We start from the raw sequence: 72,089 nt of genomic DNA on the forward strand, positions 1-72,089 counted from the left end.
CCACCAAGGGCTAAACTGCTTTCTGTGCTTCAAGCTCTGAATTATGTGGAAACTTCATGTCTACATCACCAGCTGAAAGAAAATAAAGATGACTGGTTTGCCTCAAAGTAACTGTACCTGCTTTTTGGATGTTAGATGTAGAAAACGTTTTTTAAATGGCACAGTTTGTGCCTTTTGTATTCTTTATATTTTCTTTTTGTTTTTTTGCACCTAGCCACAATAATTAGAAATGAAATACTTTGCTTAGTTCACTTTCATGTATCATTGCACATTTAATACTTGCCTATAATCCTTGTTTACATTAATGCATTTTTTATTTACCTTTATTATCAGTTGAGTAGATGTTGTGAATACCCTGTTTTTATTCAGTTTGCTATAAAAGATGCATTGTTAAATATTCACAAAGTGAATAACTAATTCCATTTTGTTTGTTTTCTAGAAATGTGGTGTGAGCAGTTGGAGGGTGGCTGCCCTTGTAAGAGTGAGTGAAAGTAGGAAGATTGAAAGCACTCAAGAACAGCCTCTTGAGCTCCTTAGTTCTATATTTAGGATAAAGTGATTTTTGATTTGAAAAAGTTGAATTTGTGAAGTTGAGTGAAGGAACAGGGAAAGTAAACTGATCAAATCTTGACACTAGTGCTAAGGGTGAAGCATCCAACTATTTAGAGGACATTGTTCAGCTGAATTAAAGAAACAAGGGTTTGAAGAATTCACAAGCATTATGGGCATATATATGGTTGAGTAGAGAATAATGAAAAAGTGTAGAACCTAGCAAGAAAATAACAAGCTTCCTCAAGGAAAGACCTGCATTATTTGAGCAACCATCGGGGGGCAAATGAACAAAGAGAAGTAATGTTTGTAAAGCAGAGGTTGGGACAAGTTAAAAAGCCTTCCTAAGGAAGAGACTGTTTATAACAAGGCAAAGTGTTAGAAGTGAGTATGAAACACTTACTGGTAAGATTCCCATTTGACTGAATTGTTCATTAATCTTTTCAATCTCTGTTACTGTTTGTAGTAAAAGCATGCCTGTAACAGAAGACTAATTGTTTGTGTTAATGAATGCAAATTCGAATTATTTTTTCAATCAAGACAATCGAGACAACCATTCCTTTCTCAGATAAGAGAACGAGATAGCAGCAGGGTAACAGAGTACATAGGGCTAGATGTATCAAGGTTCGCATTAGCGAATACTAAATAGCGATTTTTAGTGAATCGCTAACTGGGAGTCACAAAATGCGATGTAAAAACACCATCGCAAAAGTTTTTGCAATTTCCAAAAATTCGCAATTGCAAATGCAAGTAGCAAATAGTGATTCTCTAAAATAGCGAATAGGCATTTTGAAATTACTAATTGCGATTTTTGTATTCTGGAGCAGCTTGATGACATCACAACCGGGAAGTGAGTCAATGCATGCTGCTTGCAGAAGCCTGAGCCACAGGAGCAGGCAGAGAGACCCAGCACAGCACCAGGGAGGCACTCAGGAGAGTAAGCCAGGACCGGAAAATACTATGGCCACTGATGGAAATGGCAAGGACAAAGGAGAGAGGAAGCACTAACTGAACTTCAGTGAGCAGGAATTGGAGGTGTTCACAGAAGAGGAGGTCAAGAACCATGACCAGTTATTTGGAAAACACTGACTACAGGTCCCAGAAAGTGAGAGGAGAAAAATGTGGACTGACATCCAGACCAAAATATGCGCAGTGGGTATTGCGCAGCGTTCTATTGAGGAGATACGCAAGCGCTAGTACGACTTGCGTTCATGTGCCAAAGAGAGAGTAGCAAGCAGGTTGATGGAAGCAAGGCACACTAGAGGAGGACCACCCACCCAGACACCGTCCACCCCCTTAGAAGACATGGTGGAGTCAATAATGCTGCCTGAAGCTGTTAGTGGTGTCACTGACATTGACACCTCAGGCACACCCAGCACCAGCAGAGGTAAGGGCAGTAATGATTTGAATCACCATATGTGAATGTACAAATGCCCCTTAGAAAATAGCAATGGCACTATGCACAGTGATAAGTAGTCCATGACACATATTACATTCAACACAGCAATGCCTTGTATGAGTGGTAGTCCATACCCCTAAAGTGCACCTACTGCATGAACAGAAAGATATTGTAAAACCAGACAGATAAATAACACAACAGACAATGAGAGATACTATGTCAGGGTAAATGTTTATCATTTAAGTAACTGTGAGAGTACAAATCCAAGAATAATATGCTGTGCATTGTTGTTGCAGATGTTCTGGGCCTTAACGTAGCAGAAAGTGGAAGTGGGGGGAATGCCGAAAGTCAACCACAGTCCGATTCAAACACCAGTTTGTCCATCATACAAGCACCAACTAGACACAGGGCAAGAGTGCTACCCCTCCCTGAGTTTACCCTGGACTCCCATGAATTGCCAGGAAGAAGTACTCACACCATCTCCAGAGGTTAGAAGCACCGACAGACAGCAGTCACTGTCCTGTATCAGTCCACTCCCCTCAGGAGGCGTTGCGAAGAAAGCAGACAGTGCACAGAGGAAGCTGATGGCCCATCACTGTATGGTAGCCTTGAGGCACCCATGCTGAAAGTGCAGCACCTGCAATGTAAACACATGTGACCAATACACAGGCAGTTGGTGTCAATCAATCACAATGTGGGATCCACGCGTAGACTGTTGGGATCTATCTATGACAACATGGGATCAATGCACAAGCAGTTGGAGTCTCTCAATATCAACATGTGCAAGCTGCATGAGGGACAGCAAGCTGCAGCTGAAAAGAAATGACAAATGCCATTAGGAAACTCTGCACTGTAATGCAGCAGGAGTATGTCACCCACTGTAGGCGCCATCACTAATTGATGGGCAGGTTGGATGGGTTTAGCAGATCTGTCAATTGGCTAACTACCACAACTACTTTGGTGTCATGACGTGCTCTGGGCATGCAGGTGGGGATGGCACATTGCAGCTGGGACATTGCACTAGGATTGGTGAAAATCACCAATGTACTGGAGACAATGTAGACAGCCCTAAATGCTACAAACAGCGAACTGGGTGGTGGGGATAGTGAGGAATTCTCTAGCCTCAGCAGTGTCACAGCCCCTGTTATGGGTCCTAGGTGTCACAGTTTTAGACACAGTACTGCCTCTGAACCCACAACAAGAGGAGCAACTGAGACCACTGAGCGTTCAAGTGAAGTGTGTGGATGTAAAAGGTAATGTGGAGAAGTACAGGGTGCTTGCATATCATGTAGCAATGCAGTGATACTATGATGTCTATAGTGTCACACTGTAACTGGGACCTGATTGTGTATATTGTATACCTATGTTCTATTCACACATATATCACTATTTAGCAGAGGAAGAAAGAATACCTACGGGAATGTGAGATGCAGGTTACAATCTTTCATTTTCTGTGGAGCTGCCCAGTGATCACAAGATACTGGACAAGTATTCAAAATGAAATTGAGATGATGCTGGGAAGGCAAATACATCTGGAACACCTGTAATAATATTGGGTATATGGGGGTGGGGCACAAGACTAGTGGTGGCCAAAGAAAAGGCTAGACCAGAAACACCAATGATCAGAGAATTGAGAAGTAATATAGCTTTGTACTTAGTGACATGGCAATATACAAAGGAATGGTTTGCCCCAAATAATCTGAAAAGGTGTGGGGGACAAATATGGTGTACTATTGGTAAGGATAAAAATTACATGAGGGGACAAAGACTGATTAAAGAGCAATATAATCTCTATAATATGATCAGGTTTGCAATGGTAAATAAATAAGGCCTGAGATAAATGTACTGTAACTAATATGTCATGTAGAAATAAGGGTCCACGTCAAGGTGACTGTGCTCTTGTAATGTAAAATTGTATGTGTGTCAACTGCACTGTGACTATACCTGTAATGTTAATGCTTTCATCTTGTTGAAATAAATAAATCAATAACCTTTAGTTAAAAAGCACATTTTTGCATAGGTTGTGTTCATTCTTTACTCAGTTTGTACTTTATTTCTTAGAAGCAGATAATTTCAACATCTATGACATATTTAGGCTGCATTGTATCAATCACAGCATGTTCTACCTCCTCGTTTCCACTTCTTTTTCTTTTCTATTTGTTATGAAAGTTTTCACTGTGGAGATTCTTTTTAACTTTTCTGACATTAAGAATTGTTTTGCTCTACATAACTCTCCCAAGGTATAATGTGTTGGTATTTGGATACCACTTTTTCTATTGCATGTTTGGCAACTGATGTTTATTATGTTGTGAAACATAATCCCATACTATGTGCTTCAGCTTTATTGTTTTTCATATATCACTGTGTGTACCTGTTGTACATTGTAAGACTATTGCATGTCACAGAGGAGTTTCAAGACCATAGATAGAAACATGGCCAGAGGTCGAGTTCCTTTGTAAGGTTGTGGAACTCTGCAGTGACTTGCAATATTCTTAGCATGTGCAGCAGGGAGTACTTTATTCCTTATAATACATAGTCACAAGCGCCTGGGCTAAGATGGCGGCTGCATAGGATGCATTGGTCGGCTCCTCTGGCTGCCCAGCATGATTGACAGCTGCAACAGCTGGTTTTGGGATCCTGAGATGCAGTAGAGAGCAGCAGGAGCCCCCAGGTAGGCAGCTGGCGGAGTGTGAAAACAACAAGCTACCTCCGGGATTCCACATGGAAGCTCAAAAAACATCTGCGGCCTGTAAGCGACAATCCGAGACCACATGGCAGTAGATGGTGGATGTTGCACAGTACGCTGGAATCTGACAGAAACCCTGAGGGAGAGCCCACTGAGATAGTTCCTCACTGCTCCGTATATGAGAGGGGAGCAGAGCCTGAGCAGGGGCCGGGGACTGCGCAGCACTAGATGACAGTTGCTACCTGGTCAGACAGAGACTGCCTGACACACAGTGTGGCGCCTTTCCAGCCAGTGACCAGTAAAAACTGGTGCTACAGAGGAAAGAAGAGAATGGAGGCCTGTGGCAAGTGAAGCCCACCATGAGGAGATAACGGCAAAAGCAGGAACCAGCAGCCTCACACCTACCACTACTCTGTGCAAAAATGGTGGAAGAGAGAGGTGCGAACTCGCGACCTCCACCTACCTACAGCAGCAGCAGAGATAAGAGGGAATGCAAGGCCTGTGCTGGTGCTCTTCCTGGGAGGAGTGCTCTTAAGCTGAGGCCTGAACAAAGGAGAAGTTTGCAGTGCAGTGCTGGAATTGACTTCTGCTCGCACTGCGGAGGCTGATCAGGCATGCTGATACTGGGCCCTGTGCTGGGGAGGAGAAGGCAATCCCACTGGCATTAGATGAGTGAGATCCATACAAGCACACAGCAGTGAGCAGTATGCCCTGGACAGAGGAACTGCTACACATTTGAAGACAGAGTGTGCTGTGACTATAGCAGTACCCCAACTTTCCATATAATGAGTGGACATGTGCTGGCCCCTTAGGGTGAATGCCTCGTATGGTATTGGCATGTGGAAAGTAAGATTGCACCTTAAAAAGCATGCTCACACGTTCCATGTGCACCACTGAGGATGACCTAAACCTCAATTATCCACACCTGCAATGGAAGGAGGGGAGGAAAAGGCCCAGCTAGCGAGGTCTTTAATGGAGGCAATCTTCACCTCCTTGTGAGAGAACATTCAATCAGTTTAGCAAGAGCTCTCACAGGACCTCAAGGAAGTTAAGCATGACCTTGCGGAAGTAGGCAAAAGGATCTCTACCCTCAAGGATAATTAATGGGTGAGAGTGAGGAGCTTGAACACCTGCACCAAAAAGTCCTCTGATTAAAAGTAAGGCAAGTAAACCCAGCAAGTAAACCTACAGTCCCACACGGGGAACCTTAAGAACCAATCCTGCAAGTACAAAATCTGTATCCAGGGGCACCAAAGGTAGCTGTGTGAATGGATATATCGGACTATGTCTTGGCCCTCTTCTGCCAGATTCTAGACTAAATGGCAGAAAACAAAATACAGCTGGATAGGGTCAATAGACTGAACCACACTAGCACTGGAGGGGTACGCTAACCAGACAGCCTTGCATGTGTCCATTACTTGCAACTCAAAGAAAATATTTTGTGCAGGGCAAGGGATGCTGATCTTGTACAATATCTGGGCCACAAGATAGTGCTGCACCAGGACCGTTCTACCTTGACCCTCCAGGAGTGCAGAACCTTTGACCCGATCACATAGTTTCTCAGAAACAAAGGATTCTCAGACAGATGGGGCCATCCATTCTGCCTAATTCTACACAGGGAGAGCACATTTCACCAACTAAAAATGGGAGCAGAAGTGCTGTACCTGTTGAACATCCCAGATGAGTTGGGGCAAAATTCACCACATAGGTTTCCCATGACCAGCAAGGGTCAGCAACACCAGTGGCATGAGAGTAGGAAGTCACCCAAAGGCCTTTGCACAGACCCTGAAACTGTTGTTCTACAGAGACAAGCGGTCATAGACAGACCTGGAGAGACAGGACACAAACTGACACCGGTTCCATATTTAACATTACTGTGGGAGAAATGGAGATATCACAGAGGTCCACTTCCTGTACCAGATATAGGTGGTGGCTTAAGAGCTGGTGGATGCACAATATACTGTTGAATGTAAACTACCCCTCCCTCAGTCCTGGAATCAACCGCAGGAGCGCCTTGGCTGCTGCAAGTGCATGCTAGTCTATTTTGTTGTTTTAATGTTTATGTTTTTGTTGAGGAGTCATTGGGGACTAGTCCTCATCCTTGTGTTGGTTAATTTCATGTTTACTTTGTGGTTGGGGATTCACAAGGGGACAATACTCAAGCCACCATAGATAGATTCGGCTGGGTGTGGATCCTCTATGCGCTTGTGACCACAATCTCCTCTGACTCTGGTCACACTACTCAACCCCAGTCCAGAGGGCAGGGAATAATGCATACAAACACACACCCATCCGTTCTGACCTAAAGAGCCTTAGCCTCAATATTCTGGGCATCAATAAGCCAGTTAAGTGAAGATGGTATTGTCCTTCCTGAAACACAGCAGAGGGGACATCCGCTGCCTCAAAGAGACTCTTTTGCTATCCCGAACTGCATAGGCTAAAAACCTGCCATGATCTGCACCAACATTCTCTTTTACCTGCCCAAGATAAGAAGGCAGCTATTCTCTTTGCATGCTTCTTCAAGGGGTCAATCTGGAGTAAAGTAGCTGAGATATGAAGGAAACTGGTAGCGCACCCAGTCTAGATAGAGAATTTCATTCATTATTGCTTCAAAATACACCCCTAATGAGAATCAGGAGGAATCCCTGAAGTGTGCTGTGTGGGAAATCATGGACTCTCCAGATCAAGCCATACTGAAAACAACCTCGATAGATTGGGACAGCAATATGGCCAGGCTGGGACTCTCTCTGGGGGCGGAGTGGAGAGGCTAAGAGAGGGAGGATTTGGAGACATGTGGAGGATAGCTCACCCTCACACCGAGATTACACCTACTATTCCCTTGCCTCAAAACATATTCCTGCATTGATTACTTTCTAGGCACACAGACTCTGCAAACTAAGATTAAGGACCCTATTCAATTTGGCTTCCTTGAGCTTTACTATGGAAGTTGACCTGCTATGTTGAGCACATCGCTCATGAAGATTATTAGAGTGTATTGTATCAAGCAGACACTGTTGATAAGGTTACATGAACTATCTCTGATTTCCTGATGACCAATGACATGGAAGGGGTTCCATTTCTACCCTTTGAGAGTCACTAAAAGTTGTAGTATGCCCTCAGATCCCCCAGTTTTAACTGCAAAGTTAGTTTTACATTTGAACGATGATATAGTGTTATAGTGTTTCCGGTTACTTATACATTGTCTTATTAGTTGCCATTCTCATTTTCAAGCAACCTTACCTGAGAGCCAGGCTGAAGCCTACCACTCCCTCCAACCCTATGACAGTATGTACAAATACATGCATCAAAGGAAGACCTCACTTGAGCCTCACTGGTGTAGACTTTTTCAGATCCTGCTCATCGTTCAACACAGCTGTTAAATTCCAGTGTCTGGCAATGTCGGTCCACTCATCTCACTGCAAATGAGCTGTTCCTCTTAGAGATAACAATGCCCCCATTTCTGCTTCTTCTGTACCCAGCCCCAGATCTCCTGCTGAAACTGTTGCTTATGTTGTCCCTTTTTCTGCCTGTGGGCTATGTTCTTCATGTGTTCATCTTTTTTGCCTGTTCCACCCCTATCAGATGCTAACTCTGCAACCTCTCATCATAACCACCTCTGTCTGAGGAAAGCAGCTTCTTCCCAGATACAGGGTCCCTCCTTGAGTCTGAATTGCTATCTTTGCTGCCTCTCTGGTGTCTGGTTGGTGGTGGTATACATCTTTGCTCCAGAATGGGGAGTGATTTGGAGGCAGAACTGTACGTTCAAGGGTAACTCCTAGGTGTTAGTGTTAAAAAAGTACAAAAAGACAATATATTGGTTTTGCATGCACATGTCTGTTGATGTGACGATAGCATTCTTTTGATGGAAGTGTTCCTTAGATATTTACCTTCATCTTTTTTCTTATGAGCACCAATGTATAGAGTGTGCCGGTATCTCCCTCACCTCTCACCCAGGCCATGAAAGGTTTAATAGTCTGATAAACAGGAGCATGCCGGGGGCATGGCTTAACCGTCCTGCAAGAAGGCCGCCACCTTGTGAGGTTCTGAAGGGCAAAACTCGGACTCCCAAGGTGCCTCGTGTGCTGGCAAACAAGCTCCAGATACCTGCTGAGAGGCAGGCCGGCTTGGTACCAGAGGACGGGTGCGAGGTAGATCGCGCGGCTGCTGGTGGGGACTTGCGGCCTGCTGAGGCCATAGGAGGTGGAGCGTGGCCCGGCGCAGGCCAGCGGCGGTGCAGAGTGATGCCAGAGCTGTGGTCTGCCCCCCGCCCTCTGGACTTCGGCAGGGGTCGGCAGGCTCCGATAGAAAGAACATCAGGTCCCCCTGAGCGACTGCTTGGGGGGCACCTGTGGCCCGCAGTGGAGGGAGCGGATCGAACTGGCGGCTCCACCTGTTGGTGGTGTGGCAGCTGAAGAGTCTGACGATTGTCAGTGAGCGGGCTGGATGCTAATGGGGCTTGGCATCTGGCGGCTGGGCCTGCTGGTCGAGTGCAGTGGAGTGCTGGGCCTCAGCCTGTGGGGCTTCCCTGGGGGGCGTGGGCCACCGTTGACTTTGCCTTGGGTGGAGGAGAGGAGAAGACTCTGATGGACAGAAGTCGCAGCTAGCGATTGAGTGGGGTGAAGGCGGGTGAGGGTGGTGCTGAGGATCTGGGGCCCTGGAGAGTGACTTAGCGATCTTGGCAGCAGATGGGCATCTGGTTGTGTGTTCTGCCGGGCTTGCTGCTCGTGGCCCTTGGGCCGGGCTAGGCCTGGCTGGGAGTTTGGTTTCCGGCTGAGGGGGCTGGCAGCTTAACTGTGTTTCGGCGCCCCGCGTCTGCCCAGATGCGGGGCACCCCCTGAGAGGCTAGGCCCGGTCATAATGCGGAAGCCAGAACCAAAACAGGCAAAACTGGCCTTTGAGGGCAGAAAAAAGGTGCAGTCAGGTGTGTCGAGCTGTGGAGGAGCCGCCTCCGAAGTTGTCTTCTGCAAGACCATGTTCAAGAACAGCCTGGCGGCTATAGATATCAAGCTGGACCATTTAACTGACAGCCTTTATCGCGTGAAAGATGGGGTAGATGACTACGATACACCCCTGGAACAGGAGGAAGCTAGAGTTTCCGATCTGGAAGATGGACGCAGCCGGTAGAGCGGCCGAATGCTTCAAATGGAAAGGGTGCTGGAAGTCATACGGAACAAAAACGAGGACTACGAAGCCAGATCCAGACGGAACAACATCTGCATCTTATGCCTTCCAGAATCAACAGCAATGGGGTGCATGGAGGACTATACAGAGGCGATGCTTACGTCGCTCTTCCCTGGCGAGCTCTTCCCGGTGATGGAACGAGCACATAGGTCACTGGCCAGAGGCTGCCGCCTGGGGCCCCAGCCAGGCCCATTATCGCCTACTCAATTATAGAGATAGAGATATGGTCTGCCCCTGCCTCGCGACTGCCGCCCCCTCATGTATAACAATAACAAACTCAGCCTTTTTCCAGACTACACCCCTGGGGTGGAGGCGGGTTGCCGGGCATTCATCCCGATCAAATGCACTCTGAGCCACACGGAGGGAAAATTTTCCCACATCTACCCAGCTAATTTGCATGTAGAGCACAAAGGCAAACTAAATTTTTTCTCAGATCCGAAACTTGCTGCAAAATTCGCAATAAGTATTCCTAAAAAGACGGCACCTGCGTCTACGCCGGCACAGGAAGAGGAAGGGACTCACTTAAGTGATAATGACTGAAATTAGACCTATGTAAGGGGCAGCTATGTGCTCGGATGGCGCCCCAAGACCTCATGGGCCTGTAGGTGAAAGGCACCCCGGTGATGACTGACCCACTATGATTTACACTACTTGGTGGCTCCTGCCCACCTACCCACATCAGGTGCGAAGACTGTCGGTCATGACAGCGCTCCGTTGGATGAGTCCTAATCATTTAACTGTGGTTTTGAGATTGGATATGTTTATGGGTGGGGGATGGTGGGGGAGGGTGGGGGAGGATGGGGTGGCTGGGCCCAATTGGGGGGCCTGAGTGGGTGGGGGTGGTAAATGTACTGTTAGTCATTCATTTCAATGTTTTTGCCCTGTTTTCTCCTCCTCTACATCATCCCTTTCCCGCAGCTGATGCCTTTATGTGTGGTGGGATGGGGTGCGAAGCAATTTTGTGGATCAATGTGATGGCTCATAAAAATGCGACTCTTGTGCAGTGCCTGACATAGAATGTTCGGGGGTTGAATGATGGGTGCAAGATGAGACTGCTGTCAGCTTATATGCAGCGTAATGCAATCAATGTGTGTATGCTGCAGAAGACTCATCTGACTAAGGCCACGAGGTCAAGGGTGAGGGCTGGCTGGATTGGAGAGTGCTATGCTCGGGGTGGCTATCCTGCTCAGAAAAGGATTACAATGGCGCACCGAAAAAGTGCTCACGGACCTGCATGGTCGTTATGTTATGATGCAGGGTACATTACAGGATAGGCCATTCCGTCTGGTGTGGGTCTATGGCCCCAATGTTGATGACCGTGAGTTCTTTGGGGAAGTATGGGGACTGATTAACTCCTTGGGCTCTGGGGCTCAGTTATGGGAAGGAAACTTCAATGTGGTATTGAACTTTGCAGCAGATCGAGGGAGCCGGGCCAGGCTGCAACAGGTGGCAGCTGCAAAGGCCTTGTCCCTTATTATGGCTGAGGGCGCCCTTGTGGACCTGCGGAGGGCAAAGCATGGTGTGGATAGGGAAGGTACATGCATCAACTCTGTACATAATAGCTGGTCCTGCATCAGTTGATGGCTCGGAAGCAGAGATGTAGAGCTATGGACGGAATCGATTGAACATATGCCCCCACTCTGTCGGGCCATTCGCCAGTTATGCTGGAACTGCTGATCCTGGTGGCCCCTTCCGCAAATTCTTGTGCAGATTGCCCTATGGAGCGTCAAGAGATCAGGCCTTCAGTGAGGCGATACGAGCCTCTGTAGTGGAATATTTTGTGGCAACTAGGGATCGGTATCCTCGGTGGGCACCCTGTGGGAGGCCTTCAAGATGGTAATTCGGGAGATCTGTCCCGCTAAACAACATGGTGTGCTGAAGGTGTTAAGATGTGACTTGGCAAACCCAGAGGCACAGCTCGCTGGCCTGGAGAAATGACTGGTTACGGATGGGTCCAGTGGCCTTCTGGCTGAAAGAAGAGAAAAGATGTCGCAATAGAGGAGGCGGCCCTTCCGGAGGTTTGCTTTTTGGGAAAAGAAGCTAAGGCGAGTAGATATGGAGTGGACGAGAGGGCTGGTAAAAGGCAGGCTGCAAGTCTCCATGGGCACTGGGCTGGGAACTGGACAGTCTGATGCCGGCTTTCTATAAGGAATATGCAGATTTATTAGCGCCACACCTCCTTGAGGTATATGCAGAGGCGATTGAAAGCGGAACTCTCCCGGCCTCATTGCGGGAGGCCCTCATCGTGACAATCTTGAAGCCGGGGAAGGACCCGTGCAGCTGTGGTTCATACAGGCCATTATCGTTAATAAATTTAGACAAAAAGATCCTGGCGAAACTCATTGTGTCCCGGTTGCAGCCCCTACTCCCTTCTTTGACACTACTGGATCAGTCTGGCTTTGTGTCTGGACGCTTGACTTTGTATAATTTCTGCACCTTCTTCGCGGTGCCTCGCATGGTCGGGCCTGAGGAACGCATTGCAGCTGTGTTCCTGGATGCCACTAAGGCATTTGACTCCCTCGCATGGTCGTACATGTTTGGTTTATTGGCTAGGATGAGGCTGGGTCCTAGGTCCATCCAACTGATTCACCTGTTGTACACAGCGCCAACTGCCAGATTGAGAATCAGTCGGATGATGTCAGATCCCTTTCTGATAGCTATGGGTTCTCAACAAGGGTGCCCCCTTTCACCGCTATTTGCTGTGGCGAGGGAGCCGCTTGCAGCGCGCTTGAGACAACACCTTCATCATAGGGGACTGATGTTCAGACAGCGTCCAATACTGGTTTCTATGTATGCGGATGATGTTGCACTGTATGTTCGCTACCCGCAGTTACACCTTGATACGCTGATAGATGAGATAGTTCAGTCTGGCTGGATTTCTGGGATTACAATTAATTGGTCGAAGTTGGCTGCAATGACGCAGCGCCACTCCAGATATCCCTTCAGTTGGACCGGTGCAGTATTTGGGAATTTGGCTAAGTAGGGAGGTGGATGAGCTGTGGTCAACCAATTATGGCAAGGCCATTATGTGGCTGGAAAACAAGGTGGTGATTTGGCGCTCGCTGCTGCTTTCGCTTCCTGGACGCTTATCAATAGCGAAGATCGTGATTCTGCCCAAATTCCTATATCTATTCATTAACATACCTCTTGTCCTCACAACTAGCTTCTTGAAAAGACTCAGGTCTTCACTCGTGGCTCTTGCCTGGGAAGGTAGGCAGCCCACAATTTCATGGGAAAATCTGACACTACCTTTTGAACAGGTTGGTCTGACGGCCCTGGATCTGGAACTTTACTATAATTGCGCACAGGCCCTTTTTGCGCGTTTCTGGTTACACCCTCTACGATATTTACCACACCTGGCTCCTGAATATGATTCAGTCTGGCCTGATAGGTTGTCTGGGGTGATTGGTAGACCACCCAGACCTAGGCCATGAGGGGTAGATACAGTGTTGTGCATGGCACAAGCTTGGATGATGCTGCTGAAGCATACAGGGGGCGAGGGAGCCCTTTCCGCCTTTCAATGCCGGTGCGGGACGTCGCGAACCTGACAACATCAGAGCATGGTCAATTTTGTGAATGCCTATGCTAGTTAAACATGACTACCATGGGGTCTTAGTTTCTGGAGGGGATGTTCATCTCCTCGGAGGCTGCACTTGGCGATATGCATGACACTGCGCTATACTGGTTATTCTTCCTTAGAATCAGGGCTATGCTGCGGGCATGGTACCCCTGCTTCGCTGCGATGCCCCCAGTGTGTCAAGCCCTGGAGCTTATGTACAGAATGCTGTCCCCGCCCAGACTCAGTACGGGCCTATATGTTTGTATGCAGACTACAGAGGCCCCTGTCAGGTCTAAAGCTAGGATTCATTAGGAGGCAGACATAAGCGAGACCCTTCCAGATGAGGATTGGTGGTTTTCCTGCGCACAGATGTGGGGGCTCTCCCCCAATTATAGATTGCACCTTAGCCATTCTAACATTCTGCATCTCTTATATTACACGCCGAGCAGACTAAGGAGAATGGGCATTAGAGCAGACGCTAGTTGTGATCGATATATTGCTCCTGAGGCGGACTTCCTGCACCTGGCGTGGGGCTGTTGGGCACTTCAGGGCTACTGGACAGAGGTGATGTGGGTGATTGAAGAGATGGTTGAGCTTGCAGTGCCGCACACCCCCAAGATTGCCCTCCTGGGATATGTAAAGGAGATTCCCTCTGATTACAGGAAATTAGTGGGGCTGCTACTGGCTAAGCATAGGGTGGCGCTGTGCTGGGGGAGGAAACAGATACCCTGATGCAATGAATGGCTGAAGGATGTTGCGTACTTCCAGGAACAACTAATAATATATTGGGAACTGATGCCCGAAAATTCCTGACCACAAGATAGATGGGCCCCCCTATGATCCTTCCTTGAGTCCCGAACATGAGGTGGCAAAGAGCCGCTTATTGCATAGCATTAGATATGTAGTAGTAGACGCCCCCCTTCTGAGATGACGAGTAATTGCTCCCCTCCAAATGGGAGAAATGGTGGCTGCGTGGACCCACTGTTTGCCCCTCCCCTCTTTCTCCCACTTGTTTTGTTCTGTTCTTAACACATAGGCCCTCATTATGACATTGGCGGTAAATCCCACTTACCGCCACGCTGACTGCCGCCAACACACCGCGGCAGCGGCAGATATCCGTTCACCATATTAAGACACACACACACACACCAATCCATTACTATTCAGCAACAGACACAAATCCGTCACACCAAGGTCAGTGATAAAGTGGCGGTATCCAACCCACACCGTTACGCCAACAGAACTACACCCACCATATTATGACCCATGAATCACCTCGGAGGACATTCAACGGCAGTAAATCATTGGTGGTACATACTGCTGCACTCAGAATGGACACAAACAAACAAAACACATTGGACAATTCAAACAACACACACCTGATACCCATACACACACCACATCACTATAAAACACCCACTCACATTACCCACAATCCTTTACCATTTCAAACCATTGGCACGAGACAGACACCACGACCACAGACCAAACCAGAGCCACACACTACCTACACCTATACACCACCAATGCACCCCACATCACACACCCCAACACATCACCTTACACACCCTTACCTACACAACTCACACAACATCCATGGCACCACAAAGACACCCCAGATTCTCAGAGGAGGAGCTAAGGGGCATGGTGGAGGAAATCATCAGGGTAGAGCCACAGGTATTTGGAGCACAGGTGCAGCAGATATCTATTGCTAGGAAGCTGGAGCTATGGCGGAGAAACGTGGACAGGGTCAATGCCGTGGGACAGCACCCAAGAACCAGTGATGACATCAGGAAGAGGTGGAATGACCTACGGGGAAATGTACGTTCCATTGCAGCAAGACACCAAATCGCTGTACAGAGGACTGATGGTAGACCCACAACTAACAACATGGGAGGAGCAAGTCTTGGCAATCATGCGTCCTGAGGGTCTGGCTGGGGTAGGAGGAGGACTGGACTCTGGTAAGTTAACTCTATATTACTACTACCCCCTACCTGCATGCCAACACATACCCCCACCCTCATCCTTACTCCCATCACACCACCACTTCCCACATACCCCACCATCACATCTCACTCATCCCAATGCCAAGCCCTGCATGCCATACCAATGCATTGACACCACTCACAGACCTGTATGGACACCTATCACTAAAGCCTACACTCTAGAGAAAATCAGCTAGCCCACCACATACCAACTTACACAAGTGAAAGCTGCCAGGGTAAATCCAACCAAAGAGGGTAAGTGTCAACACCAGGACAGTGCGCGCTCTACGGACAACATAATGCAAAATGACAAACCTTATGCAATGTAATAATTCATGCATTGTGTGCTGATATTGCATATTAACTTTTTGCATTGCAGGTATTTTATTTATCTTGAAATGTCATTAACTCTCTTTGCCTGGCTGGGTGAGGCTGGGTGTGGCAAATGGGCGGGGCTTGGGTCTATTTAAGGAAGCCCAGCTCCACATGCTCACTATTCAGAGGTAACGGTGCGGAGCAACAGCATTTTCCAGGGCTCCTGTTCCGGAGGCCTACTTGGACATTTCCTGGCCCTGTCCTCATTATCTGGATGATCTTCAAGCAGGGCGGGCGGTAAGGCGGAGTTTGTGGAAGGCCCTCGACTCCGTTTTCTAGAAACATTTGAGTTTTTGGCCTTTGTGATTTACAGTGTGTGTGATTTGTTCTTGGCACTTAACCCTTGCATTTCGGATCGGCAGAGTGCGTAATCATTTTGAGGCATTTGAATCTTGATGGTTGAATCGGCAACAGTGAGTGCGATTCCTCCTTGACAATTAACCCTTGCAGTTCGGATCGGCAGAATGCGCGATCATTTCAAGGCATTTGAATCTTGATGGTTGAATCGGCAACAGTGTGCACGATTCATTCTTGGCAATAAACCCTTGCAGTTCGGATCGGCAGAGTGCGCAATCATTATAAAACATTTGAATCTTGATGGTTGAGTCAGCAACAGTGTGTGCGATTCATTCTTGGCAATTAACCCTTGCAGTTCAGATCGGCAGAGCGCTCGATCATTCCAGGTACTTGAGTCTTGATGCGTAGTTTGGCAATAAGGTGCGCAATCACTTCTGGGCAATTGAATCTTGAAGCTTAGATCAAACAGAGTGTGATCTTTCTAGACAAAACAATTTTTGTCAGTTTGCCAATTCTACAGCATTATTCATGAATCCTATAACAGTTAATTCTTTGGGAACAAATGTACTCATTGATTCTTGTTGTGCTGTAATTGCTTTTCTAAGGATTAACTTGAGAGAGTTCACTGTTCAGATTATATGATTATAAAAAGGTCACGTAATTGAAAAGTTCTTGATCTCTCATGTTATTAGAGCATAAAGAATTGAAACAAACTTCATGAGGATTAATGTGAATGTCCTTGCTGTTGTGTTCTTAACTCTTGCTTCTACAGGTCTTCTTCCCCGCTGTTCCCAACCTAAACCCCATCCCCCGCTTGGCCAGTCTTTAACTCTGTGCTATAATAGCTGGTAGAGTTTGGAGCTGCCAAGAGGTGGACATATTGGAAACAGGCGCAAACCTTGAGGATCCGGTCTCGCTGACAGTAAGCCACTGATGCACAATATGCCACTCACAGAAACAATAACATAGCATTTACATCCCCACAGGTCTTCCAGCAAATGTCAGCTGAAAGGAGGTGCCAGAAATATCCAGTCCCCCAAATGAAGAGGCCCACAGTAATGACAGCAACTCTGGTTGCCTGGATCTGGATGACCAGCCTGGCCCATCAGGGACCTCAGGACAGTCAGTACCCAAGCCCAGTCACAGACACCACAGAGCCTCCCCCATCTGGAAACACCACCAAAGCACCCACCCAGCATACCCACACCTCTGCCCCAGGACATGTCAATCAGCAGTGTGACCACTGCTACAGGGACCCCAGGGCACACCTCAAACCCATGACAATCAGGAACCTGGAGTCAGTGGCAGTGGGCACACGGTTCAGGGGACAAAGGCACAAGCCAACAGGGAAACTGGGAGGACTGCTGTGTGCCAGGGGGAGGGCAGGCCCAGGGAACCGACTCTCCAGAAGGCACTCGCATAGATCCTGGGAGCATACTTAAATTCTTAGGACACAATGGGCCAGATCCTATACAATGTGCAGGAGAACAGGCAGCTGCAGGAGGGAGAGTACCAGGGGATCAGGAAGGACTTGCAGGCCATCAGCACTACCCTGGTCTCCATAGCAGGGGTGCTGGCAGACATGGCCATTATTATGAGGGAGGCAGTCTCACAACAGCGGGCCCTTGCCACTAGCCAGACATCTGAACTGCCTTCCACCTCTGCTGCCGCTAGTGGACACGAGGCCCCGCCACAGGACCAAGAGGCCACCAGCACCCCTCCCCCTGCAGAAGGAGAACCACCCCACAAACGTTCCCTGTAATTCAGGCAGAAGACTATTGCCAAGACCCCTGCCAGGAAATGAGAATCTCCTGATTGTCACCCTTGTGTCCCACTCTGTCACCCTGTCCACCTTGAACTGCCATTGCTCCCCTTCCTATGTCCCCATGGAAAATGCACCTGTGCTACAGACTGGAACTATACCCTGGACATTCCTCCATCATCACCCCATCCCATTGCACTTGCCCCTCAATATCTTAGCCCTTAAATAAACACCCTTGAAAACAATAGTAAGGAGTATGTCACTTTTTTAAAAGTATGTATACGTTAAACCATTTACAAACATTACAATTCAACTGTGCAGTAAATTATGACATGTGAAAGACCTGTAGTTGGCTGCAGTGATCACAATAGGAGCTATTGCGAGGCACCAACATCTGTAAAATGAATTGCCAAAGGATACATGAAGTAGGCATAGAAGTAGGAAATAACAGCATGTCAGTGCCAAACAATTTCAAAATAATGACAATGAAATGTGACGTAACACTGTCTTACCTGTGTGTCATTGGAAATATTGTATCACTGCTGTTCTGTTGTCCTCATTCTCATCCTCTGCCTCCTCATCCTCGCTGTCCACATGGTCTACTGCTGCAACACGGGCATCTCAGTCTCCTCCTCCTGCAGAAAAGGTACATGGCATCTCAAGGCAAGGTTGTGTAACATGCAGCATGCCACTATTATCTGGCAGACCTTCTTGGGTGAGTAGCACAGGGATCCACCTGTCAGATGGAGGCATCGAAACCTGGCCTTCAGGAGGCCAAAGGTTCTTTATATGATCCTTCTGGTTCGCCCATGTGCCTCACTATAACATTCTCAGTAGCTATGATAGGGTGGGGTAACCAGAGTCACCTGCAAATATTGAGGGACATTTAGCCACACACTATCCCATATGGCCCACATCATACCCATACCCCATCATCTACTGGGTGGGAACCAGGACTCACCTATTAGCCACACCCTGTGCCTCTGTAGTTGGCCCATCACATTTGGAATGCTGCTATTCCTCAGGACAAAGGCAGCATGCACCGACCCAGGATACTTAGCATTGACATGGGAGATGTACTGGTCCGCCAAGCACACCATCTGTACAATAATTGAGTGAAAATCCTTGCGATTTCTGCACACCTGTTCATTTTGAGAGGGGGAGGGGAACAAATGCAATATCTGGTCCATCAATCGCACCAATTATGTTTGGGATATGTCCTATTGCATAGAAGTCAGTCAAATCTTCTTCAAGTGGAAATACAATGTAGCTGCACATGTGTTTAATCAGGGCAGACTATACTCTGGTCAGCACTATTGAGAACATTGGCTGTGACATTCCTGCTGCCAAGCCCACTGTCACTTGGAAAGAACTAGTTTCCAGGAAATGGAGAACTGATAGAACTTGCACAAGAAGGGAGATCCCAGTGAGGTGACGGATAGCAGATATCAGGTCAGGCTCCAATTGGGCACACAGCTCTGTGATTGTGGCCCTGTCAAGTCTATAGGTGAGGATGATGTGCCTGTCCTCCATTGTTGCTAAGTCCACCAGGGGTCTGTACACGGGGGATGTCTCCATCTCCTATTAATCTGCAGCAGTCGCAATCTAAGGGACAAAAGAATGAGGAGTCGGTCACAAACTGAACAATGGGGCTACAACAGTACGATGCATGCTGTCAAATTGTAATGGGTCAGTGAGAATTGTCCTGTATGTCCAAAATTAAACAGTGATGCAGTAATTATCCAGGGCCTGCTCCCCCACGAAATGATGTCCACCTGTCCTGTGTGGAGGGACAGGTGTAAGTGAGGTAATTCTACTGACGTTGTGCGCTGTTGCGAGAGACGGTCGGGAACCGCCATACAACTCCTCATTGGTTATAATTGGGCCCTATGGGTTACAGTGGCCAATGGTGATGTACGCCAGTGGTGACACTATGCACCGCCGCGGACGTGACTGCCATTTTCTATCATATTCCTCACTTGCTACCTGACCTTCAACAGGAGAGGACCTTAACTGCATGTGCTGCTGTGACATGTGTTTGGAACCTACCATGGCCCGTGTGACTGGGGAAAGGGCCCCTGCCTTCACTTCGGCGGAGTTGGAGAGAATGGTAAATGGGGTCCTACCCCAGTACGCGCTGCTGTATGGGCCTCCAGACCAACAGGTGAGTACACTGTGGACATGATGCATGTATCATGAATGCATGGATTGGGGTGTGAAGGCATCATTTAAGGGGGGTGAATGTCCCCTGGGAGGCATACAGGTTGTGTGCTGGCCATGTGTGTGTAAATGGTGATGTGAAGGGGTATGGTGGGCAAAGGGTGTAACAGGCAGGACTGTCTGACTAATACTATTTTCCTGTGTGTATTCCCTCTGCAGGGAAGCGTCCATCAAAAGAAGGGTAAAATGCGTGCCATCGCCAAGGAAGTGTGCACCCTGGGGGTCTATGGCAGGCAGATCACCCACTGTCGGAAACAGTGGGAGTAACTGAGATGCTGGGCACAGAAGACCACGGAGGCCCAGCTGGGGATGGCCTCCCAAAGAGGGAGGGGTGCCCGTCGAACCCTGACCCCCCTGATGGCCCACATACTGGCAGTGACCTATCCTGAGCTGGATGGGCGCTTGAAGGCATGACAGCAGCCACAAGGGCGTGAGTACAGTGCCCATCATTATAACTTACGCATGGTAGGGTAGCATTCGGGTCAGGGATGTGTGTCAGTGGGTGCCCCTAGGCCAGGCCTGAGATTGCAGCATAGATCCTCTGGTGGCTAGGGTCCAGAAGGGATAATCCTGCTACCTAGGTCATAGGCATCCACTACTGGTCAAGGCTGTGTGGGTCCCTAGTGCGCTGGATTTGGCGGTGTGTGCCCCTCCCCATGCCTTGTTGGCTAGCATTATCACTGGTAGTGCAATGCATAGTGCGGAGGGCCTGTACCTTGTGTGTGAGTGTGCTGGGTACGCCAACGGTGGTATTGGTGCAGCCATTGACCCAGTGTATCCTTTGTCTCACCCTTTTTGTTTTGTCACCCTGTCCTTTTGTACATTAGCATCATCTGGCAGAGGACCAGAGGCATTGGTGACGGAGGGAGCTGCATCCCACAGGACCCAGGAGGCGGAGTCCACCGACACTGAGGGCACCAGTGGGACAGAGGGCGAGTGGAGCACCACGGCGGAGACTGGAGGGGACAGTTATGACATAGATACCTCCTCCTATGGAAGCTCCCTGGTGGTGGTAGACACCTTTGTGACCACCCCAGCTACAGCCGCCACCCCGCGTACCAGCACTGCCCTCCCAGCTGCCCCTCATCGAGTTGCCTGTGCCTTTTCACCAAGGAGAGTGGGCATCTCCTTCGCCCAGGCACCTCAGGCCCTGCCCCAATGAGCCCTGAGGAGGCCATTGACCTCCTGAGATCCATCTCTGTAGGGAAGTCAACTATTGTGAATGCTATCGAGGGGCTGGCCGCCCAGATGTAACAGACTAATGCGTTCCTGGAGGGCATTGACACTGGCTTGGCGGCCCAACAGAGATCAATCCAGGCTCTGGCCTCCTCTCTGATTGCACCCATTGCCCCTGTTTCCCCCTCCCCTCTCCAACTTCCCCTTCCCAATCCAATTCCCCTCAACCCCAACCTATACCAAGCACACAGGCAGACGAGCATGCACACAAGACAACACACAAGAGTAGTACAGTCAAACACAGGCACCACACATCATCCCACATGCACTCACACAAACACCATCCCGATGCATACATACCAACATCCACAATTTCCACTGTCTCCCCCTACTCCTCCACCTCCCTCCTATTTCCGTCTACACTCACACCTGCATGCACTACATCCTCATCCACTACCAGCATCGCGACCACACCTAACAGAACACACACCTCACTGGCAGACAACTCCATACCAGCCATGCACACGTCCGCTGTGTACTCTCCCACTGTGTCTGACCCCCTCCTAAAGTACACAAACGCAAGCACTCAGACACCCAACAGCCATCCACCTCACAAAAACATCTAGCCCATACACCTGCACCCACAATCAGCAGACAGAAACCTCCGACAAGCACTCCCTCTTCCTCCACTCCCAATCCTTCTCCCTCTACCCGCCCAATGTCCCTAAAAAGCTTTTTCTATCTACCATTGACCTTTTCCCTCCCCGTCCTGCATGTCTGGCCAGGGTGGCAAAAACCCAGTCAAGAACCTCAGCCACCCAGTCCACGGGCCCAGCAGTCACCACACCCACCCGTGGTGGGAAAGGATCCAGGTTACATGTCCCGAGGGTGAAGGAGCCTGCACCAGGCAGCCTCAAGGGTAAGGAGCCTGCTCCAGCTGCTGCAAGGAAGATCAGGGAGCCTGCGCCAGCTGCTGCCAGGAAGAGCAAGGAGCCTACCCCAGCTGCTGCCAGGAAGTCCAAGGAACCAGCAGGCAGGAAGGGCAAGGGGCCTGAGGCAGGAACTCTGACGGAGTCCCCACCACCAACCATGGTTGTGCAGCCACCCGAGGCTGCAAGGGATAGGCTGGAGCCTCCCCCCAACAGCAGCAGCAGCACCACCCCTACCAGTGGGCAGCCATCCGAGGCTGCAGGGGATGGGCTGGAGCTTCCCCCACCAGCGACTACAGCAGCACCACTTCCACCACTGAGCAGCCGTAACCGGCGGCGGACGGTATGTAATCCTGCCTCCATGGGCTGCTGGGTAGCCTGCCCACTGCAAATCCTGTGGGTATGACACCCACCTGAGAGACTGTGACCTTGTCCTTCCCAGGATCAAGAGCACAGGGCACGATGCCCTCTCCAGAACTAGTGGGTAAGACACCCACAAACCCCAGCCTCCCCAGTATCAAGAGGAAAGGGCACGATGCCTCCTCCAGAACTAGTGGGTAAGACACCCACCAACCCTAGCCTCCCCAGGATCAAGAGCACAGGGCATTATGCCCTCTCCAGAACCAGTGGGCAAGTCACCCACTCGAGAGACTGTGGCCTTGAACTCCCCAGGACCAAGTAGAGGGCATGTTCTTCCCTCCAAAGCATGTGGGCAAGTCAACCACTCGAGAGACTGTGGCCTTGCACTCCCCAGGACCAAGCACAGGGCATGTTGCCCCCTCCAGAGCATGTGGGCAAGTCACCCACTCGAGAGACTGTAGCCTTGCACTCCCCAGGAACAAGCACAGGGAATGTTGCCCCCTCCAGAGCATGTGGGCAAGTCACCCACTTGAGAGACTGTGGCCTTGCACTCCTCTGGGCCAAGCACAGGGCATGTTGCCCCTCCAGAGCATGTGGGCAAGTCACGCACTAGAGAGACTGTGGCCTTGCACTCCCCAGGAACAAGCACAGGGCATGTTGCCCCCTCCAGAGCATGTGGGCAAGTCACCCACTTGAGAGACTGTGGCCTTGCACTCCCCAGGACCAAGCACAGGGCACGTTGCCCCCTCTAGAGCATGTGGGCAAGTCACCCACTTGAGAGACTGTGGCCTTGCACTCCCCAGGGCCAAGCATAGGGCATGTTGCCCCCTCCAGAACCAGTGGTGTTGTTCCATCTCTCGGCTGAGGTGCTCCCCATCCCCCTGAGATGCCTGCGTATTTACCAACTGATGCCCCTGCAGTGTTCTCTCCGTGTTGATGCAGGTGACAAGTGGGGCCTTGGACTTTGCCCTGTGGCCATGTGGCTCATGCTAACTGAGGACTGGGTAGTGTCCCTTGAACTGTACAGTTGTAAATATCTGTAAAATTGGCTAAGTTATTTTTATACTGTGTTGATCTTATTACACTCACTTTAGTACATTCATTTTGTCCTTGCATTATTCAGTCGATTTAGGGGGAATAACTTGTTTTCTTGTGCATCTGGTTGTGTATATGGCATTGAGGGTGTGTGTGTTGTGCGTGTGTATGTGTCACTCTCTTTTTTCTCCCCCCTCCCTTGTGTGTTAGGCGTCTGTACTCAACGTTGTCGTCTTCACCTTCGTTGGTGTTTGTGGTGGAGCTGCACCTTGAAGAGCATGGGGAAGACATGCAGCTCGGGCCCCATGGTGGAGTAGTTGTTCCCTATGTCTCCAATGGTGGGTCCTCCAGGCTTTTGATGTTGTTGGTACTGCCCCAGAAAAGGTGGCGGTTTCCAGGGTCTTCATGTGGTGGGCGGAACATTGACTTCTGCCTGGCTGTAGGTGGCTACCGCCGTGGTGGCTGTTGTTTCCGCCCTAGCAGACGGTGTGATAAAGTGGCTGTCTATCTGTGATCTTTTCTGTTGGCGGTATTACCGCCACTTTTGCATCAACCGCCACGGTTGTAACGAGGGCCTTAGTTGTTAACTGCCATAGACGGTGAAACATATAACTGAGCCAATTCCTCCTACTGACTGAACTGCTGATACGGCTGCCTGTACGGCATTGATATGGGGCTTGTCAACATATCATACCAATTGTGTTATGCACTGTCTTGATGGGATATATTTTGTTTGGTTGTATTTACTAACAAATGCATTAACATTTTTTTTTTTAAACAGGAGCATGGCAGGTGTGACTCACCTTGCACAGACTGAGTAAGGATTTATTTGTGAGCACCAAGAAGCAAACAACTCCAATGTTTGTGCTGGACACAGTAAATGTGATCTACCAGTGAGAAACATTAATTTTGAACTATCTCCTTCTGCGTCCTGATTTCTCATGGACTGTTTTTTTATAAGCACTACCAGCAAGGTCATGCCTGTTTCATTTTGGGTCACAGTCTACCCTTGACTGCCCTTAGATTGGGCTGGCACTTGTGATTCAGGATACATTGTTCATACAATGAGACACTTTGATTATCATGCCTTGGAACAAAGGAGGGGTATACACTCTGTTACAACGATTACTAGATTCTTTTCTGCCTTAATTCTCTTGTACTGGATAACTGCTACTTACATGAAATAAGAAGCAACACAGAAATCTTTGAAGACATTGCTAATTCTACCATGTTACCTTTCGAATTAATGACATAGAATAGTTAATAATGTGCATAATTCTATGCTTTGGCAAAAATAAAGATACCACCAATACTTTTATACTTGCTGTGTCTGAATTTGATGAGGAAAATCACAATAAATACATAATGAATGAAGTGAAAAGACTCTTTTCTATTAAATTATTGCAGAGAAATAGTTATTTCTTTAAAAAAGGTGGGTTACAAAAACCTGATCAAATATTATGTACTTCCGTATTATGGCCCTCATTACAACCCTGGCGGTCGGTGTTAAAGCGGCGGTAAGACCGCTAACAGGCCGGCGGTAAAAACAATTGATTCATGACCACGGCAGAAACCACCAACGTAGACAGCCACTTTAAGACTCCGACCGCCACGGCAGTAGAAACAAACACTGCGGCGGTCACCGCCAACAGACAGGCGGAAGACAATGTACCGCCCACCCTATCACAAGATGCCAATCTGCCACCTTTTCCGGGGTGGAACCAACGCGAACAAAAACACGGCGGAAACAAGACTTGGAAGGGAAAACACTCACCTCTCCACACCCTACGAGGAACCAGGACGCCACGGAGCCAGAACTCCAGATACTCCCTGCAATGGTCTTCCTGCTCCTCTATCAGGAGCACCAAAGGGGGCGGCGACGACAACGGTGAGTACAGCACCTACAACACAGGGGAGGGAAAAGAGAGTGACACACACAGGCAATACACAACACCCCCACCCCCACCCTCACCCACTACAACAGACACACAAATACATGGCGCAACATTACATATTCATCCCCCACCCCCCTGGAAGAACGCAAGGACAAAAGGAAGTGAGTTGAACAATTGTAATCATGAAAATTCCAGTAATCAAAACTCGAAATACAGTATATACAATTATGTACACCAACTACACAAGTCCGGATAGTGCACCAATTATTGTCCATTGACCACTGGGCCCAAAATGCATGGGCGAGGCCCACACATGATACCAGACTTCAAACGGAGAGAACACTGGAGGGGCATCAGATGCCTCCCCTCCACCTCAGGAGGAGGGGGAGGGGGGGCACCTCAGCCTGATGAATGCACAACCCCACTGCTCCACGAGGGGGCTCCATGCCCACTGCTGTATCCTGGGGAGTGCAAAGCCACAGTCTCTCAAGTCTCTCCAGTGGGTGGTTTGCCCACTGCTTTATCCTGGGGAGTGCAAAGCCACAGACTCTCAAGTCTCTCCAGTGGATGGTTTGCCCACTGCTTTATCCTGAGGAGTGCAAAGCCACAGTCTCTCAAGTGGATAACAGTCTCCACTGGTTCTGGAGGGGGCTTTGTGCCCAGAGTGCTTCATCCTACCAAGGACTGAAGTAGTGGATGTGATACTCCACTGGTTCTGGAGGGGGCTTTGTGCCCAGAGTGCTTCATCCTGCCAAGGACTGAGGTAGTGGATGCCTTTCTCCACTGGCTCTGGAGGGGGCTTTGTGCCCAAAGTGCTTCATCCTGCCAAGGACTGAGGTAGTGGATGCCTTTCTCCACTGGTTCTGGAGGGGGCTTTGTGCCCAGAGTTCTTCATCCTGCCAAGGACTGAGGTAGTGGATGTGATACTCCACTGGTTCTGGAGGGGGCTTTGTGCCCAGAGTGCTTCATCCTGCCAAGGACTGAGGTAGTGGATGCCTTTCTCCACTGGTTCTGGAGGGGGCTTTGTGCCCAGAGTGCTTCATCCTGCCAAGGACTGAGGTAGTGGATGTCTTTCTCCACTGGTTCTGCAGGGGGCTTTGTGCCCAGAGTGCTTCATCCTCCCAAAGACTGAGGTAGTGGATGTGATACTCCACTGGTTCTGGAGGGGGCTTTGTGCCCAGAGTGCTTCATCCTGCCAAGGACTGAGGTGGTGGATGCCTTTCTCCACTGGTTCTGGAGGGGGCTTTGTGCCCAGAGTGCTTCATCCTGCCAAGGACTGAGGTAGTGGATGTGATACTCCACTGGTTCTGGAGGGGGCTTTGTGGCCAGAGTGCTTCATCCTACCAAGGACTGAGGTAGTGGATGCCTTTCTCCACTGAAAGTGGTGCTTCATGGAAGCTACCCAGGCTCCTGGAACTCGCCATCAGCCTCGGACGACTGACCACTGGGGATGGCAGCAATGTTTGCAGTGGTGCCACTGGCTCAGGATGTCGCAGGACTGCTGGCGGTGCTTGCGGCGGGGTCAGTCGTGGCGGTGCTGGCGGCGGCCTCTGTGGCAGCGGTGCTGGCGGCGGCCTCTATGGCAGTGTCGCTGCCGGCGGCCTCAGTGGCAGCGGTGCTTGCGGCGGGCTCTGTGGCAGCGGTGCTTGCGGCGGGCTCTGTGGCATCGGTGCTGGCGCCATGCTCTGTGGCAGCAGTGCTGGCTGTAGCCTCTGTGGCAGAAGTGCTTGCGGTGGGCTCTGTGGCATCGGTGCTGGCAGCGAGCTCTGTGGAGGCGGTGCTGGTGGCAGGCTCTGTGGCCCCAGTGCTGGTGGCGGGCTCAGTGGCGGCGGTGCTGGTGGTGGGCTCAGTGTCTGCGGTGCTGGTGGCGGGCTCTGTGACGGCGGTGATGGTGGCGGGCTCAGTGACTGCAGTGCTGGTGGCGGCCCAGTGACAGCGGTGCTGGTGGCGATGCAGGTGGCGGTGCAGGTGGAGGTCTTCTCCGCCGTACAGGTTGGCGTCGACGTGGACAGAAGGGGTGACACTGGTCCCATTGTCGGTGCCACCATGATCCCCTCCTGACCTGCACTTTATTTTCTGGCCCTTCCCCACCTTGGATGGTGGCGCAGCTATCTTGCCACTATCTCCTTTAGTTTTCCCTGAGCCCTTGGTGGCAGGTGTTTTCTGCTTCTCCCTCTGGGATGTGGGCAACTTTTTAACTTTTGCAGGTGGCGGAATGTCCTTGCCCTCGCTCCGTGGCACACTGGCAGCCCTGCTGGTTTGCGCACTCCAATAGCCCGCAGTTGCTGGCACCACTGCGCCTGGTGATGTGGTGGTTGAGGTCCTGGGTTGGGACCTGGAAAGCCTGGCCCTAGTGGACGGACGGTGTGGGGAGGTGTAGGGAAGAGGTCAATATTAGCCAGCAAATGTTTTTTAGACACACTGGAACGGGTAGATGGAGTGGGTTTGGGAGTGGAGGAGGAGGTAGTGGTGGTAGGAGGTGTACGTTTGCTGAATTTGGATGAAGGTGCATGGGCTGGAGGCTGTTGTGAGGTGGATGGCTGTTGGGTGGCTGTGTGCCTGCGTTTGTGTACTTTGGAAGGAGGGCTCACAGACACACTGGGAGAGGACACAGGCGATGTGTGAATGGTAGTGGGGGTGGTGAGTACACGTGAGCGGTGTGTGGTGATTGGCGTGCTGGTGATGGAAGTAGTGGCTGAAGATGTAGTGCATGCAGGTGTGAGTAGAGACGAGACAGGGAGGAAGGAGGAGGACTTGGAGGAGGGGGACACAGTGGAGGCAGTGGATGTTGGTATGTCTGGATGGGTATGATGCTTGTGTGAGTGCCTGTGGGATGTGTGGTGCATATGTTTGCCTAAGCAACCCTTGTGTGTTGAGGTGTGTGCATGCTGGTCTGATGGTGTGATTTGGATAGGCTGAGGTACGGGGGATTGGGTCTGGGTGGAGGAAGTTGGAGAGGGGAGGCTGGACACAGGGACAATGGCTGCCATCAGTGCTGAGGCCAGAGCCTGAAATGCTCTCTGTTGGGCTGCCTGGCCAGAATGAATGCCCTCCAGGTATGCATTTGTTTGTTGCAAATGCCTCTCAACACCCTGGATGGCATTCAGAATGGTAGATTGCCCAACAGTGAGGGATCTCAGGAGGTCAATAGCCTCCTCACTGAGGGCTGCAGAGCTGACTGGGGCAGGGCTTGAGGTGCCTGGGGCGAAGGAGATGCCCACCCTCCTGGGTGAGTGGCCACGGGACACACGCTGAGGGGCTGCTGGGAGGGCGGTGCTGGTTGGGGGGAGGCGGCTTTACCTGTTGACGCGCGGGCACAGATGGGCCCGCCACCGCAAGGGAGCTCCCATCAGAGGAGAATTCACTGTCGCTGCTGTCACCTCCTGTCCCCGCTGTGGAGCTCCGCTCGCCCTGCGTCCCACTGGTGGCTTCAGACTCCATTGTCTCTCCCTCCAGGGCCAAGTGGGATGCAGCTCCCTCTTGCTCCGGGGCCACTGCTCCTCCGTCTGATGATGCTATTGCACACAAGAACAGGGAGACCACAAAAAAGGAGGTGGAGATAAAAGAAAGGCATGTTCAGTGCATGCAATACCACTACCATTGGTGGACACTACAGACACAGCAGCCCTCTGCACTACGCCATGCACTTATACTTCCTAGATTATTCACAGGGCCATGGGGTACAAGGCCTATGCCTGATTGCTGCACGCATGGAAGTCACAGGAGCCTGACTAGGTGTAGATGGCTCTTACCACTGGTGGGGTTGGGGTGCCACATAGCCTGACTCACAAAAGGACCTTGCCTACAAAGCTCGCCCTGGCCTAGGGTAACCCACTGCCCACCTCCCCCACACCGACACCTCGTAATGCGTGCAGAGTCAGATGGATGTGACTGTACTCACCACCTTGAGGCTGCTGTGATGCCCTCAAGCACCCATCCAACTCCGGATATGCCACTGCCAGAATCCGGAACATCAGGGGGGTCATGGTGCAATGAGCACCCCTCCCACGTTGGAAGGCCATCCCCAGCTGGGCCTCCGCCGTCTTCTTGCTCCAGCGGCGAATGTCCTTCCATCTTTTCTGGCAGTGGGTGCTCCATCTGTGGTGGACCCCCAGGGTCCAGACGTCCTTGGCGATGGCATGCCAAATATCCTTCTTCTGGTGGGCGCTGACCTACAGGAATAGTACAGGGGAAAAGGAAAAACTTTAACCATCCGGACCGTCACAGTCATTGGCCCACATTCCCACCCTTGCCCTGATGCACATACACTCACCGTCCGCTCATGCAGGGCTCAGTCCCCCCCCCATGTATCTTCCATGCACACCACTCCAAACAGGCATTGCCCATGCAGCATGCTCACAGTGTACTCACCTGTTTGTCTGGAGGACCCTAGAGTAGCGTGTTCTGGGGGAATACCCCATCCACTAACTTCTCCAACTCCTCCGAAGTGATGGCAGGGGCCCTTTCCCCAGACACATGAGCCATCATCGCTTCCAGACTGAGGTCGCAGCAGCACTTGCAGTGTAGGTCCTCTTCTGTTGAAGGTCAGGTATCAAGCAAGTGTAGAGATAGAAAATGTCCGTCACCACCGGCGTACATCGTCATTGGCTCCTGGGACCCATAGGTTCCAAAGTTAACCAATGCAGGATTGTGCAGCTGTCTTCGTCTACCGCGACGGTGTAGGACACCAGTGCAGTTACCTCATATCCCCTTGTCCCACCTTACAGATTAGGCAGCCGCCATTTCAGGGGGCCACATGGCATTAATAATAACTGCATCGCACCTATCTAGGCCTTACATACACACAGTAACAGGCACACTGCGGATTAACAAATGTGTGCAAATTATACTTTGTAATACCTCAGTGTTCGCTGACTCTCTGATCGATGTTCTCCTCCATAGGGCACGTCCACTGGGGCAGGTGATGAGATGGCGGCATCCTCCGGTGTACAAACCGCTGGTGGACCTGTCGACAATGGAAGAGAGACATGTAATAGTCACCTACAGACTTGATCATGCAACAATCCTTGAACTGTGTGCCCAGTTGGAGCCAGACCTGATGTCAGCAATCCCCCATCCCACAGGGATACCCCCTCTAGTGCAGGTCCTGTCAGTACTCCATTTCCTGGCAAGTGGGTCTTTTCAAACTACAGTGGCCATTGAATCAGGGATGTCCCAGCCAATGTTCTCAAACATGTTGTCCAGAGTGTTGTCTGCCTGCTGAAACACATGCGCAGCTACATCGTTTTCCCTCAGGTGGAGGATTTGCCTACAGTGAAAGGTGACTTCTATGCTCTGGGACATATCCCCAACGTCATAGGTGCCATTGATGGGACTCATGTGGCCTTGGTTCCCCCCGTAGGAGTGAACAGGTGTACAGAAACCGGAAGAGCTACCATTCTATGAATGTGCAGATGGTGTGTTTATCTGACCAGTACATCTCCCATGTGAATGCCAAGATTCGTGGCTCAGTGCATGACGCTTACATTCTGAGGAATAGCAGCATCCCTTATGTGATGGGGCACCTCCAGAGGCACCGTGTGTGGCTAATAGGTGAGGACAAGGACCCTATACCCTGTGAATAGTTGTCTGGGTCAGGGGTTGTCCCTATGGGTTAGTGTGTGTCTAACAGTTGTCCCCCGACATTTGCAGGTGACTCTGGGTACCCCAACCTGTCATGGCTACTGGGACCGTTTGTGGGGTGGTTCTCCGTCTGTAGGGGGTGGGGTGCTGGTGTCGTGGTCCTGTGGCGGTGCCTCCTGTCCACTAGCGCCGGCGGAGGTGGTGGGCTGTTCATCATCCAGGCTAGTGTCTGGGGCCCCTTGTTGTGCCACTGTGTCCCTCCTGGTGTTGACAAGGTCCTTCAGCACCCCTACAATGGTGACCACGGTGGTGTTGATGGACTTGAGTTCCTCCCTGATCCCCAGATAGTGTTCCTCCTGCAGCCGCTGGGTCTCCTGAAAGTTGGCCAGTACCATTGCCATCGTCTCCTGGGAATGATGGTACGCTCCCATGGTGTTGGAGAGGGCCTCGTGGAGAGTGGGTTCCCTTGGCCTGTCCTCCCCCTGTTGCACAGCTGTGCCTCTGTCCCCTGAACCGTGTGCCCACTGCCACTGCCCGCAGGTCCCTGATTTTCTTGGGGTGGTGGGTTTGCCTGGGTTCCCTGTACTGGTGGACACACTGCTGCTTGACGTGTCCTGGGGACAGAGGGATGGGCCTGCTGGGTGGGTGCTCTGCTGGTGTTTCCTGATGGGGGAGGCTCTGTGGTGGCATGTGCCAGTGTCAGGGGAACCGACTGTCCAGAGGTCCCAGATGGTCCGGGCTGGTCATCTTGATCCAGCTGGACAGAGCTGCTGTCTTCACTGTGGGCCTCTTCTGTGGGGGGAGTGGACATGTCTGGAACCTCCTGTCTGGTGACGTTGGGTAGGGGTCCTGCAGGGGTGTAAAGGCATGATTATTGCATCTGTGTGTGCCATCGTGTGCAATGGGTGAGTGACCCTGTACTCCAGTGCTCGCATTCTTCTCTAGGACATTGTGTGATAATTGGTTTATGGTCTGTATGGGTATCTGGTGTGGACATGCTTTGGTGATGGGTGTTCATGCTTTGGTGTTGCATGCAGGGCTTGGTGTTGGGATGGGTGGGTTGTGATAGAGGGACATTTGTGAGGTGTTGGAGTGATGGGGGTGAGGGTGAGGGTGGGGGTATGTGATAGCCTGCAGGTAGGGTGGGGGATGTAATAGTTAAGAGTTGACTTACCAGAGTCCATTCCTCCTGCTACTCCTGCGAGGCCCTCAGGATGCAGTATAGCCAAGACTTGCTCCTCCCATGTTGTTAGTTGTTGGGGAGGAGGTGGGGGTCTGCCGCCAGTCCTCTGTACTGCAATCTGGTGTCTGGAGACCACGGAACGCACCTTACCCCATAGGTCGTCCAACCTCTTCATGATGTCATCCTGTTCTTGGATGCTGTCCCACTGCGTTTACCCTGTTGACAATTCTGCGCCATAGCTCCATCTTCCTAGCAATGGAGGTATGCTGCACCTGTGATTCGAATAGCTGTGGCTCTACCCAGATGATTTCCTCCACCATGACCCTGAGCGCCTCCTCAGAGAACCTGGGGTGTCGTTGAGGTGCCATGATGTGGTGTGGATGATGTGTGAGGTGGTGTCGGTTGTAATGTGTGAGGGGATGTGTTTGTGTGTGTTGTCTGAGGTGTGTGGATGGTGTGTGAGTGATGGTGTTGTGTGCCTGTGGATACTAGTGTTGTTTCTGGTGGGTCAATTTTGGTAGTAAGGGTTTGTGGGTGATGTGGGTGTGTGTTTTATATTGGATTGGGTGTGTGGGAGTGGTGTGTGTATGTGTATCAGGTGTGTGTATTTCGAATTGTCCAATGTGGTTGTGTTTTGTAAATGTGTGTGTATTTTGAACGCGGAGGTGTGTACCGCCAATGGAATACCGCAGCTGAAAGACCGCCACGTGGATTCGTGGGTCGTGATAGTGTGGGCGTATTCCTGTTGGCGTGACAGTGGAGGATTTGTTATTGCCAGTTTATCACTGACCTTTCGTGTGGCGGACTTGTGTGGGGATTCCGAGCTGTGGGTCATAATAGCTGTGGCGGAATTCCGCTGCCACAGCGGTGTGTTGGCGGTCTTCTGCACGGCGGTAGGCGGGATTAACTGCCAATGTTGTAATGAGGGCCTCTGTTTTTACTTATATCATTGTGTGTTCCAATATATTTGATAATCAAATAAGGATGTTGTTTCTTATTGATCTAAAGCTCTTGTATCCTCAGTTATGCTCACTAAGTTTCATTATTCCAGTAGGCATGGGTGCTATTTTATTCAGAGTAGTACATTTGAACATTTTTGCAAAGTGTAACCTTGTTTGTTGCCAGAGTTGGAAGTGGAATTTTAGGAAATGAATGAACTCAATATTATATTCATGAATTATATCTTCTCCTCAAGGATGACTTGCGCTTCCCAAAGGAGAAGATCCTCTCACCTGTTCATTAGATAGATTTTTGTTGAAAGTAACAAGTTTCTGTCATGTAATTAATTTTCATAGATATGTAGTTAAAGAAAACTAACTAAGGGGGTTATTCTAACTTTGAAGGAGGTGTTAATCCGTCCCAAAAGTGACGGAAAAGTGACGGATTTACCACCAGCCGTATTACGAGTCCATTATATCCTATGGAACTCGTAATACGGCTGGTGGTATATCCGTCACTTTACCATCACTTTTGGGACGGATTAACACTCCTCCAAAGTTAGAATAACCCCCTAAATGTATTATATTTTTAGGCTCCAATTGACTCTTTGCTAGACAGAGCCCTGGTCAGTTGAAATCGCCGGGGGTTTTATTTATTTGCTGTGCTGCTTGCCATTTGTGCATTGAACACATGTTAGTCTAGAGGACATATTTTTGGATTATTATTATTATCATTATTATTATTGTTGTTCATTGTTTATTGTTTATTGTTTTTGTTGTTATTTGATTTTTTCTTATTTTTGGACTTTTTTTTAAATAAGTTTTATTATTTAATATAACTTTTTAAACCTTAAAAAGTATCCCATGAGGGAGAATGTGGGTGCTCAGGAAAGCCAGAGCACCCATAGCAAACATGCCCGTGGAGCTCTTGATTGAAATGCCCAGGGGCAGCTGACCTCTTGCGTTATCCTGTTAGTAGTTGTTGAGAGACACCCAGTGCAAATTATAGTATGATGTCCATGCTAATTCTTTGAAGACACACTACGAAAAAAACTCTATGAAATCAACCACCTCCCCATCTGTACATGGCTACCCAAGCAGCAGGAGTTGGGCACAGACTCTGGCCTACATTTTGGTCCTGCATCCAAACCTCCACGGGTGACCATCTTGAATTGAATATGGTCGAAGACCATTCGCAGTGGCTGAAGGTCCTGTACTGCAGCTAGGCTTTTGGCTCAATCATCCAAAAATTACTAAACTATTCTGTGAATGGTCTTTGGCTGTGCACAGTGATAATTGGCCTCATGACCTGGCCTGCCGGCAGACCCTGCAGCCAACTCTCTGCTGGAAGGCATCCACTGCAGTGCGCAGCTTTTGACCATGCACAGTAGGGTTGGGCCACTGGGTCTCGAGATAAATGGAGACAATGGCCCTCATTACAAACCTGGCGGTAAATCCCGCTTACCGCCATGCTGAAGGCCGCCAACATACCGTGGGCGCTGCGGAAATCCGCTACAGTAATTACGACCCACATCTCATAATCCGCCACTATACAGACACCCACACAAGTCCGCTACACCAAAGGTCAGTGATAAACTGGCGATAGCAAAACCCACACCGTCACACCAACAAGAATAAGCCCACGCTATCATGACCCATGAATCAAGCAACGGTCTTTCAACCACGGTAATCAATTGGCGGCACACACCGCTGCACTCAAAATACACACACACACACCACACCCACACACTCACAACACTATAAAACACACACCCACATTACCCACAACCCCTTACAATGACATTTTTGTGAAGAAGCAGAGAGAGAGAATAGCAAACACAACAGCAGCATCCACTAGCACACAACACCATCACTCATACAATATACACGCACCTCAAACAACACACTCCAACACAACACATCACACAGCACAACAAACATCACCTCACACATTACCCACACCACATCATGGCACCTCAAAGACACTTCAGGTTTTCTGAGGAGCTCAGGGTCATGGTGGAGGAAATCATCAGGGTAGAGCCAATGCTTTTCGGATCACAGGTGCAGCACACCTCCATTGCTAGGAAGATGGAGCTATGGCAGAGAATCTTCGACAGGGTCAACACAGTGGGACAGCATCCAAGAACACTGGATGACATCAGGAAGTTGTGTGAATGACCTACTGGGGAAGGTGCATTCAGTGGTATTCAGACACCAGGTAGCAGTACAGAGGACTGGTGCTGGACCCCCACCTCCTCCCCGACAACTAAAAACATGGGAGGAGCAAGTCTTGGCAATATTGCATCCTGAGGGCCTCGCAGAAGTAGCAGGAGGACTGGACTCTGGTAAGTTATATCTTCACTACTACATCCCCGCCCCACCTGCATGCCATCACATGCCCCCACCCTCACCCTCACCTCATCACCCCAACTCCTCACATATGCCCCACCATCACAACCCAGCCATCCCAATACCAAGCCCTGCATGCAACACCTATGCATGGACCCCCACCACCAAATGTCCAGTACAGATTCCCACCCAGACCCCAAAATCACAAATCACACAAGGGCAAACACAATAATGCAAGCACAGGAGTAGAGGGTAACTCACCCATTGCACAAGATGGCACACACAGATGCAATATCTATGCATTTACACCCCAACAGGACCCATACCCAATGTCACCGGACAGGAGGTGCTAGACATATCCAGTCCCCCCACAGAAGAGGCCCACAGTGATGACAGCAGCTCTGCACGCTTGGATCAAGATGACCAGCCCGGCCTATCAGGGACCTCTGGACAGTCGGTTCTCCTGCCACTGTCACAAACCACCACAGAGCCTCCCAATCAGGAAACACCACGACATCACCCACCCAGCAGGCCCATCCCTCTGTCCCCAGGACACGTCAATCAGCAGTGTGTCCACCACTACAGGAACCCACACAAATGGGCCCCTGACACTAGCCTGAATGATGAAAAGCCCTCCACTTCCGCTGGCGCTACTGGACAGGAGGTCCCGCCACAGGACCAACAGGCCACCAGCTCTTCAACCCCTGCAGAAGGAGAACCACCCCGCAAACGGTCCCTGAGATCCAGGAACAAGACAGAGAACATTGCCAAGACCCCGCCAGGAAATAAGACTCTCCTGATTGTCACCCTTTTATCCCACTTTGTCACCCTGACAACTTTGAACTGCCATTACTCCCCTTCCTATGCCCTCTTGGACAATGCACCTGTGAGACCAAGAGACTGGATTCTACCGTGGACATTCCTCCACCATCACCACAGCCCATTGCACACCCCCTCCACTTATATGCAAAGAAATAAACACCCTTGAATCACAAATCAATCTGGAGTCAGTCTGTACTTTCACAAATGTGTAATTACAACCTCTCAGAAATATAGCAATATCAATGTTCATGTTCACATACCAATGTTGCGCAGTTGTTGGACAGCAGTAAACATAGCAGAGGGCACAAAGTGGGACCCAGATCTGTGAAATGGAAAGGCAAAATAACATGTCAGGGTCCATACACAAAGGTAAAAAGGCAGATTTATGTAATGTCCTACAATAGTATGATATGTGAGAAGCAGTGCCATCCTCTTACCTGTGTCTCACTGGAAGTATTGCATGATGATATTGTTTCGGTTGTCTATATCTTCTTCTTCTGCCTCCTCTTCTTCACTGTCCACAGGCTCCACAGCTGCCACAAGGCCAGCATCAGGCCCATCCTCCTGCAAAAAAGGTACCTGGCGTCACAAAGCCAGGTTGTGCAACACACAGCATGCCACGATTATCTGGCACACCTTCTTCGGTGAGCAGTACAGGGAGTCACCTATCAGATGGTGGCACCAGAATCTGGCCGTCAGGAGGCCAAAGGTGCACTCTATTATCCTCCTAGTTGGCCCATGTGCCTCATTGTAACGTTCCTCTGCCCTTGTCCTGGGATTCCTCACTGGGGTCAGTAGCCATGACAGGTTGGGGTAACCAAAGTCACCTGCAAATGTCGAGGGACAACTGTTAGACATCCTCTAACCCTTAGGGACTCTCCCATACCCAGACACCTATGTCAACTGTATTGGGTCCATGGGCTCACCTATTAGCCACACCCGGTGCCTCTGGAGTTGCCCCATCACATATGTGAGGATGCTATTCCTCAAAATGTAAGCGCCAGGATATTTGACATTCACATGGGAAATGAACTGGTCTGCCAAACACACCATCTGCACATTCCTAGAATAGTAGCGTTTGAGGTTTCTGTACACCTGTTCATTTCTGTGGGGGGGGCGGGACAAATGCCACATGTGTCCCATCAACGGCACCAATGATGTTCGGGATATGTCCCAGGGCATAGAAGTCACCTTTCACTGTGGGGAAATCCTCCACCTGAGGGAACACAATGTAGCTGAGCATGTGTTTCAGCAGGGAAGACAATACTCTGGACAACACGTTCGAGAACATTGGCTGTGACATCCCTGATGCCATGACCACTGTTGTTTGAAAGGAACCACTGGCCAGGAAATGGAGTACTGACAGGACCTGCACTAGACGGGGGATTCCTGTGGGATGGCGGATAGCTGACATCAGGTCTGGCTCCAACTGGGCACACAATTCCTGGATTGTGGCACGATCAAGTCTATAGGTGATAATAATGTGTCTGTCTTCCATTGTCGACAGGTCCACCAGGGGTCTGTATACCGGAGGATGCTGCCATCTCATCACCTGCCCCAGTGGACGTGCCCTATGGAGGAGAAGGGTGAGCAGAGGGTCATACACCACATAGGTTTCACAAGGCTGTTTAGCACAATCTTGATATAATCGGTGTGTGGCTTTGTCTGTTAGTATTCCTGGCCAAAAGTGCTGTGATGCAGTTAGTTGGCCTGCCATGTTGCCCCCTGAAATGTCAGCTGCCTGACCTGTAAGGAGGGACAAGGGGAAATGAGGTAACTGCACTGGCATTGTGCAGCGTAACGGTAGGCGGTTGAAGACCGCGGCACAATTCAGCATTGATTATCATTGGGCCCTATGGGTTCCAGAAGCCAATGACGATGTACGCTGGCGGTGACGGTACGCATCGCCGCTGACGTGACCGCCATTTTCTATCTGTTCACTCACTTGATACCTGACCTTCAAGAGGAGAGGACCTACACTGCAAGTGCTGTGGTGACCTGAGTCTGGAAGCGACAATGGCTATAGTGTCTGGGAAAAGGGCCCCTGCCTTCACTGCGGAGGAGTTGGAGAAACTGGTGGATGGGGACCTCCCCAGTACACGCTACTCTACGGTCCTCCAGACAAACAGGTGAGTAAACTGTGTGCATGGTGGATGGCACATGAATGTATGGAGCGCAGTGGATGGAAGAGACAGTGGGACACATGCCAGCATGTGAGGATGTTGAGTGTATGTTTTTCTGGGCCAGGGTGGGAGGTTTGTGGGCAATGACTAAGAAGAATCAGACAGGGGATTAACATCCATTCTTACTTCACTATTCCTCTAGGTCAGCGCCTACCAGAAGAAGGGGATTTGGCGTGCCATCGCCATGGAAGTGCGGACCCTGGGGGTCTACCATAGACGGAGCACCCACTGCCGCAAAAGATGGGAGGACCTGTGCCACTGGAGCAAGAAGACGGCGGAGGCCCAGCTGGGGATGGCCTCCCAACGTGGAAGGGGTGACCGTCGCACCATGACCCCGCTGATGTACTGGATCCTGGCGGTGGCATATCCTGAGTTGGATGGGTGCTTGAGGGCATCACAGCAGCCACAAGGGGGTGAGTACAGTCTCATTCAGCTGACTCTGCGTGCTTTATGAGGCCTCTGGGTGGGGGAAGTGGGCTGTGGGTTCCCCTAGGCAAGGGCAGGTGCATCAAGGTAGATCCATTGTTTTGCAGGCTCAGTGCCACTCCAACCCCAAAAGTGGTAGTGGCCCTCTACACCTAGTCAGGCTCCTGTGGGTTCCAGGTGTCCATCAAATGAGTCTAGGCAGAGTCTCCCATGGGCATGTGGTTTTCCCCTGCACTGTTAGTGCATGGGCTGGTGCATAGGGCTGCTGCCTGTGTGTTGTGTCCACCAACGGTAGTGGTGTTGCAGGCATTGACCATGTGTCTCTTTTGGCTCCCCCCCCCCCTTTTTGTTTTGTCACCCTGTCCTTGTGTGCATTAGCATCATCTGGTGGAGGAGCATTGGCACTGGAGATGGAGGGAGCTGCAACTCACACATCCCAGGAGGTGAATTTACGGAGTCTGAAGGCACCAGTGGGATGGAGGGCGAGAGGAGCTCCACGACGGGGACAGGAGCAAACACCAGCAACAGCGACTCCTCTTCTGATGGGAGCTCCCTTGCGGTGGCGGGCACCTCTGTGCCCACCGCAACAACAGGTACAGCTGCCAGCCCCCCTACCAGCACCGCCATCCCAGCAGCACCTCATCGAGTTTCCCGTGCCCGCTCACCCAGGAGGGTGAGCATCTCCTTCGCCTCAGGCCCTGCCCCAGTCAGTTCTGCTGCCCTCAGTGAGGAGGCTATTGACCTCCTGAGATCCCTCACTGTTGGGCAATCAACCATTTTGAATGCCATCCAGGGTATTGAGAGGCATTTGCAGCAAACAAATGCATACCCGGAGGGCATTCATTCTGGAGTGGCAGCACAACAGAGAGCATTTCAGGCTCTGGCATCAGCACTGATGGTAGCCATTGTCCCTGTGTCCAGCCTCCACCCCTCCAACTTCCACTGCACATACCCAATCCCTTGTACCTCAGCCTGTCCCAACTCACCATCAGACCAGCATGCACACTCATCAACACACAAGAGTGGACATGGCAAACATAAGCACCACACATCCCACAGACACTCACTCAAGCACCAGACCCATGCAGACACACCAACATCCACTTCCTTCACTGTGTCCCCCTCCTCCACATCCTCCTCCTCCCTCCCAGTCTTGTCTCCACTCACACCTGCCTGCACTACATCCTCAGCCACTACCTCCATCACCAGCCATCCCATCACCACACACCGCTCATGTGCACTCACCACCCCCACTACCATGCACACGTCCCCTGTGTCCTCTCCCAGTGTGTCTGTGAGCCCTCCTCCCAAATTACACAAACGCAGACAGACACCCACTCAACAGCCATCCACCTCACAACAGCCTGCGGCCCATGCACCTTCACCCAAATTCAGCAGATGTACACCTCCTAAACCACAACCTCTTCCTCCACTCCCAAACCCACTCCATCTTCCCATCCCAGTGTGTCTAAAAATCTTTTCCTGGCTGACATTGAACTCTTCCCTACACCTCCCCCATCCTTCCCCTAGGGCTAGGATGTCCAGCTCCCAGCCCAGCACCTCAGCCACCAAATCCTCCAGCACTGTGGTCCCAGCAAGACCTGTAACATCGCGGGCAGCACCCATCAGGGCTGCCAGTGTGCCATCTAGTGAGGCCAAGGATTAGCCCATTCCGCCACCTGCCAAGGTGAAGAAGGGGCCCACATGCCATAGGGAAAAGCCGCACCAACCACACAGCAAGGCCTCCTCCAAGCCAAAAGGGGACAGTGCCAAGGGCCCAGCAGCGAAATCCAAGGTGGGGAACGGACACAAGGTTAAGGGGAAGTCAGCACAGGGCACGGACCCTCCGGCTGGGGGACTGGTGTCACCCCTTCTGGCAAACAGAACAGCAACCTGTATGGCGGTGGACACCGCCACCTGCACATGTGCTGCCTCAGAAAGAGTCCCCAGCATCATCCCCAGTGGGCAGCCGTCCGAGGCTGCAGGAGACGTCCTGGTGTCTCCCTCCACAGTGCTGACACATGCATCACCAGCAGCATTTCCGCCACAGACACCGCCGCAACCACCGCCACCAGCCCCGCGACATGCACAGACATTGCCACCACAGCCGACATGGCAAACATTCCCAGTGGACAGCCATCCGAGGCTGCAGGAGACGTCCTGGACCCTGCACAGCGTACATTTAGGCACCACTCCCAGCACTGTTAGTACCAGCAGGTGGCAGGCAGAGTCGCAGCAGGGTAGAGTGTGTCTCTGACTCCATGGAGTATCTCGCTACCTGTTCCCAGGCAATCTCGTGGCACACACACCCAGGTGAGGATACGGGACCTGCCACACTGCATGTGCAGCACTCTGGGCACCAAGCCCCCTCCAGAAACAGTTGAGAAAAGCATCCACTACCCCAGTCCTTGGCAGGATAAAGCAAGTTTTTGCTTTCTCAAGCCAGGAATCAGTTTTTACCAGTGCTGCCCAGCAGTCTGGATCGTGGGAGAGAGGCCTTTAAGGAACCTGCAAAGTGCAATGTTGTTACAGGGAAGAGAAAAACTACACATATTTGTCAAATGATGTACATAAGAAGAACAGGCCGAGCTAACTCCATCATTGAAGGGTAAACTTCCAAACTACATCAAGATACATCAGGTCCTCAACCAGATAAAGAAAGTAAAAAGTTGGCAATAGTGGACAGGAAATTTGAGAGAAGTGCGCCCAACTTGAACGTTCTCCTAAACAGATACACATACCAGCACTATGTCTTATATTGGACCTCCATTTTATCAAAAAGTTTATAAAACCCCAATATTCAAGATGTCAGCACTGTAAGTAGTCATACCGCAGTTGCGAAAAGGATATTACATTGCAACTATAGACCTAAAGCTGCTTACTTGTTCGTACCAACTAATCACAGACACAACAGATATTTGTGTTTTGTAGTGAAAAGGACACACTATCAATTCAACCTGCTGGCCTTCAGGATAAAGTCTCCATCAAGGGTGTTTACAAAGTGTCTAGGAGCAGTGGCAATACACTTAAGAAGACAAGGGATACATGTATATCCTTATTTAGGTGACTGGAAAGTAAAAGCAAACTATTTAAGATAATACCAAACAGACATACAGAAAGTGATACCAACACTTTTCAGTCTGGGGTTTTCAATAACTATAGAAAAGTAATCACCAAAACCAGAACAAGATAAAGGTGGTGATTCTAATTCTGGCGGGCGGCGGAGGCCGCCCGCCAGAATTCCGCCCCCATAATACCGCTCCGCGGTCAGAAGACCGCGGAGGGTATTATGAGTTTTTCCCTGGGCTGGCGGGCGGTCTCCAAAAGACCGCCCGCCAGCCCAGGGAAAAACTCCCTTCCCACGAGGATGCCAGCTCGTAATCGAGCCGGCGGAGTGGGAAGGTGCGACGGGTGCAGTAGCACCCGTCGCGTATTTCAGTGTCTGCAATGCAGACACTGAAATACCTTGCGGGGCCCTCTTACGGGGGCCCCTGCCATGCCCATGCCATTGGCATGGGCACGGCAGGGGCCCCCAGGGGCCCCGCGACCCCCCCTACCGCCATCCTGTTCATGGCGGCTTTCCCGCCATGAACAGGATGGCGGTAGGGGGGGTCAGAATCCCCCATGGCGGCGCAGCAAGCTGCGCCGCCATGGGGGATTCTGAGGGCAGCGGTAAACCGGCGGGAGACCGCCGGTTTACCCTTTCTGACCGCGGCGCAGAATGCCCTGCGGGGCACCGCCGGCCTGTCGGCGGTGCTCCCGCCGACCCTCGCCCCGGCGGTCGAAGACCGCCGTGGATAGAATCAGACCCAAAGTCTTTCTGGGAGCAAGAATTATCTCAACAGGGGCAAAGGCTTACCCTTGCAGGGAAAGGATATCATCAACACTTCAAGAATCCCACCTTTACCATAAGGGGCAGCCTCTGACAGTGAGGACTATGGGGAAAATACTGGGGAAGATGGATTCTTGCATCCCTCTCATACCATATGTAAGACTACATACGTGACCAATTCAAGAATGGCTACAAAGCCAATGGTCACAATTCACAATGAGTTTGGAAGATCTAGTGGTTGTCCCAGAAAAAGTACAGGAGGAGATGGTGTGGTGGAACAGATCACATTTACCAGCAGGTAGACCATCTATACAACCAACTCCAACAGTAACCATTACTACAGACACCTCATGTGTAGGTTGGGGACCTCATATGGGTACACTCAAAGAGGTATATGGGAGGAACAGGAAACTGTACACTAATACAATGTTCTAGAGCTAAAGACAGTGTTCTAAGCCTTAAAACCCTTTCAGAAAGAGCTGAGGGGAAAATCTCTATTAGTTCACAAAGGCAATACAACAACAATGTTTATCTAAAAAAGCAGGGTGGATTACAATCCTTTGTTCTATCAAGACTAGTTCAGGAAATCTGGAAGTGGGCCAATCAGAGATAAATTAACTCAATGGCAACTCATCTTCCAGGGAAAGACAATGTTGCAGCAGACAAGCTAAGCAGGGACAAGCATCATCCTCCTACGAGTGGGAACTCAATGAAGCAGTGCTCAAACGGATATTCAAACAATGGGGAACACCAGAAATAGATTTATTCCCAATGCCAGCAAATACAAAATTCCAGAACTTTGCATCCAGATGTCCACACCACCAACCCATGGGGAAAGCTGTGGCGATAAATTGGTCAGGGAAATTAGTTTATGCCTTTCCCCTGATATGGCTGTTGTACAGAGTAATCAACAAATGCAAACCTTCCAATATGACTCTAACCCTCATTACCCCTCAATGGGCGAGACAAACTTGGTGCTCGGACCTAATAGGAATAGTGCAGGACAACTTACAGAGGTTATCAAGACAACAAGACCTGCTGTCAATGAAAGGGGGATAGTTCTTCATCCAGAACCAGTTAGTTACAGTTTAGCAGCTTGGCTCCTGACAACATAGAATTTGGCCACCTAGGTCTACCAGAAAACACAAGGGCCGGTCTTCGAAAAGCAAGAAGGCTGACAACAAGAAAGTGTTACATAGCCAAACAGGAAAAATAATCAATATGGTGCAAAATATGGAGCTCTTACAGGATAATACTAAGGACACAATTGTCCTTAAATGTCTCACACACCTACTGGGCTGCAAAATAACTAATGATTAATTAAAAGTACTTTTAGCAGCAATAGTGCCCTACACAAGAGGTCATATAGAAAGGAGATCGTTCAGAGCAACTATAATAAAAATAATCTAGATGGGAGTCAGCCCCTACATGGAATTTAAACCTGGTACTAGCACAACTAATGAGGAAGACTTCTGAGCCTGAGTGAACTGTGGACTTACAATCCAAGAGCTATACTTGCAGATCCACAAGGACAGACTAGTCATGAGGATGTATCCGCATTTTGTACTCTAAGTAATTTCATATTTCCACATAAACCAGTCAATTCACATACCATGCTTTTTCCAAGAGCCGCAAAATCAAGCAGAAAGAGCTTTACACATATTGAGGGCAGGACGACCAATTGTGTACTATATGGAACAAACAAAGGCAAGCAGAAAGACAAAGCAATCATTTGTGTCATTTGCAGACAACATGGATAAAGCAGTGAGAAAAGGTATAGTCTCTAAATGGAATTAAAAAATAATCCCAATGTGTCACTCAAATGCAGGAATACAGTCACATTCCAAAGCAAAGACACACTCTGCATGAAAAAAGGAGCAACAATAGCCTTTCTAGAAAATATATCTTTGCAAGGCTTTTACATGGCAGCTACTTGGTCATCAGTGTGCAGTTTTACATAATTCTATTGCATAGATACTCAAATGATCCAGGAAGCTTAAGGAGTGCAAAAAGTATTAAAACATCTACTTATAAATTCAAGCTCATCTTCATCCCTAACGGTATTACTGCTGCTTTAACACCGACCGCCAGGGTTGTAATGAGGGCCAATATCTTTTATGCAGAATTGTGGCTGGTCTTTTAGGTTTTTAGATTGCATGTATTCTCTTCCTTTGTTCTATTTAGGCTTTTGTGATTTTTAAAGAAACGGCATAAAAGTATTGTTAAACAGCCATTTTAAAACTTTAAAGATTTTTCTTGCTAATGATCCTCTTTTTAGTTGTCTGTTAGTGCCTTCCTAGAAAATAGTTTTGCATTTTATGTAGTACAATGCAAATATCTTGATACAGGAGCTGTTTGACCTAAATCTGCTCCAGCACGGATCCAGAAGGGGTTTGTTTATATCTCTGTTCTAGGTTCCAGTGGTTTGCGCTTCTTTTGAAGTTGGTTGTGCTGGAATTTAAAAAAAAAATGTCATGCTTCACCTATAGGTGTCTTCTTATAGTTGAAACATCAAAGGACTGCAAGCCTCTTTTATTCTCAATATGGTATGGTACATTGGTCATGCGTTGTGTATTGGGATGAGCATATTATATGGCACAACGGTGAGCATCTTCTGGTACAGTAGGGCCAGATTTGCTAAAAAGTGGTGCATCGAAGTGCTGCTCCAAAAGCTGCAGAGCCATGGTGCGTCATTTTAGAAATGCAGGGATGCGCCGTATTTACTGGGGTGCTATTCGTTTTTACCACTGCCACAGAGTTATGCCTTCTTGCAAATCTGGGGCAGCATCAAAAGCAATGGGTGTCGTGTGGGTACATCAACAGCAACACCCATTGCGCGCCCCATTGACGCAGAAAACTGCGTTGGAGGGGCCCATATTAACAAGGTGGCGTTAAGCCACAAAAAGTGACTTAGTGCCGCCTTGTAAATATGGCGCACTGCACAGTGCCAGTGGAGCATCACAAAAAGTGACGCTTTGCTGGCGTTAGGGCCTTTTAAATCTGGCCCTATATGGGTATATTGCCTGGCACACTTGTGATCTGAGTATAAGATGCAATACCAATGATCACTATCCTTTTGGCACAACCGTTCTAAAAGGCATTGTGCCAGACTGTAATCATTTGCATGGCACACTACTGGAACAGATGCATATTCTTGTGACACAATATTGTGATTAATTTAATTTCCTTCCAGGCGCTCTAGGGGTTGACATTTGGAACTTAGAGCACAGTTTTATATTTGACATACATGCCATATTTCTTTATACAACTCTGCTATGTGCTAACATATCCTTACATTTCCCATCGCTTCAGCCCTAAAGGGGCAGATCCGTTGATTTTCTGAATGCTTGGTTCAAATGTATAATATTTTTCCGTTAGAATCTACTTTAAGAATAGCCCATAAAATAAGCTACCCCTGTTAGTGGATTAGGACAATACGAAGAACTGAATCATTTCTATCACATTCTTTCAATTTTGCTACAGCGCAAACATGATGTAAAACACTGATTTAAATCTAACTTCTGAAACAAGAAAGAATTGTTGAGAAAAGCGCATTTCCTAATGTATCCACGGAGTGGCACTCTTTGCTAAGTTGAGAGACTGCATAGGTTCTAGGGCAATCAGTTTAAAAAAAATAAATGATGTACTTTGTACTGCATCGTTATTACCACGACCTCTCAATTAGTCTGAAACAGGCACTGAGGTTCGCGGTTTTGATTATGGCCCCTAATTAAATAGTCGACGTAGTACCTAGGTTATCAGCAAAAATAATAAACAGGGGACGGGAAATAATTGTAATACGTACGTGAGAGTTAAAATGCTGACAACATTGAACTTTTAGTGATGTGATTAGAATACATTCGCAACACCGACATAGGCAGTTAGCATTTCTCGTTACTGTCAGTCGTTTTACAGTTCTTTTCTAGCCATGTATGTAAAGGCAGTGCTTAATTTGTAAATTAAAAAGGTGCTGGTCCCCAAAGCCTTCTTCTTAAACACGCGGCTGCTGCAATTAAGGCCCGTATTTATACTCCGTTTGCGCCGAATTAGCGTCGTTTTTTTCGACGCAAATTCGGCGCAAAACTAACGCCATATTTATACTTTGGCGTTAGACGCGTCTAGTGCCAAAGTATGGGCAAATAGCGTCATTTTTTTGCGTGAACGCCTTCCTTGCGTTAATGAGATGCAAGGAAGGCGTTCCCGTCTAAAAAAATGACGGCGACGCAAATGCGTCGTATTTATACTCCCGGGCAAAAATCACGCCCGGGAGTGGTCGGGTCAAAAAACCCCGCATTTGCACCACTTTTTAACGCCTGGGTCAGGGTAGGCGTTAAGGGGCCTGTGGGCTCAAAATGAGCCCACAGGTGCCCTCCCATGCCCACAGGGACCCCCCTTGCCACCCTTGCCCACCCCAGGAGGACACCCAAGGATGGAGGGACCCATCCCAGGGACATTCAGGTAAGTTCAGGTAAGTATAATTTTTTTTTTTTTTTTATTTTTTTTGGTGGCATAGGGGGGCCTTATTTGTGCCCCCCTACATGCCACTATGCCCAATGACCACGCCCAGGGGACATAAGTCCCCTGGGCATGGCCATTGGGCAAGGGGGCATGACTCCTGTCTTTACTAAGACAGGAGTCATTTAAATGGCGTCTGGGCGTCAAAAAAAATGGCGCAAATCGGGTTGAGGCGATTTTTTTGCCTCAACCTGACTTGCCCCATTTTAAGACGCCCTAACGCCATTTTCCCCCTACGCCGGCGCTGCCTGGTCTACGTGGTTTTTTTCCACGCACACCAGGCAGCGCTGGTCTGCCAGCGCCGGCTAACGCCATTCCATAAATACGGCGCCCGCATGGCGCTTCAGAATGGCGTTAGACGGCGCTAAATTTTTTGACGCTAAACTGCGTTAGCGCAGTTTAGCGTCAAAAAGTATAAATATGGGCCTAAATGTGCAAATACGGAATACGGAGGCGGCGTAATCCTGAAGCCATCTCGGGCCTCTTCAGTCCATCTAAAGACACTCCCTGCGCCTTCATCTTACACTAGAGCAGAAGTCTTCAAACTGGGGGGCCTCAAGTGATCCCAGGGGGCGCCAAACTCTGGCCAAAAGAAATATTATACAGATAACATGCCTTTGTTTTGAGCAGAAGCATGTTACTACAGCTTTAAAAAGGTAATGGTACTTAACTGGATTGTTTAAATAGATTTAGACATATTTAAACATTGCCATCTTTCTAAAATAATTGTGAAAAATGCTGAAGGGGGCCCAATGATTTTTATTTTTCAACTGGGGGGTGCAGCATTTAAAAGTTTGAAGACCATTGCTCTAGAGCTTTCTATCTTCTCCCTTTGTGACGCTTTTTCGTGTTTCCCTTTCCTACGTCTTTCCCATATGCGCCTTTTGCTCGCAGAAAATGCTTGAGGCAGAAGAATAAGCCCCGGCCCTCAAAAATAAGTTCCTGGGCTCAGCACCGGAAACAACAAGCACAAATTAAGCACTGCTTGAAGGGCTATCCTCGGACATCACTGAGTGATTCGCCGTTGAACTTTCAGACTTTATTGAACCTGCTAGCAATCATCAGAAGAATAGAACATTCTCTCTGGAGACTGGACTGTAATACCTTTTTCATGCATAACCTTGTCTGCTGGGCTTTGTGTATTTTCCATCATTCCCTTTGGTAAAAAAAAGATTTATTTCAAAGATAGAAGATCCAGCCACGGGGTCCACATTTACAAGGGAGTGCGTGGCCCCTATTAGCTCTGGCGGGCACACAAACTCAGGCCCATAATTATGGGTTTTACAGCGGTGACTGCCGTAAATCTCAAGGGGAGGGGCAGGCCGGGTGAGGGACAGAGATTGGGAATGGGGGGTACTAAAAAAAAATATTTTTTAAAACGCACCTGTTCCCGTCGCCGCCGCCTGCTGCCTCGTTCCTCTGCTCTTCTTCTGGTGTCCCAGCATAACCTGGGTCATCAGCACAGGATCCCCAGGAATCCTAGTGCTGCTTTCATGCTCAGCCAAGCATGAGAGCAGCAAAACGAATGGTCTGAGCGGCTTTTTCTCCCGCTCAGATAGTGCCCTGGGGTCTGTGCAGAAACCTAAGTGTGTATGTGTGTTTGCCTGGCCTGAGACGGTTGGCCAAATACACATGCTCACACAGTGTATAGACTCCACTTCCCCTCTCCCCACCTCCTGTGGCGCTGCCCCACCCCCACTCCTCCCTGGACTTACTGCTGGCTGAGCCAGCAGCTGGAAAACGAAACTATAACGAAATACTGTTTTATTTTACAGCTTCTGGCTCTTAGCCAGGGTGGCGACTCTCCTTCGCGATTGTGAAGGAGTCGCCTCTGGGGTTTACTTTGCTGCGCTATCCTGAGTCAAAAGGAAAGTGCAGGTAATCAAATTTGTCTCATTTCCCCCCTGTGCTGGTGCCCGTTTGGAAGCCAAGAGCCAATGCAGACACCCTTACACCATTGTGCAAGAGTGTCTGTGTTGCATACAGGATTGTTTTTGTGTACAAAAACAATCCTAAGAACCTTTTTTCTCTTTCTATATGTGCTGTAAACTGCAGTACACAGAGAAAGAGGAAAGAACCAGGAGAAATAAAAATATGCTTCCCGTTACGCCTCTGAGGAGGCCTATCTTTTTGGTGCATTCCCAGGTTTACAAGGTCTTGTAAATCTGGGGAAGCATTGAAAAACATGGAGGTTGCGTCAGAACACCCATGCAATGGCCATGGAATACCTCCCTTTTTGCAGAGTAATGCAACACAGCAATTTGTACTGCCTTGCATTACTCCATATTTTTAGAGTCATTCAAGGCCATGCAAAGTGGCTTTGTGTGGCTTTGTGTGGCTTCAAAAATATGAATTAGAGGTTTGCACCCTGCATGTACCACACTGGGTGGTGCAAGCATGGCTCCACCCTCTCGCAAATATGCCCTTTAGGAACTAGTTTCGATCAGCATACAATAGGACAATGCATCTCATTAAAAAAAAAAAAAAAAAAACCTTCCTACTGTACCTGCACTAACTCATCCAGTTAATACATGAGCAATAGAGACACCATAGTACAAAAACATTTATATGGTGATTTGACGCAGTCAAAGTGAAAGGGCAGGAATGTGCTGTATTTAAGGAATATGACACATACCTGACCTTTTCCCCTGCACTGGTGCACAATGGGCTGCCTAGTGCCACCTCATGCACCCAGGGACAATGGTGCAAGGGTGTCTGGGTTGCATGCAGGACTGTTTTTGTGCAGAAAGGCACACCTTTCTGCACAAAAACAATCCTGAGAGGCTTTTTTCCCTTTCTATGTGTGCTGCATAATGCAGCACACATAAAAAGAGTAAAAAACAAGGAGAAATATTGAGTGATATTTCTCCTTGTTGTGCCTCACCTGGGAGGCAGAGGATTTTGGTGCATCGTCAGATTGACAAGATCTTGTTAATCTGATGATGCATCAAAATTCATGAGTGTTGCATGGAAAAACCTACTGCAGTGCCCACAGGATGCCTCCCTGGTGCAGGGTAAAGCACTGCAGCGATTTGCACTGTCTTGCCTTACTCCATATCTATGAGGCCATTCAAACCCACTTAGTGGATTTGCGTGGCCTCAAAGATATGGTTGAACAGTTTGTAAAGCCATTACGTCACTAAAAATGATGCAACAGCAGTACGAGCCTCTCATAAAAATGCCCCTTAGAGGCCACTACAGGGAGATCCTGGCTGGCTTCCTGCTGCCACTGGAGCTGCCCTATGACCCCTGACCTGAGAGTCTTCTGGAACAAGAATAGAGGGTAAACAGGGCAGTTTGTCTTTACCTTATAACTAACCTTGAAGCCCCTCCACATTTATCGCCCAGCACTGAGGCATATTCCAGCTTGTTGTGAATGGCAACAGTAACCTTCTGACCTGGAGGTGGAAGCAGCAAGGTGTGGGTTGTTGTGGATGTTTTCTGCAACTAAACCGCGTCTTAAAGTCCAGCATCCCGGCTTCGTTTTTTCCAAGACCTGCACTCTTTTGAAAGACAGTTGGGCAGTAAAATATATCTGATCGAAATTGAAGTGCATGGGAAGGGCCATGAGCGGGCCTCAATTCTAGAATATAATTGAGTGCCACGGGTTAGGAGTGAAGTGCCCCCAGAGACCTCCATCATATGTCAGTGATGGAACAGCATGGGCTGCTGCAGGGCAGAAGTAAGGTGCATCAGCTAACAGCTTGACAAGTCACAAAGTTATGACTTTTCCAATCCTAGGTTCTTCTTTCACAAACCATTTTTACAGGAAAGATAGTATGATATTTGGGAATCTCCTAACCCCATTTAAAAGCCTGTCTCTAATTTTCTTTTTACAGTTGACTTGTGATGTATCTAGTCACATGTAAGAACTGAGGGCCAGATGTAGCAAGGGTTTAGCGAGTTGCAAACTGCGAAAATCATCGTTTGCGATTCGCTAAAGCCACTTTGCTATGCAGAAATGCATTTTGCGAGTCGGAACCGACTCGCAAAATGCATTTCCGACTCACAAATAGGAAGGGGTGTTCCCTTCCTATTTGCGACTCGCAATGCTATGCATTTTCATTTGCGACCGCGCGATTGCGGTCGCAAATGAAAGCGCAGTTACCATCCACTTGAAGTGGATGGTAACCCAGGCGCAAACGGGAAGGGGTCCCTATGGGACCCCTTCCCCTTTGTGTCTGGATAAAAAAATAATTTTTCAGAGCAGGCAGTGGTCCAAGGGACCACTACCTGCCCTGAATAATACCGAAACTAAAGGTTTCGGTTTTTTTTTCAAAGTGCAGCTCGTTTTCCTTTAAGGAAAACGGGCTACACTTTGAAAAAAAAAGACTGCTTTATTTAAAAGCAGTCACGGACATGGTGGTCTGCTGTCTCCAGAAGGCCACCATCCCCGTGAGTGCCCTGAATCGCTATGGGGTCGCAAATTGCGACCCACCTCATTAATATTAATGAGGTGGGTCTTTGCGACCCCATAGCGACTCGCAGAAGGTGTCTGAGACACCTTTCTGCATTCCAAATTGCGAGTTGCAATTTGCGAGTCACTGGGACTCGCAAATTGCAACTCGCAATTTGGAATCTTCCTACATCTGGCCCAAAATGACATAGTACCCAACTGTAATATGTTATTACAGTTGAGTTATGATGTTGCAGTGCCTGCTGCCAGAGCCAGCAGCGAAGGTGAAAGGCAGGTCATGGAGCATCATTGCAGCTGCAGTTTAAACAAAGCAACAAAAAACAAAACCTGCCTTTTCATTTTTCTGTTTTTTTTCTAAAAGAACAAATTATGAGCAGCAAGGAGCTATATATAGGAACCTATTTATATTTGTCACCGCACAGGTCATTACAGGAAAATAGAATATCTCTGTATTATTTATACTTTGTGAGTTTCATTTTTTAAAATCTGATTTTCATTAAATTGGTTCTAATATCTTTTTGCAAACAAAATACTAACTGCTTTTTGAGCTGCTTAGCTTTGCAATAGATTCTGTTTTGATTTGCAAATATACTACCTCTTTCTTACAAAAGAGCAAGATACCGGGGCCCATATTTATACTTTTTAAGCGCCGCATTTGCGTCGTTTTTTTACGCAAAAACGGCGCAAACTTACAAAATACAATTGTATTTTGAAAGTTTGCGCCGATTTTGCATCAAAAACGGCGCAAATGCGGAGCTAACAAAGTATAAATATGGGCCTAGGTATTTAAGCAGTTTGAGGGAAATGTAATGCTGTGATTATGTATTTTAAGGACCATTGCTACTGTTGGACTTTTTGCCTTACGCAGGGTCATCCCCAGTCTTTTTGCCTCCTTTCTCCTGCTTTTTCTGACCTCTCGCTGTTGGCTCTAGGTCTCTGAGCACTTTATCACTGCTGACCAGTGCTAAAGTGCAGGTGCTCTCCTATCTAAAGTTGGCATGATTGGCTTATACCTAATTGGCATATTTAATTTACCTGTAAGTCCCTTGTACAGTGGTATCTCTATACCCAGGGCCTGTAAATATAAATACTACTAGTGGGCCTGCAGCGCTGCTTGCGCCACCCACTGAAGTAGACTTTTAAACCTGTCTCAGGCCTGCTAGCACAGGGCCTGTGTGCACAGTTTTCTGCCACAGGGACCTGGCATCTAAACTTACTTGCCAGGCCCAGAACTCCCCTTTTACTACATGTAAGTCACCCCTAAGGTATGCCCTAGCTAGCCTTACTGGGCATGGTGCCATGTATGTAGAAAGGCAGGACATGTGCCATATTGCATGGCCTGTCCTGGTAGTGACAAACAGCCTAACTTGGTGTCTCACTGCTGTGAGTGCTGCCTTCTCATAGGATTGCATTAGAAATGCCCTGCCTTATGTGTAAAGGGTATTGTCTGATTTATGAGGGGTAGCGTAGGCGTGGTTGTGATGGTGATAACAAATACTGCTTACTGGTGTGGGTGTATTTTTTATTACTATCACAGAAATGCCACTTCTAGAAAGTGCGCATTTATCTGTGCTTATGACTCTGGTGTTTTGCAGCTTGACTCCAATCCATGTCTGGGAAGAGTGACAGTTGGGGCTTTGTGCATACTTTTCAGACAGCCTGTAACAGGGAGGTGTCACAGAGGTGCATCTGCATACTGAATAGTCTTCCTGGGCTGAGAGAAGGGAGAGGCGGGCACACCTACATTTGTAAAGGCTGTGCCCTGGCCTCACACAACAGGGTCGTTAACCCTCCACTGATGTTTGGAGCCTGTGCTGAAAGGAGAGAGGGGGCACTCCCAGAACCAGTTGTAACTGGCTGGAACCTCCTCTCCCTACCATTGTAAAACGCTGTAAGAACTGACTATAAGTACAGGGGAATTTTCCCCACAATTTGAACATTCTTGGAACTTGAAACTGGACACAGAACGCTGATGAATGGACTCACCAGGAAACAACCATGGACTGCTGCTGCTGTGCTGACCTGTGACCTGCCTGGTCACTCGGAGGAACTGCCACCATCTGCACCCCTTGTGCTGGCCTGTAGCTGGGCCCACCACCTCTGTGCTCCTTCTTGTTTTGTTGTTCCCAGGGGCAGGGTGCTATGGCCCACGATCTCCACAGCTTTGCCTGAAGCGCTTAGAAAAAGCACTCTCTCTTAAAATAGCTGGAAAAGATCACCACCGCAGCCCAGGCTTTAGCTTTTGCCCTCAGCGCTCTGAAAAGCGCTTTACTTTTGCCCAAGGACACCGCCGCAGCCCGGGCCTCAAAACTTGATTTAGTGCTTGGGAAGCACTTGATTTCCACCCCCGGATCAGTGCTGCAGCCGGGTTTGGTAAATTACACGGAGCGCGGGGATCGTGCTTCTCCCAGTGCCCCCGGGGCACACAAACAAAGGCACCAGAGCAAGTGTGCTCCTCTCAGCGCCCCCGAGGCACCTCCCACTCCTGGGAGCGCCCCCGGGGCACCAGCTGCCGCCAGCTCTTCGCAGAGCCTCCCGGCAGCCCAGGAGCAGCTCCTTGTACTCGCGCACCGAATCGGGTGCGGACGAGTATTTCCTCGGACCCCCGGAGGGGTCCGAGTGCCTTTCATCGTTGAAGCAGGACTTGTGGAAGGCGCAGGGAGCGCCCCCCTTCCCCGGTCGCTGCACTAGGAGCGGGACGCTCCTATTTTTGGGCATCTTTCTGCTTTCACGGTCCCTGGAGGGGCCAGCAACAGAGTGGGAGGGGGTGCGTGACGCCCCCCTCCTCCCCCGTATTGAGAGGACATCACCCCCCACTCGTGAGGGCTGTTGAGGCCTGGGGGGGCCCCTAATGATCACAAGTCCCCAGGAGGGACCCAGTAAGGATCGGGGAGGGTGCGTGCTGCCCCTCTCCCACTACAGTACCACGAGGCCCTCGTTTTGCGCAGGGAGCGACGGGGGCCCCCTTGTTTCCATTTCTTAGGCACTGGAGGTGCCTTTATCATCTACCAGGTATTTCAAAAGGACCAATATAATTATAATCGAAGTTCTTTCTAAAGACTTTGCTGATTGTTATATATAGCCTACCTGTTTTATGATGTTGTTGTTTACATATGCAAATGTTCCTTTTATGGGCATGACATGCTGATATGTATTTTCTAACTTGCCATATGTTTTCTAATGTTCCTACTATGGGTGTTTTATGATATTCTTATGACAAGTGTTCTAATGTGATAACGTGTTTCCTGACTACTGCTTATGTTGCAGAATACTGAGTAACCTCTGTGTTATGTGTGACTACTGCTAGTTTGCAGAGTAACTAATGTGTAACGTTCTGACAACTGCTAAGGTAGCAGGATAGTACTGATATGTGATGTTTGATCTGATAATTGCGTTGTGTACAATATATTTTCATATAATCTGGTGTTGTGTTTCCTTTGTGGTGGGGGTATTGCGTCACATGTGTTGTGTGTGTTGTGCAAACACTTTACACATTGCCTCTTGGTTAAGCCTGACTGCTCGTGCCAAGCTACCAAGGGGGTGAGCAGGGGTTATCTTGGACGTGTAACTACCTTGCCCTGACTAGAGTGGGTAAGTTCTGCCTGGCTGAGGTGCATACCCTAGCCAACCAGAAACCCCATTTCTAACAGCTACCAAAACAATTGTATAGATATGTATTGTAAGGACTAAAGAGCCAGATGTGCTAAGCTTCTGAATTTTGAATCATCGTTTGCAAGAAGCATTGAACCGCAAATTAGGAATCGCTATTTGGTATGTGCAATAGTGTGCAGTAAATGTTTACTGATTCAGTATGATTTGCATTCACTCTTTCCAGAATCATTTTCTCATTCAGTAAATTGAGAATTAATTACAATTTCTGAAAGTCGCTATTTGGCAGTGAAAGATGACCTCACAAACAGGACATAGTACACCAAATGCTCAGTAAGGGGGTTGAGAACACTCAACTTGGAGAGTGATTTCGCAATCCATCAAATGTCTTACTTATTTTGAGCCATCTTCTCTTGGAAACCGACAAAATATCTCAAGACCCTGAAAAGGATGCAGGAAGCAGGAAAAGGAAAATTACATTTTCTGAAAAGGAAGTGGAAATTCCTGCAAAGGCGTTTGTTGCACATCATGATGATTTATTTGGAAAACCATCTCTTGACGTGCCTGATTGCCAAAAAAAGAAAATGTTGGTCTCCACACAGGAGAGGAATAACTTTGTTGGGTCACACATAGCTCAATCAAGGACCATGGAGAGATCGTAAACTGGCTAAGAGAGGTCCAAACAACAGGAGGAGGAGGACATCTTCTCAACCACCACCAACCCCTCTTGAGGAGTTGATTGAGTTAACCATGGAACCTGAAAGTGTGTCTCGCTTCAGTAACATAGACACATTTGCAGCACCAGAAACCTCTATAGGTAAGTCTCAATCATTACAGTACTCTTTTCCTAACACATAATGCACAAACTACATGTTTAGACATGTGTAACTGTTTAGCAACACATTTAGCAAGAATAAGTTATGTTGTAACAACTCTATTAAACATGTTCATTTTATTTTAGTATGGCATTATGCGAGATGTACTTCAACATGGTGAGCAAAATCATAACAAACTAAAAAGTATGTACATTTAAACATAAAGCTCATGATGTACACACCCTCTATATATCATCAAAGTAAGTTTAACAAAATTTCAACCAGATCTACCTGCACAAAGAGGTCATGCATCTGAAAAGAGTGGCATGAAGACACAGAAATGCTCATTGATGAAGGCAATGCATTTGATCCCCAGAATTTACCACCTCATTATCAATGTTCCTCTCCACAAATTACCACTCGTAGACAGTCTCTTGAAAAATCTCTGGAACCAGCCACACAATGTGAAATAGAAGAACCTGCAGAGAGGCCCAGACAACTGCACAAGAGAAGCAATGTGTAGCATCGCAGTGTTTTGACACCATAATCAACAAGAGCTATTGAGCTATTCACACCGCAAATAGTGCAGGTAATGCACAGTTGTTGGGAGGATTGGGGTCCTTAATGTTGAGGATCCAGCAACCACAACACACACACATACAAAATATGAATACAAAATTGGAGTACACCCAAAGAAGCACCAAAAATGGTTTGCAACATTTGGCTAATACTGTACATGAAAGCCAAAGTTCCAGTGGTGAAAAGTGGATAATATGACCGAGGCAATGAGTAATTTATATGGACAGTTATATCAGGAGAATGTAACTCAAAGGTGTTAGCAACATAATTATTTTGCCCGTATAGATAGGTTGAAATGCTCTTTATATCGCTGTACACTGCCGACTTCAAGCTTATATCACTGCATTGTCAACTTGCAGATAGAAATGGCTCACCACAGAGAGGGTGTTGCACATGCCCCCGTCCAAATTACAAATGCAGTTGTAATTTTGCAAACTCAGCAAATTGAAAGTGAGGATCAAGTTCCATGACAGAGTCTATGAGCCTGCATCACAGTCTTAGTCGTGGTGGATTTGGGGGATGTGCAGGGCCAACAACGTACGGAAAGACCCATTGAAGCCGCGGTAAACGTATACATTTAAAATGTGTTAATCTCTCCAATTTTTGCTATGTCATAATGTAAGAAATTTCTTTGAACATGTCACAACATTTGTAGAACATAGTTTAAATATTGTAAATGCTCTATGTTTGAGCAGGCAAGTGCCTACCTAAAAATAGAGACACTTGTTATTTTTGCAGCTCAAACATTTGTTCGGTATATTTTAATCTATGCAGTTTCATATCACACTTACCTTAAAAATCATGATTTTTATTGTTAACATGTCTTGCTCTGCCTTCTGCTGCCCTTGTGTCATCCTGGATTTGATGTGCTGTTAAACCTCATCATGTGACTCTGGCTTAAAAATGATTACTGATAAGCCTTTACGAGTGATATATTGTGCAGCATTGCATATGTTACTATAATTTTGCTGCTTGTCTCAGGTATATACCATATGACACCACCACTCTTATGGAGAAAGCAAAAATGGCTTTTGAACAGTCCAAATGTCCTTTCTATGAAAGGAAAGAAAAATGTCCTTTCTGTCCCTTTCTTGTTCCTTTGGGGGCAGCATTGTGAGAAAGCCCACTTTGTCTGGAAGGGTTAATGTAAGATGTAAAAATCCATGAAGGCAAAGCATAAGAACTGTAACCTACCATGTAAAAAGGCATAAGAAGTACAAAATGAACCGGTTGACCATGTGGACCATATACTTTAGTAAAATGTAATAGAAATTACTAAGAAAATAGCTGTCTCTAAAATCTCTTTAAAAAGGCATCTGTCAATCCCTTTATGCCAAAAAATAAAGGAATCATAGGTGCTGCTTGGAAATCTTGACCCAGTATCTGTGATTATGTTGGATGCACCACAGACCACTTGGATGTCTAGGGATTTATTATTTTTCCTATTTCTTAAATGATACTCATTGTCAGATGGTGGCCATACAGGAACATGAATTCCAACAATAAAACCAATGATGTGTGAATTATGCTATTCTATCAAATTCAATTCAGTCCTGTGCAGTGCTGGGAAATCTAATAGGAAAATGCATTCTAATTGAGATACCATCCAGGATAGCTAAAAAAATCCGGCAAAGTGTACATTTGAACATGCCACCTGCTGCAGTAATCAAACATTTGTAACTTCGTGAGGCTAAGAGGTGGAGTGAGCATAATACCTACATGTGCGGTTATAGAATTGCTCCTGAGAGTGCTTCTCTCTAGCAGTGGCTTCATTTCAACTACGAGATGTAAACTAACTGTACTATTTAGCCTTTATTTGTCAAATCTTTTCTCCTCTGTCTGTTGGGAAAGTGTAACTCTGACCCTACAAATCCTATCCTCTTCCTCCTTCAAGGAAACCAGTATCCACACCCTCCTTCCAATCATGTACAAAGCAGTCATTGTGGAAAACGCTCATTCATTCTGGTAGTGTTTATATAGGTTGCACCTGGTTACCACCTGTTCAGACTTTGTGGTAAATTGCACATGTAAAACGTCAATTCTGTGACTGGTCACAATTTGTAAATGCTCTGACCATTAAAATAGCTATTCAGTAATATGATATCACAAAAATCGACTTGCTATTTATACTCTCACAAAGAAAATCAGTATTTATTCAGTTCAGAAAAATGGCGAAGTCTTTCATATGTATGAAAGACAATTTTTGTGATTGGTAAGCACGTTGTGACTGATTACTGAATCGCATGCACTTCATACATCTGGCCCAAAATGCCTTCTGCTGTACCTATTAAGATTAATGCCTTTGGCCTTGTTCCTCTGTACGGTCATGGAACTCCTCAGACACTTGCAGTATCCTCACAAGATACAATAGGGGGTACTTTATTGAATATACAATAGGATCAAATAAACTAAACCAATGCTACATGTCACAGAATGTATTACAGTAGTAAAGGGAAGACTAGGTCTACAAGCAATGTATCCTATTGACATGAAATCATATTATTATCCTAAAGGTGCATTTGGAGAGTTGTGTGCTCCCAGTACTCTCAAAATCTGTGGTGTTACAAGTCAGTGTTGAGGTTCACTATCAGTGCTGTGTGGGTCCAAATACTGAATTACTGAGAATACTGTAGTCAATGTTTGACTGAATTGTCACAGCTGCTTGGAGCTGTGTAAGACTTCTTATACAGTTTTTGGCACAGTCACTGGTATCTGGGCAGTTAGCTCCTGATTACTGTTCACTACTTGCTTCCACTTGCCTTCAGTAGAAATATACTGCACACTGAGCGCCTTGTATTCTCATACGGCTAAATGGTGTGGTTGAACATTCAAGGTGTATTCTAGGATTTTAGGAGGATATGAGAGTTTGGAATTCAGATTCAGTAAAACATAAAGAAACAGCACTCACAAAATATTACTGTGCATCTCATAGGGCTATTTAGTAAATATGCTTATGCAACAGCAAGTAGAAAAGTAAATATAAAAATGGACATTAAAACAAAGATCCTTGTTAGACCTGACGTCCTTGGTGCAGTCTCCACAGTCTTTTTGCCTCTGGTTTCTATGTTGTGACTGTGTGCTGGTCTTTGTTGCTGCTGGTTTTTTGTACTCTGTTCACTTTACCACTGCTGACCAGGGCTAAAGTGCACATGCTTTCTGTGTAAACCGGATATGTAATTGGCTTTTCCAGAACTGGCATATTTGATTTACTAGTAAGTCCCTCGTAAAGTGCACTAGAGGTGGCCAGGGCCTGTAAATCAAACGCCAATGCTTTCCTCCACCTCACCCACTGCTACTCTCGATAATCCTTGTCTACTCTCTAAGTTCAAAATTCCATCTCAAGATGTTATTTGTAAGCTGCTTCTCAAATGCAAATCAACCATTCTTCAACTGGTCCCGGAGTTGATGGCATCTGTGCTGGTCCCCATTTTTCAGGAGGTCCTCACGACTAGCATATATCCAACTGCATGGAAAGAGACTATCATAATCCCCCTAAAAAAAGAAGGAAACTGGTAAGCTGATGATTTAACGAATCTACGCCCAATAGCTCTGCTTCCTTGCCTGGCCAAAATTTTGGAAAAATACATTAATAAAGAATTGGTGAACTTTCTGCTAGAGTCAGGGGGCTTAGACATCTCTCAACATGGATTCCGGAAGTCCCACAGTACTGAATCGGCTCTCATTTCTTCATCAGATACTATTCATAGACTAGTAGATGAGGGTCAGGGTGTCTTTCTGGTTTTGTTGGACTTGTCTGCAGCGTTCGATACCATTGCTCCCCATATTCTGCTAGAACATTTACATCATATAGGTATCAGAGATCAAGCCCTTAAGCTTATTGAATCTTTTCTATCCAATAGGTGGGCTACAGTAAGCAGCGGGAACTTTAGATCTTCTGCAATGTGGGGTTCCTCAGGGCTCGTCGCTCAGCACTATGCTCTTCAATGTCTATGTGGCCCCTTTGGCAGAATTAATACGCTCATTTGGCTTTATCCTGACCTCATGTGCAGATGATACCCAACTTATCTTTCCGATTAACAAAAACATGGAGGAAGTTGCGGCCCGTTTTAACGCCTGTATGTTAGCTGTGAACAGTTGGATGAAGGCTAACTGGCTAAAACTGAATTATGAAAAAACGGTGATCCTCTGCTTTGGGATCAGCAGGGAACAGTGGTCTTCTAATTGGTGGCCTAAAGAGTGTGGCACCCCTCCTATGCCAGGGTCCACCTCAAGGAATTTAGGACTACTGTTTGATGACCATCTATCCTTTAAACCCCAGGCTAATCAGATCATTAAAACCTGTATGTGGATTCTGACGAAATTGAAGAAAAGTTTTCCCTATATCTCAAAACTATGGAGAATTTCTGCTACTTTGGCCCTGGTTATTTCCAGATTGGACTATGGGAATGCACTTTTGCTCAATCTGGACAAAGGATCACTGAATAAGCTGCAGCTGATGCAGAACACTGCTGCTAGATTATTATTGAACCTGCCACGACCGGCCTCTGCTAAGAAGAGCCTTGAAAGTTTACACTGGCTTCCGTGTAGCCCAACGGATCTTTTTTAAAGCCCTCTGTATTACTCACAAAGCTGCACACAGGATTGGACCTAAGTATTTGACAGCTAAATTACAGTGGTACAGACCGAAAAGGCTGCTGCGTTCCGCCAGCATGCATCAAATTCAAGTCCCCCACACCAAGAAGGTGAAGTGGGGTGACAAAGCATTTGCTATTGTGGTTGCTAAGGTTTGGAACTCACTCCCGTTGGAACTGAGGAGAGAACATAATTATCTTACCTTCAGGAAACGGGTTAAGACCTGGCTCTTCCCGCGATAAGTCTGAGTCTCTCCCAGAACCGGCACAACTTCACCCCAGTTAGCTCTTTGATGCCCTTGGGCCGGAACGCGCTTTACAAATACACTAGACATACATACATACATACTAGTGGGCCTGCATCCCTGATTGTTCCACCCACATGAGTAGCCCTTTAAACATGGCTCAGACCTGCCACTGTAGTGTCTGTGTATGCAGTTCTAAACTGCCAATTCGACCTGGTAAGTGTACCTACTTGCCAGGCCCAAACCTTCCCTTTTTGTCATTTTAAGGCACCCCTAAGGTAGGCCCTAGGTAGCCCAGCGGGCAGGGTGCAGTGTATATTAAAAGTAGGACATGTACAGATGGATGTGTTTTGCACGTCCTGACAGTGAAATAATGCCAAATTCGTTTTTCAGTGTTGCAAGGCCTTACTCTTTCATAAGGTAATATGGGGACTGCCTTTAAATATCTTTTAAGTGCAGTTTCCCATTGGGAGCAGATAGAGCTATGAATGTTGGGGCTCTCTGGACTCAGAATTTGAAAATACATCTTTTAGTTAAGTTGTTTTTTTATATTGTCCGTTTGAAAATGCCACTTTTGGAAAGGGAGTGTTGGAAATGGCCCTTTTTGAAGGGACATCCCCAACCTTTTTGCCTCCTGCCTCCTATTTTTTTCCGACCTGTTGCTGTTGGCTTTTGAACTCTGAGCACTTTACCACTGCTAAACAGTACCAAAGTGCATATGCTCTCTGTGTAAATTGTATTGTTGATTGGTTTATCCATGATTTGCAGATCTGATTTACTAGTAAGTCTATAGTAGAATGCACTAGAGGTGCCCAGGGCCTGTAAATCAAATGCTAATAGTGGGCCTGCAGCACTAGTGGTGCCACCCACAATAGTAGCTCTGTAAACATGGCTCAGACCTGCCACTGCAGTGTCTGTGTGTGCAGTTTTAAACTGCCAATTCGACTTGGCAAGTGTACCCACTTGCCAGGCATATACATTCCCTTTTCTTGCATGTAGGACACCCCTCAGGTAGGTTGTATCCCCATGGGCAGGGTGCAGTGTATGTTTAAGGTAGGATATCTACTAATGTGTTTTATATGTCCTAACAGTGAAATACTGCTAAATTAAGTTTTTACTGTTGCAAGGCCCATCCCTCTCAAAGGTTAACATGGGGGCTGCCTTTAAATATGATTAAAGTGTAGATTCCCTTTGGGAGCGGACAGACGTGGAGTTTGAGGTCTCTGAGCTCACAATTTAAAAATACATCTTTTAGTAAAGTTGATTTTAAGATTGTGTGTTTGAAAATGCCACTTTTAGAAAGTGAGAATTTTCTTGCTTAAACCATTCTGTGACTCTACCTTTTTGTGGATTCCCTGTCTGGGTCAGTTTGGCAGTTGGGCAGTTTGCACCTCTCTCTAGACAGTGACACAAAGGGAGCTGTGGTGTAGCCGGCATATTCTGATGAGCCATCTGTGCTAGGAGGGAGGGGAGGAATGGTCAATCACACCTGAAATGGCTGTGCCTGCCTTCACACAATACAGTCTCCAACCCCCTGGTGTGTGTCCGGGGCCTGGCCTGGGCAAGGCAGGATTTCACAAACAAGAGAGACTTTCTTTGAATTAAGCCTACTTCAAAGAGCAAAATGGGTATAAGAATGCCACTCAAAACCACAGACTTTAGATCACTTCTAGAAACCAAGAGGAACCTCTTCCTGGAGAAGAGCTGAAGAGCTGAAGAGGCGAGGAAGAAGTGCCCTGCCTGTGACTGTTCTTTGTGGAGCTATCCAGAAGTTGCTGCTTCTGCCTGTGCAAGAGAACAAAGATTGGACTTTGTGTGCCTTCCTGCTTGTGAGGAACTCTCCAAGGGCTTAAAACTGAGCTTGCCTCCTGTTGTTGAAGTCTAAGGGATAGCAAAGACTTCTCTCTGCCAGCACCTGGACTCTCTGCTGAGACTCCTGCCCTGCCAAGTGGTGCCCTATCCAGATCCTGGGGCCTTGACAGGTGAAGCTGGTTGACCAAGGTTGGAAATCCACGCACAGATCGCCGTGTGGGGAAATTTCAGATATAACCTCCGAGAACGGCTAAAAAAATGACGCCAGCTTTGCGGCTGAAATCGACGCAGCGCAGCTGTGAAATCTACACACACAGCTGGAGAAACAACGCTCAGCATCACTGACGGAGGCTGCAATGACGCAACATCGCTGGGCGTGGAAAATCAACGCAAGTCTGCCCAGACCTGAGGTGCTTTGTCCGGATTGACGCATCTCTCTCCTGCGGGGAAAGAAACGGCGCATGCTGATCGGACCGGAGAAGGAGAAATGACACACTACCTCACTGGCGGGTGAGAAACCGACGCACCTCTTACCTTTTTCGACGTACACTCGTCCGTGCGTGTTATTTTGATGTAACCCAGGTACATTTTCATGCTAACAGCGTAAGTGGTGTGTTTAAAAGAACATGAAGACTCTTTTAGCATTTTAATTAATAACTTGACTTGTGTATGGTGGATTTTTGTGGTTTTGGTCTTGTTTTGTTTAGATAAATATTTTCTATTTTTCTAAACCTGTGTTGTGTCATTTTGTAGTGTTTTCATTAAGTTACTGTGTGTGCTGGTACAAATACTTTATACCAAGCACTCTGAAGTTAAGCCTGCCTGCTTGTGCCAAGCTATCAAGTGGGTGAGCGGGGGATAGCTGAGGGTGATTCTCTTACCCTGGCTAGAGTGAGGGTCCTTGCTTGGACAGGGGGTAACCTGACTGCCAACCAAAGACCCCATTTCTAACAGTGGGCATTTTCTTCCTTAAACCATTGTGTGCCTCTGCCTGCTTGTGTATTCCACATCTAGGTCAGACTGACAATTGGGCTGTTTGTGAATCTCCACTAGACAGTGACACAAAGGGAGATGGGGTGTAGCCTGCAAATCCTGATGAGTTTCCTGGGCTAGAGTGGGGACGGAGAAGCTGACAATTATACCTGAAAGGTCTGTGCCTGTCCTCCCAGAATGAGGTCTCCAACCTCCTGGTGTGTGTCTGGGGCAAGGCCTCGGCAAAGCAGGATCTTGTCAACAACAAACACTTTCCTTTGAAGTTTGCCTACTACAAAGTCAGAAAGGGGTATAACCCCTTCTGTGCCGCGGACGTAATGGTTACTCAGCACGGAGCCCAGAGGGAATGGAACGGAAGACCTTCCCCTTCCACCCCCAGCCCCCTTAATGACGTCAGCCACTAGACGCCAGGGATTTATTTCTTTTGTTTTACGTTTTAAATTTTTAGCGTTGGGGAGCGGCCCCTTGGGCAAGGGTCGCTCCCTTTTGGGGGCATTCTTATTGTGCCCATTTCTGCCCCCCTTGGGGGCAGATCGGCCTATTATTTTTAGGCTGATCTGCCCCCAAGGGGGGCGGAAGCCACTTAGACACCAGGGATGTGTGTGTGTTAGTGGAGGGGGGGCAACCCCTTGGGCAAGGGTCACCTCCTCTTTGGGGGCACTTGTAGCAAGGCCATTTCTGCCCCCCTTGGAGACAGATCGGCCTATTATTTTTAGGCTCATCTGCCCCCAAGGGGGGCAGAAACCACTAGAACGCCAAGGTTTTTTTTAAATATGTTTATTTATGTGGGGGGGCGTCCCCTTGGGCAAGGGGCACCCCCCCTAGGGGGGCATTGAACTGTTGGCCATTTCTGCCCCCCTTGTGGGCAGATGGGCCTATTTTTTTTTAGGCCCATGTGCCCCCAAGGGGGTCAGAAGCCACTTAGACACCAGGGATTGTGTGTGTGTTAGTAGAGGGGGGGGGCGGCCCCTTGGGCAAGAGTCGACCCCCCTTTGGGGCACGTGTACCAAGGCCATTTCTGCCCCGCTTGGGGACAGATCAGCCTATTTTGTTTAGGCCCATCTGCCCCCGAGGGCAGAAGCCACGTAGGCACCAGGGATAGTGTGTGTGTGTGTGTGTGGTTTGTTTTTTGTTTGGGGGTGGGCCCTTGGGCAAGGGTCGCTGCCCCTGAGGACACACTACTAAAGGTATTTTCTGCCTTCCTTGGGGCAGATAGGCCTATTTTTTCGTAGGCCCATCTGCCCCTATGGCAGAATCCACTTAGGCACCAATTTCTAAATGCTTGATGGTGGGATGTTTGTCAACTGACGAAATATTTGCATTTGTGATGATTTTTTTCCTCCTTTTTGTTCTAGTTCAAAGCTTTTGCTTTCTTTGCTGTGGCTCCTTGTGGTTTTGGCAGTGGTTGACCTGCGGTTTGCATAGTTGCATGTTTTAGCTCAGTAAAAACAATTTACTCCAAAGGAGTATTGTTGCCATGCATGAATGACATGTTTGTAGGTGGTGTACTAAATGCAGATTTGTGTGAAATTGTCCTTAGATTTGTGCACAATTATATTTGTGTTGTCTTATTTCTAATTTGCTTTTCTTTCTTTCTTTTTAGTGGGATCTCATTGGTGGTTGCTGTGTCTGTGCAAAGTAGTTGCTGGTGATTCAAGCTTTTTCAGGCAAGTGAGCGGTATAGTTTTTGAGTTTATAATTCTTACTAATAAAGCTACACTTTATTACTTATCTTACACAGTGCTGGTTGTGGTGGTGCATTTGTCCAGTTAATTTCCGTAGGAAAGATCATGGCTAGCGGCAGGATGACCGCTCAACAGGTGGTTGGTATGCTTTTTGAGTCATTGTCTGATCATGATTATGAGACGGACTCTGCCTCTGAGGCAGAGGAGGAAGTGAGGGATTCTGGCAGTGAAGTTTCTGCCGGAGAGGAATCTTCTGATGAGGAAGCCACACTCAGTGCAGATGAAGGGCCTGTTTCAGTGGAGGAAACCAATGTGCCATTAGTGCAGCAACCTGGGGCTGAAAGGTTTCCCGTTAGAAGACCTGAACTCTGGGTTACCCCAAACATGGAGCAGCCAGAGTTGCCTGCCTATACTGGCCTCCCAGGGTGTAGAGTCAATACTGAGAACTTTTTGCCTGTCAATTTCTTTGAGTTATTTGTGGATGATGTGTTTTTGGAAGAGATTGTTGAGCAGACTAATTTGTATGCAGAGCAGTATTTGAGGGACAACGCTGCTAGACTTAGGCCGCACTCTAGAGCTGCCCAGTGGACTCCGACAAATTTGGAGGAGATGAAAAGGTTTTTAGGTTTGACTCTTTTGATGGGGATGATAAGGAAGCTGTCACTGGCTTCTTATTGGTCTACTAGTCCCTTGATGGCAACAGCTATATTTCCTGCAACAATGAGTCGTAATCGGTATTTGCTTCTTTTTAGGATGCTGCATTTTATTGACAATGCATTAGCCTTGTCATGAGATCACCCTGATTCTGACCGTCTTTTTAAGATTAGGCCTGTCCTTGATCATTTTGTAGATCGGTTTTCAGAGGTCTATATTCCAGGCAAAGAAATAGCTGTGGATGAGTCTTTGGTCCTCTTCAAGGGTCATTTGGTTTTTAGGCAGTAAATTCCTAGCAAGAGGGCTCGATGAGGAATTAAATTGTATATGCTGTCTGAAAGTAGTACAGGATATGTGTATAATTTCCGTGTCTACACTGGTAGGGATTCCAGTATTGACCCCCCCTGGTTGTCCTCCCACTTTTGGAGTTACAGAGAAAATTGTGTGGGAACTTGGAAGACGACTTTTCAACAAAGGTCACCATTTGTATGTAGATAACTTTTACACTGGAGTGCAGTTGTTCAAGGAATTGTTTAGAGTGGACATTGTTGCTTGTGGCACAATTCATTGTTACCGGAAAGGCTATCCAAGGGAGCTTGTCTGTTAAAAACCTGAGAGGGGAAAGTGCAGTGCCTTGCGGAATGATGAGCTGCTAGCTTTGAAGTTTTCAGACTAGGAGGGATGTCTACATGCTAAGTACCATCCATGATGAGAGTACTTCCCCTGTGACTGTTTGGGGCCAGGTTGCTGAAGTGTGCAAACATGTGTGCATTTTAGATTATAATAAGCACATGGGAGGTGTAGATAGAGTTGATCAGAGGTTGGAACCTTATACTGCTATTCGTAAGTCTTACGTTTGGTATAAGAAGTTAGCAATTCACCTCTTCCACTTAGCAACTTTTAATGTTTTTATTGTGTTTAAGGATAGGTCTCCAGAGTCAAAGATGACATTTGTGAAATTTCAGGAGTCAGTGATAGAGAGCCTTATTGTGGTGGAACAGGCCAGAGTTCCTAGAGAAGCAGTGGTGGAGGATGTGGCTAGATTGAAAGATCGCCACTTTGCTGAGCACATTCCTCCCACACCCAAAAAAGACTTTCCAGCTAAGAAATGTAGAGTGTGTTTTCGAAGAGGTATCCGGAGGGAGACTCGAATGTACTGCCCAGATTGTCCTTCAAAGCCTGGGCTGTGTGTGGGTGGTTGTTTTAAGAATTACCACACCCAGAAGAATTACTGGGAACAACCATGAGTGTAAATTCATGTCTGTTTTGTATTTTCATGTGTTCAGTTTCATGGTTAGCATTTCTGTCATGTACTTAGTTAGAGCTTTTGTGTTTGTAGTTTTGTAATTATTTCTAATTAGTTAGGGGTTTCTTTGTTTAAAAAAAAAAGTGATGCCATTGTGTGTGGAGTGGGGCTTGGCTGAGGGTGTACATAGTGTACATATTGACTTGCTGTTGGCTACTGCAACACACTGCCAGCCAAACTCCAGTCCACACACTCAAATCAACTGGTGTGATTGTTGTGTCAGGCATATGGGCGTATGTAAGTGATGGGCCCTTGAGTGGCGCTGTCTGTCGATGCGACTGTTGTAATGTGCTGAGCCCGTGGCTGGCGGCGTGAATGGTCTTGTTCATGTCATGTGTGAAAGGTGTGTGAATGGACTGTAAAGCGGTTGGTGCCTTGCTGTGGCTTTACAGCTCACGAGCTGTGAGTTATTGGTTCATTTTTCTGGCCTTTCAGTTATTAACAGTGCATTTCATTTTTGTGAAATCTCTTGTTAATAAACTTTGATCCACTGAGCCATCACTCACCCTCGTGCCAAATCCAACCAGTATGTGTGGTAAAAATGACAAAACCTGCTCCGTTGTAATCAGGCGTCGCAGCACACCTGTGACATGCTAGGTGCCTCTGGTGGGACCCCGATGATGAAGCATGCCACCAACTTGGTTGGTGGGTGATGGGTCTTTTTCACATAACCCAAGTGCGTTTCTTTTCACAATTTTAGTGTTTGGCACATCACAGACGTATGTGGACACATCAAAATGATATATTACAAAACTACCTGTGTTTGGGGTGGGAGGGGCACCTATGTTTTTGGTCCTGGGTGCGGCCTTCATCTAGGGAAACCTACCAAACCCCGACATTTTTTAAAACTAGACACCCCAAGGAGTCCAGGGAGGTGTGGCTTGCGTGGATCCCCCAACATTTTCTTACCCAGACTCCTCTGCAAACCTCAAAATTTGCTTAAAAAAGCATATTTTCCTGACTTTTGTTTGTACGATCACCGCTCCAGCACAAAATTCCTACTCCCCAGCGTTCCCTTAAGTCTCCCAAGTAAAATTACACCTCACTTGTGTGGGTCCCCAAAGCAGAGTGAGCCTAAAGATGTATAAAATAAGAATATGTCCTTATCAACTCGCTGTGCTATCCCCTCTATCTCTACAAGTGTTTGGCATTATTCTGTTGCAGGCCCCTGTCCCACCCACACAAGTGAGGTATCATTTTTATTGGAAGACTTGAGGGAACGCTGGGTGGAAGGAAATTCGTGGCTCCTCTCAGATTCCAGAACTTTCTGTCACCGAAATGTGAGGAAAATGTGTTTTTTTTAGCCAAATTGTGATGTTTGCAAAGGATTCTGGGTAACAGAACCTGGTCAGAGCCCCACAAGTCACCCCATGTTGGATTCCTCTAGGTCTCTAGTTTTCATAAATGCACAGGTTTGGTAGGTTTCTCTAGGTGCCGGCTGAGCTAGAGGCCAAAATCTACAGGTAGGCACTTTGCAAAAAAACCTCTGTTTTCTGTCAAAAAATGGGATATGTCCACGTTGTGTTTTGGGGCATTTCCTGTCACGGGCGCTAGGCCTACCCACACAAGTGAGGTATCATTTTTATCGGAGACTTGGGGGAACACTGTGTGGAAGGAAATTTGTGGCTCCTCTCAGATTCCAGAACTTTCTGTCACCAAAATGTGAGGAAAATGTGTTCTTTTAGCCACATTTTGAGGTTTGCAAAGTGATTCTGGGTAACAGAACCTTGTCAGAGCCCCACAAGTCACCCCATCATGGATTCCCCTAGGTCTCTAGTTTTCAAAAATGCACAGGTTTGGTAGGTTTCCCTTGGTGCCGGCTGAGCTAGAGGCCAAAATCTACAGGTAGGCACTTTGCAAAAAACACTACTGTTTTATGTAAAAAAAATGGGATGTGTCCACGTTGTGTTTTGGGGCATTTCCTGTTGCAGGCGCTAGGCCTACCCACACAAGTGAGGTATCATTTTTATCGGGAGACTTGGGGGAATACTGGGTGGCAGGAAATTTGTGGCTCCTCTCAGATTCCAGAACTTTCTGTCACCAAAATGTGAGGAAAATGTGTTTTTTTAGCCAAATTTTGAGGTTTGCAAAGGATTCTGGGTAACAGAACCTGATCAGAGCCCTACAAGTCACCCCATCTTGGATTCCTCTAGGTCTCTAGTTTAAAAACATGCACAGGTTTGGTAGGTTTCCCTAGGTGCCGGCTGAGCTAGAGGCCAAAATCTACAGGTAGGCACTTTGCAAAAAACACCTCTGTTTTCTGTCAAAAAATGGGATGTGTCCACGTTGTGTTTTGAAGCATTTCCTGTCGCGGGTGCTAGGCCTACCCACACAAGTGAGGTATCATTTTATCGGGAGACTTGGGGGAACATAGAATAGCAAAACAAGTGTTATTGCCCCTTGTCTTTCTCTACATTTTTTCCTTCCAACTATAAGAGTGTGTGTAAAAAAGACGTCTATTGGAGAAATGCCCTGTAATTCACATGCTAGTGTGGGCACCCCAGAATTCAGAGATGTGAAAATAAGCACGGCTCCTCAACACCTTATCTTGTGCCCATTTTGGAAATACAAAGGTTTTCTTGATAGCAATTTTTTACTCTTTATATTTCAGCATATGAATTGCTGTATACCCGGTATAGAATGAAAACTCACTGCAGGGTGCATCTCATTTATTGACTCTGGGTACCTAGAGTTCTTGAGGAACCTACAAGCCCTATATATCCCCACAACGAGAAGAGTCCAACAGACGTAGCGGTATATTGCTTTAAAAAATCTGACATTGCAGGAAAAAGTTACAGAGTAAAACGGAGAGAAAATTGCATTTTTTTACCTCAATTTCAATATTGTTTTTTTCAGTTGTTATTTTCTGTAGGAAACCCTTGTAGGATCTACACAAATTACCCCTTGCTGAATTCAGAATTTTGTCTACTTTTCAGAAATATTCTGGGATCCAGCATTGGTTTCATGCCCATTTCTGTCACTGACTGGAAGGAGGCTGAAAGCACAAAAAATCATAAAAATGGGGTATGTCCCAGTAAAATGCCAAAATTGTGTTGAGAAATTGGGTTTTCTGATTCAAGTCTGCCTGTTTCTGAAAGCTGGGAAGCTGGTGATTTTAGCACCACAACCCCTTTGTTGATGCCATTGTCAGGGAAAAAATCACAAGCCTTCTTCTGCAGCCCCTTTTTCCCATTTTTTTGAAAAAAACTAAATTTTCACTGTAGTTTGTCTAATTTCTTGGCCTCCTTCTGGGGAACCCACAACGTCTGGGTACCTCTAGAATCCCTAGGATGTTGGAAAAAAAGGATGCAAATGTGGCGTGTGTTGCTTATGTGAACAAAAAGTTATGAGGGCCTAAGCGCGAACTGCCCCAAATAGCCAAAAAAAGGCTCGGCACAGGGGGGGGGAAAGGCCTGGCAGCGAAGGGGATAAGTAGTCCAAAACCCAAGACTTTTAGAACACTAACTGTAACAATGCAAAACATGTTTTGCGCCCCATCAAAATAAACTCTTTTTAACAGACAAAGGGGGTCATTCTGACCCTGGCGGCCGGTGACCGCCAGGGTCACCGACCACGGGAGCACCGCCAACAGGCTGGCGGTGCTCCCGAGGGCATTCTGACCGCGGCGGTTCAGCCGCGGTCAGAAAGGGTAAACCGGCGGTCTCCCGCCGGTTTACCACTGCCCTACAGAATCCTCCATGGCTGCGGAGCGCACTCCGCAGCCATGGGGATTCTGACACCCCCTACCGCCATCCTGTTCCTGGCGGGTCTCCCGCCAGGAACAGGATGGCGGTAGGGGGTGCCGCGGGGCCCCTGGGGGCCCCTGCAGTGCCCATGCCCATGGCATGGGCACTGCAGGGGCCCCCGTAAGAGGGCCCCGCAAAGTATTTCAGTGTCTGCAAAGCAGACACTGAAATACGCGACGGGTGCAACTGCACCCGTCGCACCCCTGCAACTACGCCGGCTCAATTCTGAGCCGGCGTCCTCGTTGCAGGGGCATTTCCTCTGGGCCGGCGGGCGCTCTTTTGGAGAGCGCCCGCCGGCCCAGAGGAAATGTCTGAATGGCCGCTGCGGTCTTCTGACCGCGGTGCGGTCATTTGGCGGCGGTACCTTGGCGGACGGCCTCCGCCGTCCGCCAAGGTC

This window comes from Pleurodeles waltl, chromosome 10 (genome assembly GCF_031143425.1).
Source record: "Pleurodeles waltl isolate 20211129_DDA chromosome 10, aPleWal1.hap1.20221129, whole genome shotgun sequence".
Taxonomy (NCBI): Eukaryota; Metazoa; Chordata; class Amphibia; order Caudata; family Salamandridae; genus Pleurodeles; species Pleurodeles waltl.